We start from the raw sequence: 72,089 nt of genomic DNA on the forward strand, positions 1-72,089 counted from the left end.
ACTTTTCTGCCAAATTTGGGGTAATTCCGTTCAGTAGTTTCGGCTGTAGCCTTGCACAAAGTTTCCTATGGGAAATTGATTTTTTGACTCTTATTCTTTGAACTTCTCAAAAACTACTGAACGGATTTACACCATCTAATAAACAAAATCGCTTTCTGAACTAAGCTCTACTTTTCTGCCAAATTTGGGGTAATTCCGTTCAGCAGTTTGAGCTGTAGATCATCGCAAAATTTCCTATGGAAAATAACATCGAGAAAATGACTTTTGGGACCCCCTTTTTTCTCAGCCCCCACTTGACGAATCACCCCCAAACTTTCAGGATAGGAGCAGACCTGGATAGACTTTTTTGGGGGAGAATTTCAGGAAGATTTGTCAAACGACGCCAAAGTTATTAGCAAATCAAAAAATTCTTCTCCTATGGAAACTAGGTTCTAACTATAACTACCTACTGGCAACTGCCAGTAGGTAATATATTTATTGCTAAGACTTATTGATATATGCCCCAAGATAAGGAACATAAGCAAAGATCAATGGGAGGCAGTCTTGAGCCTACAAAAAGCCTACAAAAAGACGACAAAATTGTCATTAAATCATTAGATTAGGGAGGAAATATCGTGGTAATGAACAGGGAAAATTATGTACAGGAGGCCCTTAAACAACTTAGCAACACAACTTGCTATGAAAGGGTAGATAAAACATATGTAACACCTTACAAAACAGATATCACGAGAGTTTGAAAGAATGGTTTGACAACAAACTCCTGAGCTGGGACGAGAAATCGTTTCTATTGAATGAAACACTCACTACACCAACCTTTTACCTTTTTCCAAAGGTGCATAAAAATCCTATCAACCCCCCAGGACACCCCATTGTGTCCTCTAAGAACAGCTTGTTAGAAAATACATCTGAATTCGTTGACCACTTCCTTTTTCCAAAACCTACACTGGGAAAGTGAGTACTGGATGGTGTGCCTAGACGTTGAAAGTCTTTATAGAGGCATTAGACACGCAGACGGCCTCAAAGCATGCCAACACTTCCTTAAAGCCAGGAACATTGAATTTCTAGAACACAAATGCATGATCTTACAGATGATCGAAATATGCCTAACAGAAATGTTTTTATGTTCGATGGGAAGTGGTACAAACAACTACAGGGCACTTCTATGGGTACCTGCTTCGCCCCCAGCTATGCCAATCTTCTTGGTGGGCTGGTGGGAAAAGCAGGTACTCTGGAGTGAGGAGATGCAACACAGTCAGAAAAGTATTGACTTCCTAGACATCAGATTAACTGTAAGTGATGGCAAACTAACTACAGATTTATACAGGAAAATGACTGCAGGGAACTCCATTCTTCACTCAGCCAGCTGCCACCCCCCTAATTTCAGATGGAGCATTCCATATAGTGAGTTCCTTAGAGCCAAACGAAATTGCAGTACAGAAACCTCCTATGAGAAAAACAAACAGGACATGGTAAAGCGATTCAAGAACAGAGGATACCAAGATGCTTAGAAGAGGTATCATCAAAGCTGCAATGAAGCCTTATTCGCACAACCTAAGACTCACAACAAACCAGAAAATGCAGATACACCAGCCAGGTTCATAACTACATACAGCACACAGGCAAATGATCTGAGAAATATCCTCAAGAAAAGATGGCATATCCTCACACAGGATCCATTACTTGAAAAGAAGCTAGATCATTCACCTGCCGTCACCTTCAGGAAAAACTCATCTCTTAAGGTCATCCTGGTTAACAGTCACCTACAAACAAACAAGAAAACTTGGCTAGACCAAAGGGGAAGCTTTTACAAGTGCAGTAAATGCAAAGCCTGCAGCCATAGCGAGAATGTGACGGAAGCGACATTAATGAGATCAAGAAGGAAATGGAGAATAACAAAACCAATAATTTGCAGGACAGATTTTGCGGTTTACGCCATCATCTGTCCCTGTGGTAAATGGTATGTCGGCTCAACAACATTTCCATCAAGAAGAGAATCTTGGAACACTAGAGAACGGTCACGAACCGTGACTTCAGTTACAGCACATCTAGACATTTTAATGAGGTACATGAGGGCGACTGGACCAAGGACAAAATCTTCGGTCTAGCAAAAATCCCCAAACACCCTAGAGGAGGGAACCGAGTTTTGGCCTTACGCAGACTTGAGTCTAGATTGATTTTGTTGGCCGGTAGCATGTTCCCAAAAGGTATGAACAATGACGAGGAATTATACGTGCATTTATGAAACATGGACGCTCCCTGTTAACCAATCCACTAGTTCCCATTCAGCATGACTACAAGAGTCTCTAATTGTTTTATCTCACTTGTTATCAAATTCATTTTATTTCTGTATTGTTGAGTTCTTATCTATCACTGTCACTTGATATGTTTGACAATCAATGTTATATTGTAATACAGCACATGTACATTATAGCATCGAGTTACTATGTCAGATCTTAAGTCCAATGCCTTTGTGACGTATTACTAAAAAGAATGTGATGATTACCATAGAAGTGCTACATTGTTACTAATAGTCCATGGCTTTTATATTTTTTACAGATTGGTAGCGCGACATGAGAGAAGAATAGTCACTGAGTTAATGCTAAGAGCACAAGAGATCCAGCATGTTCATAGGAACTGACGCCTCTACAAAACCACTGGTTACGCTAGCGATATCGTCTTTAAGTGCACTGCCAAAATAATTTGGGATACCACCTCACTTTAAAAAAAAAAAAAATGTATCAAGACAATGGACAAAATTAATATGTGCACACTCGAGGAATAGTCTAAAAACAGCATGTATAACATGCAAATCAACTCCATTGTTAAGACTAACCCCCCTAGATAAGACACTTCACACACCAGTCCCCACACACAAACAATAGCATAATGAGCAGATGACCGATGTACATAGGTCCACTGCATAACATAACCATTGGGTTGAATAACGGGGTACTACACCGAGAATCATTCGTAGATGTCAAAAGGCATGGGCACTAGACCCACGAGATAGTCTACAGAGACATAAAACTTTATAACAAGCCTGCTGTATATAATAAGTGCTTCACCACAACTTATATCAATGTCCACACTGACACATCAATGCCATCCTTAAACAATTGTGACACAAACATTGTATTATTTTATTTTATTTAACCAATACTAGAACTCACCGTAGTATTTTCTTTATGTTTCACTGCACGCTGCGTCGTGCATCTCACTGTGCCTTTAAATGTATGCGGAACTGCCAAAAGGTCATGTGACCAAGATCTCAGCTGAGATCGAAACCCATCATTTTTGCTGCTGCAAATAAACCCGTAATACTTCACAAACTGCAAAACCGGAGTGGCTCGTCTTTCCTGTTAAGATTGCAGGGATTCTCGTTGCATATATATATGATCAAGGACACAGTTGGTGTCCGAAACGCGTCTGAGGCTGCACCTTTTCATGTTGGAATAAAGCACGATTATTGGCAACAGCTATACCTTGAGTCCGTAGTCCCGTTTGTGTGCGCACGCATGGGGATACTGCTAGTGGATATATATATATCATATATATATATATATATATATATATATATATATATATAGATATAGATATAGATATATAGATATATATATATATATATATATATATATATATATAGTTTAGAAAACTGGAACTAAACTATATATATATATATATATATATATATATAAATATATATATATATATATATATATATATATATATATATATATATATATATTCACTGAAAAAACCATAGGTTTCAGACATGTTATAGTTAGCGGAAATTTTACTGATAAAAAACCAATGAAATTCCCCCGTTATAGTTAGTGCAGGCAACTATAACTCACGCGACCGCAATCCTCTGCTGATGCTAATACTGTATTTAGACACTTATTTGCCCATGTCTTCTTCCATAAATTTTTAGCTATACATATATTAGAAATATTTTTTTTTCATAAAGACACATATGTCATCAGCAGAAGATTGCGGTTGCGTGAGTTATAGTTGCCTGCACTAACTATAACGGGGGAATTTCATTGGTTTTTTATCAGTAAAATTTCCGCTAACTATAACATGTCTGAAACCTATGGTTTTTTCAGTGAATTTGTACGGTTTTTTAAATGCTAAGTTACTTTACGCCATTCGTGGCGTGCACGGTGGCGCGCACGGTGAGCACGCGGTGCGCTTTGCGCACCGCGCGCCCACTTTACGCAGTTAGTGCCGTACACGCATGCCCACGTTACGCACCGTGCGCACATGGAGGACATATTATGCGCTTCCTTGTGATAGGTAATCTGTTAAATTTAATTTGTAAGTGATGACAATAATATGCCATGCACAGAGAGTGTTTTTTTTTTTTTATTAAAATTTTTAGCGTAAGCGCACCGTACGCGTACGGTAAGCGTAATCGGCGAAATTTTCAAAAAATAAAAATTTACCGTTTTTGGCCTTTGAGGACTCAACTAACATGGCTATGTGCATGGGCGCTGTCTAAACAGCCCCTTTATATGTTTTTTGCCTTTGTTTACAGCCCCCCCCTCAGAGTGCGAGAGAGAAAATGGCGGCCGCCGCTTCCTGGTTTCGACCGATTCGAATGTTTACTTAGATGTAACAGCCAATCAGAATCGCGCTCGCGCACGCCACCGTACGCGTACGGTAAGCTTACGGTAAGCGTACCGTAAGCTGGCTCAGATATATATATTGATTTAAAGGCTATTTTATCAGAATCTACTGAACAGATTTACACCAAACCTACAAAAGGCACTTCCTTGACCTGAGGACTACCTCTCTGCCAAATTTCTAGTAATTCTGTTCAGCCGTTCGGGCTGTAGCCCTGTCTAAAGGTCCTATGGAAAAATACATGGGAAAAACGCGTTTTGGGACCCCCCTTTTATCTCAGCCCCCGCTTGACGAATCCCCCCGAGACTTTCAGGGTAGGAGCGGAGCGTAGCGCCCCACCTATTTTGAGAAATTCGCGAGGATTCGTCGACCGGCGCCAAAGTTATTCAAAATAGAATGTTGCGGATTTCCTATGGAAACAGGGTCCTAACTATAACTACCTACTGGCGACCGCCAGTAGGTAATATATATATATATATATATATATATAGTTTATTTCCAGTTTTCCTTGCTACGGCCCAGATTGCACGCAAGCAGTTGTCACAGCACTAGATTGCACCCACAGCACCGGATTGCATCAAAACACTTGCCACAGCATTAGCTATAAACCCAGAGCACATGCCTTGGTACTGGATGGCATCCATATCACCAGATAGAATCCCACATCACAAGGTATAACCCCACAACTCCAGGTATAACCCCACAGGGCACAAGATATAAACTCACTGCTGTCTCATGCTTTTGCCTCGGTTTTTTGTGTTGCTCTCTCCTTCTGCTCTTCACATTTTTCTGATTGCTTTCTCCTGCTTTTGTCTTGTTTTTCTTGTTTTTTACTGCTTTTTCCTTCCTCTCCTCCAGTTTTCTGAGTGTTTTCTCCTGCTTTTCCTTTCCCCCCCCCTGCTTTCTCCTTCATCTCCCCTGTTTTTCTGAGTGTTTTCCCCTGCTTTTGCCCAATTTTCACTGCTTTTTTTTCCTTTCCTAATTTTTCTGAAAGCTTTTCCTTATTTTTCATTGCTTCTCCTTCAGCACAGGGTATCATTTCTAAACTGCCCAACCTGAGGCAATCTCCTACAAAAAATGCTGATAATAAAAAAAAAGAAGCCCCATGACGAAGCAAATGCTGGCCGCGTCATACTCATATCACTTGTCAGTTTCTCTTTCTATTAGTTTCTCTCTTCTACTCTTTGTGCCTGATTCTTTATTTAGTCATCAAGTCTCAGTGTGTATCTCCCTCCTTTGTTCTTTCTCACTGTCTCACTATATTTTGTCTCGTATTTTTTCTATCACGTGCTCCTTCTCTCTCCATTTTTTTCTTTCCATCCATTCTCCTCCGTCTCTCTTTTGCTCTATCTATTTTAATTTTCCTTTTCCTCACTTGCTCTCTCTCACCCTTTCCCTGTCTTGCTTTTTCATGTTTATCGCTTTCTCTGCATATTTCTCCCTTTACAGTCTTCCTCACTCAATCTCACTATCATGCAGCTTTAGGAGGAGGAGCCACATCTATGTGGCATCGACCCACTGCAGTGAAACATGTTGCTGGTGATTTGCTAGAGAACAGCCTAATTTTTAATTTGACAGGGCCAGTTGTTGATGGAAGTTTGCTAAGATGCAGCAGATCGAGGGCCAAAAAGCGCTATGAGCCACAGTGAAAGGGGCATGTGCAGAGTGCTGCTGCAGTGCACAACACACGCTGCTTCTTCTTCTCTATCCTGTCTGTCTTTGAGATACGAGCCTGTGCACTATGGGGCCGATTACGATCTTGTTAGGAAACTCTTCTGACCGAATTGGTTTCAGAATCGTTTCCGAACTAATCAGGTACTGTGAGTACAACCGACTGATTACAATGCATCCAGATACTTCCGGATATGATTCGGTCGGACTCGCATTGACTTCAATGGGAACCTGTGTTCCGCCTGAATACACAGTCTCCCATTGAAGAAAGGGGTGGCTGGGGGAAATCGTGCACCCTGTGGCGGTCACCCCTTGGTGCCTGCCACAGGGTGCATGGTTGGAAAAGGGAGTCCCTTGTGTACCCCCACAGGACCGATTCGGAAGGCCCAGGGTGAAAAGGGGCCTGCTACGGGTCCCCAAAGACAGAATCCAACAGCCTTTTCATTTCGGGCAGACCGAATCGGCTTTCCGAAACGGTCATCGTAATTGCTGGCTCGGAAACCGTGTTCATAGAGCTGTATGATTTGGCTCCGAAAGCATTAGCATTAGACAAGTGATTAGGTCCACAAAGAAGGAATAGTTCTCCAAAAATCATATCCATGGAGAATGTTCCTTGAGAGTTTTTCTAGACCTGGTAAAGCCCGGCGGCAGCATCAGCATTTATACATTTTGTTCCTATGTTCAATAGCTATGGTCAAGCTCTTTCTCAGTTTTGCGTTTCTACAGTGAGAGCATTTTTCAGCTGTTGAAAACCTCATATGTGAGGAGCAGCACTGCGGGCTAGTTTAACACGCATAGCTGCTTCCACATGTGGACAGACACCAGGCAAGCGCCTCTCACACAAAGCATCAGTCTGAGCAACTAGAGCAGAGCAGGTGTGCTCTGTGCTTGCAAGTGGATCGAGGACTCTGCATCGAAATGAATGTTTGTTTATTTTTGTAGGAATATAATAGTCAAACATTGAAATTGTAGAGGAACGTGCCCTCAACAAGGATTCTTGTTCAGAGAGCTCTTGTGGTGGGAGAGGCAATATGACCTATACTAATGTAACAATGTGCTAACACATAACGTGGGTGAGGATTAGTATACAAAATAACATATAAATATACATGACACACTGCACCACGTTCTAAATGTGTTTTACATAAAGTATCAGAATATATGTACCAGAAGGATGTATAGTGGTGAGTCTTTTCAATATTGTCATAACTGGTGTTCGCACAACTAGTCTCTGTGCCTGACTCACATTCCTCATGAGCTGGGTATTGTTTTCATCTAAAGCAGGTTTTATAGATGTTGTGATGGGTTAATAAACATAAGTATACCATGTGTGCAGGTAGCCTTGATTTCAGCCTCAGGACACTTTTTGGAGTAGCCGTGCGCTATGTAAATCTCGTATCGTCATCAGCATCATTTGTTTGTAACATTGTTGTAACTACTCGCACATCACCACAGTCTCTTCAATACCAAACATAACATAAAAATGGTATTAAAGCACTCTATCTTTAAAGGGTACTGAGGTTATACGGACAGGACTCTCAGGAAAATCAAACCAGCTCATGCACACAGTGGTGAAAGAGATCCAGCCTTTGAGCCCCCCTGCCCCCCCCCCCCAAAATACCCGGGGCTATAGGACGGAGCCCACTTCTAATGTCATAACATGACTCTGAGTATGGGGAATAGTTTTGCTGTCCGGAGCCTGTAAGATCTGGCTAACCTGCAAAACATAGTTTTCCTGTCAGATGCTTGAACATAAAAGGTCAATGTCATTTGAAAGCAGCCATGCTGTTACATGCTGAGGCTGTAGGAAATGTGCAATTTAAGGTAAGCAGAGTCTGTAAAATCTATGTAGCATGTGCAACAGATCCGCTGTCAGAGGCATTAGTTTGAACAATCTGTGTAACGCGAGGAAGAACTCAGGGGCCCGAGTTTGGAGGAGTCGATACACGAGCCCTTCACCTCTGCATGTGTAACTTTGGGGATAGCTTTCCTGTGTGAAGTCTAAGTTAAGATATGTGGAAACTGAGGCATTGCTTTGCTGTCAAAAGCTTGAATGTTAATGATTTGAGTTGTATGAATAAAGCCCAGTTTTCGGAATCATGTGGCTTTAGTTCTGACTCTATCCAGCTCATCTTCAACTCAGTGTAGAACACTTGGCTGTGTATAGTTATACAGTGTTCCTGAAAAAGCTTTAAATAGTTAAATACTTAAAAATGTTCCTTATTACCATTCTTCTTTTTAGGTTCATTAATGTTCAAATCTGTCTCTTATGCTTTACAATCTCCATATGTAATTGCTCGTGGGTTCTTGAAACTGTAGTCCTTCTCCTTTACCCAAGACTCAATGAGAGGAATTGAATCTTAGGGTGTGTAATTTGTACCACGTATTAAGTCTAAGATGTCCAAATAGGGGTCCTCAGAATTGCTTGTGTCCAGGGCCTCAATAATGCTTAGGATGGGATTGCCTGTCAACTGGCCATAAAGGGGTTGACTGGGTTGGAAATGCTCAATAAATAAAAGTAGTGCAAAACAAGGACCCCCAAAATATGTTTTACCCAGGGCCCCCAAAATCCTTAAAATGTCCCTGCCCACCCCCTGCCTTCCTATAAAATAGAATATATGTCGGAGGCAGGGCATTCGCCACTCAGGCAACCAGACTCTGGAGTAGTTTACATGGAGATTTACACTTCACAGGCAAGCACCCTTAAGTTACAAAGTCACCGAAGACCAGTGCTTAATTTGAGCCGGTGCTTGGGGGCACTCATTTTTGGGGACAGGCACTTATTTTTCCTCTTCACATACTGTTCGAAAGCAAGAGAGGGACAAACACACAAAGAGGAAAGAAGGAAGACGTAAGATAAAGGGGCAGGTAGTGTCTAATGGTGAATCAAAGTGCCTGGGGTCGATTCAAGAATGCGCAGCCATGGTATTCACTGAGCTGACAGCACGGGCTTCTGAGCACAGCTTTTGGTACGGCACCCATTACTTCACAAATTAAGCACTGCTGAACATCCGATTTTTGTTGTTGTGTTGGCAGGATTGATAGAATCATAAAAGCGTTCTCCTCATAACAGTAAAATATTGATCATAGTGAAGTGTCGTACTGAGATGCACTCAGTACGTGGGTGACAGGAGAGCATGTGTCAGACTTGGTTTGACAGTTCACTTTGCAATAATAGGGCTAAACCGGGGAGGGGTGAGTCTCACTGACGTGTAATGGGCCCCTGGAGAACAGGTTCATGCTTTGGAATCGAAAGGGCGTGTTTGAATGATGCCAAAGATGTGCATTGTGTCTCTCTAGTGAGTTGTGCGGTCGCTTCTGACAGTGGTGTGTATGTGTGAGTGGCCCAATGTTGTACGGATGTGTGTTCGTTCAGTGAGAAGCTGTGGGGCACTTGTTGCATTCTGTGAGGGAGGCGAGAGTGCAGCTGTCTGAAGAGCGAATATTTGTCCATGCAAAACTGGGGAGCGTGTTTTGAGTTTGCAGACTAACTTGCATGCCCAAGTGTAATGATGGGCACCAGACCCTCATGCTGGGTGAAAGGACTGACACCAGACACATAGATAGGGGTAGTGGGAATGGCCACGAGCACGTGCACTCGGGCCCCTTTATTAGCCGTGTCACGTCACTCGTGACGCCGGTGATGGATGGGTGTGGGGTGTGTGTGTGTCCACTCCCATAGGGGAGTGGCTACTAAAACAGTGCCTGTCGAGACACTAGAACGTGTCTCGCAGAACACAACACCCAAGTGTCCAAATGCCACGGTGATGTCTAGTCGCAATGTGCCAAACAGAGGGTTTGTTGTGGTTTTGGTGGCTGCGGTATATTTGCAAGTGTCTGAATGCTTCAGAATATTATTCATTCTGATTGGGTCATATGTTTCATTCAGCCAATGGTGCACGTGCTCAATTGTCCAGATGTTGTCTTTTTGGAGATGTTGAGGCATCTGATGGTTTTGTGCCTCGTGCTGATGGCTGACTGTATCATAAATGTGTGTAAAAGTTGCCACTGCATTGAATGCAGTAACACATAGGCATGCTGCTTAGTTGTGAATTCTGTTGTGCAGATCAACGGTTCCGATGTTGCAATCAAGATCACGTTCAGGTGGTGTTTTTTGCTTTGTGGGCGCATTTGCAGTTGTCAAATCATGAATATTTGCTTGTTTTAACCACTAAACCGTGCGAGAAGACTGGATCGGCTTTGTCTTGTAAGAGCCTTAACATCAGCATCCAGGAGCATCAAGTATAAGTTATCAAACTTTTTGAGATCCTTGGAAACCTGATAAGTCTTCTGGTTGCGTTGTGGCTGCCAAGTGAAAAGGACATTCCTAAATTATGACTAGCTAGAAAAGGACAACCCTAAACTAGGACTAGCTAGAAAAGTACAATCCTAAACTATGACTAGCCCGACACATGATTGAACCAAGTTCTACGTCGTCACCGATCCCAATGACCACCCAAATTCAAGATTCCTTCTCTCAAAAACATTCATTTTTCATTGGTTGAATTACCAGCCAAAAGATTGTGTTTACTGGAAGCCTGGATCCATACCACATTTTCACAGTAATCCATAACTAAACAAGATAGGTTTATATTTAATATATGCAAATCTTTTTATGTGGCTATTGTGAAAATAGTGCATGGATCTGACCACCCGCAACCTGTTTTAAAGCTTGCAGCTCTCGCCGCAGTCCAAAAGCGCAGAATCACCAAATCATCTGTGTGCAATAGGCCAGTTACAGCCTTCTTACCCAGACACAGAGAATGAGAGAGTGATCTTTAATGAGAATCAAAGGAGCTAATAAATAGAGATTGAAGAGGAACTGCACAAGGACTTATCCTTGCTTCAGTCCATTCTCATAGAACATTTAGCTGAAAGATCACTAGGATTCCCAATCTTTGCATTCACCAACTTCCCTGGGCACCGTTCCCGAAAGAGCACCAGTTGCAACATTTCAACACCAAAATTGGTCATTTGGTACCATAATTACCAAAGTTACTGTTATCAAAATTATTAGGACCATAAATAAAACTGCTATAATCTTTTAAGTATCCATTTTGTAATAATCTGGACACCACTGATGGAGCAAAGAAGGGGCCTATGTTTTGGCCCAGGAGATGTGGTCCCCTGGGCTCGAAGGCCAACCCTATGCTGTGCAGGCCAATGGTTCTGCACGGTGTGGGGTTGACAGCTTTCTGGGGGTTTAGCCATGACCACAGGGCCTAACAAGGCTCGAGGATGGGGGCACATAGCTCTCCTCCACCTTGAATTTAAAAAAATAGCCACGCGGAATAGGGTCCCCAGGGACTAACAAGGCTCAGGGAGGGGGGCCACACAGCCCCGTCCCCTTTAATTAAAAAAAAGTCATGGGGGATAGGGTCCCTAGGGCCTAACAAGGCTTGGGAAGAGAGGCCACGCAGGGCCCCTCCCTTTTAATAAAGAAATGCCCTTGGGGATAGGGTCCCCTGGGCCTAAAGAGACTCGAAGAGGAATCTGGTTAGCCCCCTCTCCTTCTTTGTAAATTTTGGCCTGTGGTGGGCTTCCGGGGCCTATAATGACTTGGGTAGGGGGTTACTGTGGCTACATGCGGCGGGTTAGATGCAGAGCCTAAAGACCACCCTCCTCTTTCTAATGAGTTTTGGCTTCAGGGGTGGGCTCTCCGGGGCCTATAATAGTTTGGTAAGGGAGCCCCACGGCCCTCCTGCCCTTTAAACAAAAAAAGGCCCTGGGGATGGAGTCCCTAGGGCCAAGTCCTGTCGCCAAAGGCCATGTGCAGCATGGGTTTGACTGCCTTTGGGGGGTTGGCCAAAGGACCTGGCTGTGGGCCAGGCCTTGTGGCCAGCCCCCCACTGCACAAAGGCCAAAGGCCATGCACAGTGTGGGGTTGGCTGCATACAGGGGGTTGGATATACGTATGGTAATTAATTAGTATTCTATGGTAAAAAAAATAGAAATTCACTGAAAAAACTACGGTTAAAGTAACATTATAGTTAGTTGAAATGTTTAGTAGGAGCGTAACCATTAAAACGCCGTCGCCATACACTTCTAACTACCCAACATATTACATTATTCATGACATCTTCTATGCCATCATTGTTATTATCATTGCAACATTTGCACTGAAATTATTGCTGAGAAAACTGTGCATGGCGGGACGCAAATTATAGTTACCTCTAGGCACGAATTATAGTAGCTTTAATTATAACTGATGAATTTCAGTGTTTTTTAGAGTTTAAACGTTACTTTAACCTTTGGCTTATATATAAAGCTAGGTCTACCTTTCCATAGAAAATGGCAATTGTATTTTGCTAATAACATTGGTGCTGTTTGACAAATCTTCATGAAAGTTTCAAAAATGGTGGGAGGTCCCAAAGCGCAATTTCCCAATGCAAATTCCTAAAGGATGTTTGGAAAGAATGACACCAGATTTGGCAGAAAGTGCGATCTTGGTCCAGAAAGTGTGTTTATTGTGATGTGGTGTAAATCTATTTTGTAGTTTTTGAGAATGTAAGGGTTAGAATAGTTGTATATCTGGACAGTTGTGTTTGTGGGGCTTTTTTTCCCTTCGACCACCTTGCTCCCACAAGAGTGAGGTTACTGTGTGAGACAGCACTTGGATAGGTTGGATGCAACATGAGAAGAAATGTTGTGGCAGCCATTACAGGACTTGGGGAATTAGTCCAATGTTCTGGAAAAGTTGTGAAAAAGTATATAAAGGGGCAGGGTAGAGATACCCTGCCTCCATAGCCCTTGTGGAGGGGATCCCAGACCCTCGGCCATCTTCAAGCCTCACATAGCCAAAAGGCATGCATGGTGGAGGGTTGGCCGGCCTCTGGGGCTGGATGCAGGGCCTGGCAGCAGACCAGACCATGTGACCAACCACACACCATGCCACTGGCTGTGTGCGATTGGCGTTACATATCAATCAGTCAATTTCTATAGCACAGCTAATCACCTGGGAGGGTATCCAGGTGACTATTACTTTATATTTAAATAAAACTTAGAAATTCAGTGAAAAAAACAACTGTTAAACTGACCTTATAGTTAGGTATGATAAGAATATCTAATTTGGCATTAAAATAACCTAAGAAGTTCGCTGAAAAAAATCAAAGGTTAAATAGACATTATAGTTAGGTGACAATGTCAGGTAAAATATATAATTTCAAACAAACAATACCACTGAAATTCACCAGTTACGGTTATATAAGTAACTATAACTTATGTCCTAAAAAGCAATAGCTCACACCCTCACCATGCTCTGCTTATGATCTCACATATTACATCAATCATAACATGTTCTATGACTGAAACATCTGTAATGATGTCATTGATTACAACACTGTGCCTTACGGGGAGGTTAATTATTGTTAATTTAGGACACAGGGTAAAACTACTTGTGATAATTATAACTGGTCAGTTTCAGTGGTTTTGCTAATTTAAAACTGTATGTTTAAACTGACATTTTCAAATCTCTTTAATGTTTGTATTTTTCAGTGAAAGCTAGCCGTCAAGATGGGACATAGAAAAAGAGGGGGTCCTAAAATATATTTTCCCTATACCTTTTTTCAAAGAAAACTTAGACACTGCTAGAGCCCAAATGGCTGAATGGATTTAACCTAAATTTAGCAGAAAGCTAAATTGGTTCAGAAAATGTGTTTTTGTTATTTGGTGTAAATAGATTCAATAGTTTTTTAGTAATTAAGCATCAAAAAGTTAATCCCAAATTTCTAAGATTTGGTGCAACGCAACGTAGCAAGAAAACTGGAGAAAGCATATTCACTAATATATTTTTCATTCCTGCTCTCTCTCTGCTCTGGCACACTGAGCGCTCACATAGGCACCCTTGCGCCATGGTGCAAGGGTGCCTGCATTATAGGCAGGATTGTTTTTGGGGCACCTTCCTGCACAAAAACAATCGGCACATGCATTTTCCTTTTTGCATGTGCTACAGAATTCAGAACAGGTAGGAAAGGATAATACTGAGGAGACATAAAGATATAGCTCCTTGCTATGCCTCTGTTTGGATGGCAAACAATTTTGACACATTCTCAGGTTTACCAGTATTAGTAAAACTGAGAATGCACCAAAAATTATGGGTGGGTGTGTGGGAGCACCCATACTCCACCCATGGAATGCCTTCTCAAAACAGACTAACACAAGGGCTCAAGGGCTTGCATTGCCTTGCATCACCTTGCATGATGCAAGGGCTACACAGGCTCTCAGTAAATCTAGAGCTTAGTATTTTGCATGCTGCAGAGGATTTTTAGAGCCGACAGAGAAGATCCGATTGGCTACCACTACATCAAAAAGGATGTGGCAGCAGCTCTCTTAGGCCAAAGTATAGACTCCTTTAAAAAATGTCAAGAATAGATATTAGGGATGGGAGTAGAGTAGGGAAACCCCACCCCCCAGGCCTGGTGGTGGCTCTCAGAGGGGGCCATAGAGTTCTTCTTTTTTTTTTTTTTATTTTGCCAAGATTTTGTAGGAGATCCGCAAATCTATGGAAAAACTAAAAAAACACAGGTGCTCCCGTGCTACCAAAACAAATACCCCATGTGGTGGGCCAGGGTCCGGAATATGAGGCAGCATCAGATATTTAGAAGACACCGCCCCCATCCCATAGCCTGTAAAGGCTATGGGATGGGACCTGAAAAGGCCCTGGGAACTGATCCACTGGAGCTGAATACAAAAAGAAGAGACAACAGGGAGCATGACCACCCTCTCTCAGCAGAGACCCCCATCCACCAGGGCCATCATTAGGCAGAAGGGGAGGGGGGCGCATGGCCTCCCTTTCTGAGCCTGAAAAGCTTAGGGTCCCGATACCCCAGGGCTGAAAACTATTTGTAAGGGGAGGAGCCCATCCAGCCCTCATCGCAGACCCTGAAAAGGCCCCAGGGGCTCCATTCCCCAGGGCTGGCTCACTATCTGCTTCCTAGGAAGCCTGCCACCAGGGCAAAGTATTTTCCCTGCCTGCAGGAGCGGGGGCAGGGATGGTATGTCTGCTCCCACCCGACTCGAGCTTTAAAAATTGCAAGGAGTTCAACAGTGAGAGTTAAGTGGCACTGAATAAGTGGTGGTGGAGGGAGAGGGAGAAGATGTGGCATTACGGCCAGAGCTGCCTACATTGGAATTCAGGAACCAGGTTTAAGTCCCATCAGCTCAACATTCTTTAATCCTAGGTAAACCACTTTGTGTTTTGGTTCAGACCAAACTGAAGACTCAACATGGCACATATCCCTATGTGCTATGCCCATCAACACTGCAGGTGGTATGGGTAAGTCACCCTTCTAGCAGGTCTTACAGGACTAAGGCAGTGGGCACCATACAACAGGTGAGGGCATAGCTACATGAGCACTATGCCCCTACAGTGTCTGTGCCATTCACAGACATTGTAAGTACAGTTAAGCCATTTTGAGTACATGGGCTGGGAGTTGGTCAACACAAACTCCACAGCTCTATGATAGCTTTACTAAAAACTGAGACGTTTTGTACCAAACTTCTCAGCATAACAAACCCACACTGATGCCAGTGTTGGATTTATTATACAATGTACTCAGAGGGCATCTTAGACATGCCCCTGAAAAATGACCAACTTCAAGCATATTGGCTGACTGGTCCCCGCCAGCCAGCCACCACCAGACAGGTTTCTGACCTCATGGGGTGAGAGCCTTTGTGCTCTCGGAGGTCAGAAACAAAGCCTGCTCTGGGTGTAAGGGCTTCACACCTCCCCCTGGCAGGAACAGATACACTTGGCGGTGAGACTCAATGGCTCTCACCTTGAGATGTGCTGATCGGGCAGCTCCAACTATTGGGGATGCTCGCCATCCTGTCCAGACCCCACATTTCGCAGCAGGACAGGCGGTAAAATTAGTAAGCAGAGTAGGAGTGTCCACCTATGCCTGGCATACCCTGAGGGTCACCAGGAGCTGAGGTGAACCCCTCTCTTACAAATTCTCTGTCTTGAATTGGAGAATTAGGCCCAAAACGAACATGGATGTGCCCCTCTCCTCAAAGGGAGGGGGCACCCAAAAGGTGTAGTCACCCTAGGGGACAGTAGCCATTAGTTACTGCCACCCAACCTTGGTAACACCCTTAAATTTAGTATTAAGGGCTCCCCTGAACCTTGTTCCTCAGATTTGCCGCCCTATGACGAAGAAGGATAGAAGAGCTGTGCCGCAGTGGAAATGAAGACTCCTCCAGAGCCCCTGCTCCAAGAAACCGGCTTGGCCTACAGCCAGCTACTTCAAGAACCCCAGAGAACCTGTGCTGTCTTCAACAAAGACTTTTGGCTCCCATGAACACCGGATTTGCCCAGCAAAAAAACCAACTCTAAGCCTCCGGATCCAGGCAGACCAACAAAACTTGCACCACTCTGCACCCAACGCCCAGGGCCCCAGTCCAGCTGGCCCACCCACCCAGTTAAGTCTCCCCAGAGATCCTGACCTGAGATCCATCATTGGACGGCCTCTCCTGACCTCCCCTTTGGCGCCTGAAGCCTCGACCTGAAGGGTCCCCCCGACCTCGACCAGAGCTGGTGAGAAAACCTGATGCCAAAAGACACCACTGCACCCGCAGCCCCTCAGCCTTGGTGAGCCCAACCGATGGTGTCCGATTATCCCCCCACTATCCAACTTACCTCTCCAGTCATGGCATTCCTTCAGCCAACTTTCAGAAACAAGCCTGCAGCCTTGTGCCCAACTGAGGATCTTCATTATTTCAACAGGGCTCCCAACGCATCCTTTTCACTCTGTACCAGGCCATCCAATGCCACTGGTGGTGCAGTCTCAGTGCTCTTTGGTGGCTCCTCCAGTGCTGATCTTAATCCCCAGGCCCTGTGTCCCTGAGCCCCAGGTACTTACCTGTAAGTTTTGCCTCTTCCAGGTGCCCCCAACCTGGATGGGATAACATTGGGCCCAGGGAGCTCTGAACCCGGCCTCCCCTGTGCCGCTGGTGGTGCAGTACCTACCTTGGTCAGACCCTTCCCAGTGTTGACCCACACCCCCAGAGACTGAACTTGAAAACCGCTTACTTACCTGTAAGTCACTCACCTGTCTTTTTGTATGATCCTGCATACAAAGTATCTCTTTCTGTATTGAAAAGCATTTCATACACATGCAAAGTATTGTTTGGTACTATACAAAACCTATTGCCAGTGATTGAAAGTATCGCATAAAAGTCTACATACCTGTAAATGAGTTCCACTTGTTTCCTATAAATAAAAGTAACAAAAGTAATATTTTTCTACAAACATTAACCTGGAGTCAGTCATTGAGTGTGTGTTCCTGCCTTGTATGAGTATGTATACCAAATGCATTAACACTACTCTCTGATAAGTGTTTTAAGTTCTGAGTATTGACTCCTCTTTACGTATTGCCAATGCTTCTTTCATTCAATATTTCCTGAGAGAGACAATTGTCCAATAGTAATTTCAAATGAAGTCTTTATTATTTTCATAAAATATGGTTCTTGTAATAGTACAGTAACCAAACAGCCGACACGTGTTTCGCCCTGTGGTCAGAACAACCTGGGCTTTCTCAAGGCTGTGAAAAAATATAAATGTAAAATTATCAATACAAAATGATAATGGAGTCCCCATTAAAAAATAATAGGTGGTAAAAAATTGTGCCATTAGTAAAGGTGCAAGAGAGAAGAAAAGGAGGCACCATAAAAACGGTCAAACGTCAAATAATTATAGAAGAATCATCAGAAAAGAAGTGCCAAATAAATGATAAAAAAGTGCTAGTGAAAAAGTGAGATAGTCCAAGACAAAAAGCTGTTAGGAAAGCCTGAAAGAGTTGTATTATATAGATGATACTAGCCTGTATAGTCAATATGTAGGCCAAGCTATATATGAAGATTTGAAGGTGCTGGCTCGAGAACATGCAAGTAGGTAAGTAAATATAAATTTGTGAAAAATAAATATTTTTTTCTTTCAAGTGAATATCTATTTATACACTATGAATTAGTTAAAATATAAATTCCAAGATCAGAGGGAATAGTCAGTAATTATTAGCACGGTATGCATGCACTAAACTTTGGGCAGAGTAAGGTTTAGGCAAAACAACCCTTATCAAGTATATCGTACATATAATACCTTTCGTAATCTCAATTGGAAATCTTGGGTATGACATCATTAAGTTCTTCATGGCATTTAAAAAGCAAATATATATCATTTTCTGTAAGGGAGAGGGGTGGGAAAGATTATTGCAATCAGAAAGAGTCATGTAAGGAAGATAAAAAAATAACTTAATAGTTATGCAGCAAGCAAGTTGATGTAAACAGTTTGAATGCAACTATATTATCTGCCCCTAAAGGAAACAAAATTGTGGGGTCTCAGGCAAATATCAATTTATCATTCAGTACGGCATAGACATGATTAATATAATGTAGCCAAAACCTCATAATGGACATTTCTTTATAGCCACCTAATATGCGATGCAGTGTGTACGACGAAAAAAATGAACAAATGATTTTAGACAAAGTATCATTGAGACATATGGAGTTTACGTACACTGGCAACTCTTATGGCACTGTTAATGTGCATAAAATGGTATTTATCGGGCATTTTAAATGTTCAAACGAAGAGTCGAGATGTACATTCGGCAAAGCTTTCGTAATATAGACATTAAGCTCAATTACGCATAGCATTGGAAAGTTTTAGGCACGGAAGTAACAGCTTTTCCTGCACTGTTGGTGTACGCGAAGAGACTTTACCGGGCATTTTTCATGCTCAAATGGAAAAGCGGCGAGCAAGTGCATGGATCTGACGTGCTTGATTTAAAAAAGAACATCCAATTCTAATGCGCGTAAAGTAAATGAGATTAAACCAAAAAATATTAATACATCAAACTTACTATATCAGGAGAAAGAATCCCGGGTTAAATCCCTCGTGAAAACAATTTCAAGTGTGCTCTTTGGCGTTCTCGATAGCGGCCCTTTATAAACAGAAGCAACCCAGTATTAAGCTCTGATAAGCCTAACTGTTCGGCCCAGCTACCACTAAATTCAGAGTAAGATATTATCTACTTTAACCTCAGTCATACCTCTGGGGACTCACTGGACTCTGTGCACACTCTAGCTCTTTTCGGTGTAGTATATACAGAGCCAGCTTCCTAAATCACTTAATCCCTGTTTCCAAGAAGAAAAAAATCTGACCTTGTGTAGTGTCATTGGTGTTCAGGTAAAGAGCTTTGATGCCCTTGGGTCGAGTTTGCTCTGTATAAAACTGCAAAAATAAATGCAAATAAAATAAAGCCCAGGAATAAGCCAGATAGCATTTTAAAAGGTGCAGGAAGGATGTGAAAAAACAATCATGAAGGCAACGGTGCTTAACGTCAATGCACACAGAACCTAACAACACTGATAGGAGGATTGGTGGAGCAGGTAGTGGAAATTTTGTATACCTACTCTATTTTGAATGAAAGTATTAACTGAATAATCTACTTATTATAATACTAATGGTGTACTGTGATATATTAAAAATAACCAACCTGCATACAAAACTGGAGAAGAAGCGGACGCTCTAATAGAGAGGATTAAAAGTAGCAAAGGGAAATAGGTCCGGAGTCTTATGTAGAGTAAATTCAGAAGGAGTAGGGTATGAAAGTCAATAATTATCTTCAAGGGATTCTAAGCTAGAACCAATTAGCTGATATATGCTTTTTTTTATTTATCAGTCCAGGGGAGGTTGGGGTGAGGGTGGTAGGGTGGGCACGGGTGGGGAGCAGCGAGTAAAAAAACAAAAAAATGAACCTCATCTCACATTAAGTACAAGTTCTGGGAGCTTTCGGTCTGGGGGTTGGATACAACGTAAATGGCCTTAAACCGTAACACGGGGGTAGAAGGATCGTCTTCACCTCCTGGAACGTCAATGGGTTAAGGTGCCCCCGCAGACAAAGGCTGATTTTAAAGTACCTTGAACTCTCTTCGGCCCAGGTCTGTATCTTACAGGAGACCCACCTGAGTCAAACAGAAAGTTCTCTCCTTTTCTCTAGGGTCCCCTGGATAGACTGTTTTTGTATTTCCCTGCAACATTCACAAGGAACTCATTCAAAAATATTTTTCTAATACATGCAACATTAATGGTTGCTTTTGAATTAATCTAACACATGTAAGCCACAGATAATAAAGAATGAAAGAATGAAATAGGACCAAATCAAAAAGTCAAAACAATAAGTCCATACAGGGCCTAATTTCTTATTGAAAATCTGCCAAACCTCAGCCGAGGTCTTTATTTAATATATAATTTTCAAATCACATATAAAAAACATTTCATATATACATAATACCTCTCTTTCTTACATTTATAGTGCAATGTGAACCCCAGTGAAAAAAACCATAACCTATTATAAAGTAATCAAACAAGAAGGGGAAAATATAAAAGGTTATTGGAAAAATTATAAGGACAGTTTATATACAATAAACAATAATTCAGTCAGGGCTGTCTCTTATTATGTTGTCGACGGCGTTTCGACCCACTTTTAAATACCGGGTCTCATCAGGACTGTATTTCTGGGGGCAATATAGAGCATACAATCGTCCACATAGGATCCAGTATGTATGGTGATGTTGCGAATGAAAAATAACATCCGAACTTGGGCTGTTTATTCCTCCAGGAATAGGGATCAAATTATTAGACCTAATGTTTTTGGAGAGTTGAAGAAGATTCAAACTCTTCCGGATACTCGTAGTCCCTATATTTTGATATCCGAAGGGATGGATATATCTCCTTCTTTCAGTTTCGGCACTACTGAATACGAGTGCAACAACGCTCATACATTATTGGCTGCTAGTCCAATGCGTGTCTATTCCGTGTTGAATCTCTCGCGGAATCAATCTCGCTAGTGAACTAAGCGAAATGATTAAACAGCATACAGTTGATTGGCAGAACAAAAAGATAGACGAGGTACTAAGACATGCAAAATATTTTAGTGATGAAATTGAAGCAAAGCAGCGTAAACTAAAAGAAAAAGCCATGTGGGCCCAGGTAAAGGTAGCAGGAAGACAGGAAGCTCAATTAATTGAACAAGCAACTGGTACGGGTATGAAACGAAAATATAATAATGGAAAAGGGAAAGGACAATTTAATATAATTGCGGAAGAATGGGACATTGAAAATCCGAGTGTAAATTTCCCCCGAATGCTAATGGTGATAATGCATCATTGAATCCGCAGGTGCAGAAAGAGGTGAGAAAGAGGTGAGTTGTCAACCGCAGCAGCAGCAGCAGGTTTTTCCCCAACAGAATCAGGCGCCAAAACCACCTTTTCCACAGAGCGTAAATCATCAGAAATACAGTAATGAGACAGGATTCCACAACGAAGAACAGGTAACAAAGCTGCCGCGCGCTAGTTCTGTTTTGCAGTAAAGGCTACAACGCGAAGAGAGTGAGTCAGAAGAAGGTTATTGACGGTGCCGAGGGGAGGAAGAGGAGTGCGTACTTGGCACAACTCTAGAAGTAGACCACATAGGCCCATTTGTGGATGAAAAGGTAAATGACGAAAACATTACTTTCCTAGTAGATACTGGTGCTACTCGTTCAACTGTTAGGTCAGCTGATGTTAAAAATCTTCCTTTCTCGGACGAAACGATCCAAGTAGTTGGAGTATCCAACAGACAGATAAAAACGTATCTCACTGATCCAGTCAAAGTTAGCATAGGGAAATTTTCTGAAATGCACCGCTTTTTCGTGTGCGATTCAAGCCCTGTAAATTTGTTAGGGAGAGATTTACTGTGCAAGATAAATTGCACCATATTTTGTACTCCAGATGGTATAGCATTTGAGACGCCAGATGAAGATGTACTGTATAAAATGACTATGGCTAATATGGAACCTGAGATTACAGAGGCATTTGCTGTATTTAACCCTGAAGAACTGCCTCAAGAGCTGAAAAAGGCAGTAAAAGCGGAGGTCTGGGATTTCACAGAAGATGTGAGATTAATGAAAAATGTAGATCCTGTAAAAGTTTCTATAAAAGAAGGAATAAGTTATCCAAATATTCCCCAGTACAAATTGACACCCGAGATAATTGCAGGTGTTACTCCCATAATAGACAGAATGATCAAACAAGGTATTCTGAGAGAAATAATGAGCAGTCCATGTAATTCACCAATTATGGGCCTGAAAAAGCCTAATATGACATTTAGAATAGTACAAGATCTGAGGAAAATAAACAAAATTGTGCTATCATGTTGTCCCATTGTACCAAATCCATCCGTGATTTTTTATCAGATTCCTCATGATGCAGAATGGTACACAGTGATTGACTTGTGTCATGCTTTGTTTTCTATCCCATTGCATCATGACAGTCAACAAATTTTTGCGTTCCGATTTGGCGAACGTATCTTGGCATGGTTCCGAATCCCACAGGGGTACACAGAGAGTCCCTCAATATTTAATCAGATATTGAAAAAGTCTCTAGAAGATTTAAAAATGCCTGAAATCTCAGTCCTGGTACAATATATAGATGATTTGCTTGTGGCATCAAGGATTAGAGAAGCATGTGTTGTGGATACCATTTCACTGCTGCATCATTTGGCAGATGGAGGACTTAAAGTATCCCCATCGAAATTGCAATTCTGTCAGAAAGAAGTACAATATTTAGCTCACAAAATTGAAAAAGGACTGAGAAAAGTAACAGCAGACGGAATCAAGATAATAAAAGGAATGAGAGCCCCAATGACACAAAGAGAAGTGAGAATGTTTCTTGGAATGGTTCGATACTGTCGTCAGTGGATAAGTAACTTTTCCCTGATTGCAAAACCTTTGGTACGCTTGACAAGAAGTGATGAAAAAGACCCCATTGAGTTAAATAAAGAGGAATTAGCAGCCTTTAAACAATTGAGAGACAGTTTGTGTGAAGCATCAGCACTTGGTATGCCCGATTATGAAAAGGAATTTGAACTCTATTGCAGTGAAAGAAATGGATGTGCACTTTCTGTATTAATACAGAAACATGGAAAACTAAGGAGACCAATTGCATATTTCTCAGCTATATTAGATCCTGTAGCTGTAGCATTGCCAGGATGTCTGAAAGCCGTTGCAGCCACTTGCAAGAGTTTGGAACAAAGTGAAGGAATTGTGATGGGATATCCTGTGAGAGTGTTTGTACCTCATGATGTGGCAATCCTTTTAACAAAGAGTCACACCCAGTTCATGACGCACAATCGTCTGACTAAATATGAGAAAGTTATACTAGGTGCAACAAATGTGAGCCTGGTGAGATGTCTGAATGTGAATCCTTCAACGCTACTGCCTGATGCTGAGAATGTGGAAGTCAGAGATGATGTAGATCATGACTGTTTGGAAGTGCTTGACTTCTGTACCAAACCGCGACCTGACATAAAAGATGTACCTTTGACCAAAAGTGACTATGTGATGTTTGTGGACGGATCATGCTTGAGAACAGATGAGGGAATTCTGAGTGCAGCATATGCAGTATGCACAGTAGCAGCTGTTTTGGACACATAGGTGCCGATTCGGATCCTGGAGAAACCGGGTACGAACCGTCGGTCGGAGTGTTTTCTCCGTCCGACTCGTACCCGGGAAAAAAACATTACAAACATGCAAGTACGATTCGCACGGAAACACCATTTCCGTACGAACCGTAAAAAACACCGACCGACGAAAATATCCATACAAATGTGATCCGGGAAAGCGCCGACGTGACGTCGGGACGCATTCAGGCTGCGTTTCACGAACCAGGAAGTACGATTCGAACCGACAGCAATCCGGACGGCAATATTTTTACAGCACCCAAAAAGTGCCGAAAAAGCTAAGTACGCTGCGATGCCAGCGGAATAGGGGGCCCGGTACGCGCCATACCCCCCCCCAGCCCCCATATGTACGCCCCGAACCCCCCGCAGCCCCCGTATGTACGCGCCGAACACCCCCTCAGCCCCCGTATATACGCGCCGAACCCCCAGCCCCCCGTGGAAGTACGGACTGTACCCCCAGCCCCCCGTGTAAGTACGGACTGTACCCCCAGTCCCCCCGTGTAAGTACGGACCGTACCCCCAGCCCCCCCGTGTAAGTACGGACCGTACCCCCACCCGTGTATGTACGGACCGTACCCCCAGCCCCCCCGTGTAAGTACGGACCGTACCCCCAGGCCCCCCATGTAAGTACGGACCGTACCCCCACCCGTGTATGTACGGAGCGGACCCCCAGCGCGTAGCCCGTACTTACACGGGGGCTGGGGGTACGGTCCGTACTTACACGGGGGGCTGGGGGTCCGCTCCGTACATACACGGGTGGGGGTATGGTCCGTACTTACACGGGGGCTGGGGGTACGGTCCGTACATACACGGGTGGGGGTATGGTCCGTACTTACATGGGGGCTGGGGGTACGGTCCGTACATACACGGGTGGGGGTACGGTCCGTACTTACACGGGGGGCTGGGGGTACGGTCCGTACATACACGGGTGGGGGTACGGTCCGTACTTACACGGGGGCTGGGGGTATGGTCTGTACTTACACGGGGGGCTGGGGGTACGGTCCGTACTTCTGCGGGGGGGGGTACGGTCCGTACTTACACGGGGGCTGGGGGTACGGTCCGTACTTACACGGGGGGCTGGGGGTATGGTCCGTACATACACGGGTGGGGGTACGGTCCGTACTTACACGGGGGGGCTGGGGGTATCGGTCCGTACTTACACGGGGGGCTGGGGGTACGGTCCGTACTTCCGCAGGGGGGTACGGTCCGTACTTACACGGGGGCTGGGGGTACGGTCCGTACTTACACGGGGGGCTGGGGGTACGGTCCGTACATACACGGGTGGGGGTACGGTCCGTACTTACACGAGGGGCTGGGGGAACGGTCCGTACTTACACGGGGGGCTGGGGGTACAGTCCATACATACACGGGTGGGGGTACGGTCCGTACTTACATGGGGGGTTGGGGGTACGGTCCATACATACACGGGTGGGGGTACGGTCCGTACTTACATGGGGAGGATGGGGGTACGGTCCGTACTTACACGGGGGGCTGGGGGTACGGTCCGTACTTACACAGGGGGGCTGGGGGTTCGGCGCATACATACGGGGCTGGGGGGGTCAGCGCGTACATACGGGGGCTGGGGGGGTGTTTGGGGCGTACATAGGGGGCTGGGGGGGGTCGGCGCGTACATACGGGGGCTGGGGGGGTGTTCGGGGCATACATACGGGGGCTGGGGGGGTTCGGGGCGTACATATGGGGGCAGGGGGGGGTTCGGCTCGTATGCGGGCACATGTCTCCATGGTTGCTATGGGAGTTCAGTCCGTACGGTGTTTTTTCCATGCAGTTGTAACATCGGACGCCCGGTACGGATCGTACTTGCGCGCTCGGACTTGAGTTTTCACATTTGTACGTAAAATCGTCCGAGGACGTGTCGGAAACGTTTTCCGACCCGAGGATGTGTGGGGGAATTTTCCCAATACGATTCGTATGGACTTTTTCCCATACGAATCGTACTTGCCAGTTAGTACGGTACTTGTACGATTCGTACGGAAAAAAATCCGGATACGATTCGTACGGGGAAATTTTTTCTAGGATCGGAATCGGCCCAATAGTGTCTGAAAGGAGTAAAATCAGCCCAAGTTGCTGAACTATTTGCCCTTACAAGAGCATGTAAGTTGGGAAAGAATGTGAGAGTGACTGTGATAACCGATAGTCAATATGGCTTTGGTTTGGTGCATGATTTTGGTCAGATTTGGTCACTAAGAGGATTTTGACATCGAGTGGAACGCCTATAAGAAATGCTGAAGTGGTTGGGAAATTGCTTGAGGCGATACAGCTGCCCAGGCAATTGGCTGTTGTGAAGTGTGCAGCACACACAAAGTCTAATGACTATGTGTTGGCTGGTAACCAATTCGCCAACGATATGGCTCAATATTGCGCACAAAATCAGAATTCAATAAACAGGGGAAGAGAAAGGGAAATGAATTCATGCCCCTTGTTGTTTACTAACACTGTGAATACATGGGAGGAAGTAAGGCAGTTGCAGGAAGAAGCAGGAGATGAGGAAATGAGAAAGTGGGTAAAAGCAGGATGTGCACAACGGGAAACAGATCATGTGTGGGTTTATCGGGATGGAAGACCAGTTATGCCTGATAGCATGGTGTCTGCCACGGCACAGATGTATCATGGACAAGCACATGTAGGAAGAGATGCAATGATCAGACTCTTTAAACACACATGGTACAACGCAAAATTTAGACTTGTAGCTGAAAGTCTTTGTCAGAGATGTCTTATATGTCAGCAGTTCAATCCTGGAAGAAAAACAGTGGTAAGTCTGGGAACAATAGGTCGAGAAGGAGGGCCTTTCACCAGAATGCAGATTGACATCATTGAAATGCCCCCCAGTAACGGGTTGAGGTATGTTTTAGTAATGGTTTGTCTGTTCTCACGGTGGGTGGAAGCATACCCAACGAGAAGAAGTGATGGAATTACAGTAGCCAAGCTATTACTAAGAGAGTTCATTCCTAGGTTTGGTTTTCTAGTCACAATTGAGTCAGATAGAGGAAACATTTTCATAATGAAATCATGAAGTTGATTTGTGAAGCACTGAATGTACAACAAAAACTACATTGTGCCTATCGCCCAGAGGCTTCTGGTGTGGTGGAACAAGTAAATGGCACCATCAAAAACAGGCTGGGAAAAATGTGTTTAGCCACAGGTTTGAAATGGCCTGATGTCTTGCCTCTGGTACTCATGACTATTAGATCAATTCCAGATAGGAATACAGGTCTGAGTGCCCATGAAATTGTCATGGGAAGAGCAATGCGTTATGTTTTCATAACAGTCAACAAGCTATTGGCTCTATCTGATGACTTGGTGTTAGATTATTGCAAGGGGTTGGCTGAATCTGTTCATTCTGTGTTCCATCAGGTTGGATCGGATGCCACCACTCTTGAAAGGAAGCCAGCTCATGATTTGAGCCCAGGGAACTGGGTGAGGATAAAATTGTACAGAAGACGAAACTGTTTGGTCCCACATTGGGGAAAACCACGTCAGGTGATCTTGACTACGACAACAGCAGTAAAATGTGCAGGAGTGAAGAACTGGATTCATGCTTGTCACACCTTGCGAATTCCAAACCCTGTGGATAACAAGGAGGGAGAATATTTTGAAGAGTCAGATACGAGCTCTGAATCTGATACTGAAAAAATAAGAACAAGACAAATTCCTGAAAGGGGGGGACCAGAACAAAGCCCTGCTATTGCACCAGAGAATCTTCCTTTAAGAAGAAAGTTACAGATATCTGACACCAGCTCAGAATCAGACATCGAACCTGACCAAGCACAAAAGAGAGAGAGAGTGAAAACAGTGAAGGGACTGTAAAAGAAATTTTTGACAAGACAGTCCCGAATGAAAGTTCAAGAGAAATTGTACCGGAAGTAACAAAATTAGATGGTGAGGTACCAGATACGAGAGTGAGGGAAAGATTGCTGCGGAAGACCCCGAGGAGTTGTAGGGAGTTTACCCATCCAGTTAGAGGAAGGGATGGCTAGTCAGCAGGAAGATTGTGTGGAAGACAGAAGTAGGGAATAAAACAGAAGTGGTGGAAAGAAGAACAGTTGAAAGTGATAGTCAAGTTGGAACTGAATCAGAGGACAGTGATGAAGAAGTACCAGAAGATCGAGTCTTGAGAAAGAGAGCATGGAGAACTGAGAAAAATGAAAAAGGAAGTAAGTTGAAAAGGCCAGCAAGAGATGACAATTGGCCTAACAAGATAAAGAGATTGAGATACAGATTGACAAGAGTGAATTCATCTAGGGCTGAACAAGTAAATGAAGTGTCTAGCCAAGAAAAATTGAAAGATGTGGAACAAACGACAGTAGAAGAAAATAAAAGAACAAGAAAACCTAACCAGAAGTATAAGTCGCCGGAATGGTCTTATGTGGCATTGCCTGAAATAAAAGAAGAGGCAGACAGCCAAGGGGATCCAGAGGTGACTGTACCAGGAGTGGTTGAGGAAGACAAAGAATCAGAAATCCTGAGAGTTATCTTGTCTGACATCGGAGAAGAGACGGGTGTTCAGGAAATTCTGCAACAAGACTACGAAAGAAAGGTGAAAGACGATCAAATGCCAAATTGAAAATTTAAGAGTGTTCAAAATGGAGAAACAATAAATTACCAGAAAAGATATAAAACGAAAAGAACCAAGTAGGTGCTTAGAGCCTTGGGTTAGACAAAACTAGTTGTGAAGTAGAAGAGGCTAAGTCAAAAGACACTGATCATTTTTTTTTTCGAAATGGCAAACACAGAAAATAGAAAATCAAAATGTGCGTTTCTTAGGAGATGGTTTAAGATTTGTTGTTGTTGTACAGGATTACTAATGCTTCTGTGGAGTGTGTTAGCTCTAATGGTTTCATTTAAGGTTACACTAGAAACAATAGAAGGACATAGCGAGAATAAAACTAATGTAGAAAAGACTCAGAAGGAATTTCCAACTAAAATAGATAGAAATTATTTACATAAAGATAGGTCCATAACTGATTTTTCTAACAATGTATTTTCAAAATTACTATACGAATATGTGAAGACGATGGACGTGAGGGATTGCTACGTCTGTATGCAGTTGCCAGCGTCTGTATCTGTAGGAGTCACTTACCATCACCTTCCAGTAACATATGGAATAACATGTAGTGTAATAGCAAGTTTGTTTTACAAAATAGGGAAATTAGAATATTATTTTTCAGACAAAGATAATGTACCTGTAATTAATAAGTTAAATAAAGTAAAACCTGGAAAAGTGCTAGGTAAATTTTTCTTAGAAACTAAAGAATTAACATTAGAATCAATATTTAGAAATAATCTATCTTGCAAATTAAAGAAGGAGGAAAAGGTTTTCTTGGATATGGTTGTAGAAAGGAGATTAAAAATGCAAAGGAAGGGGGGCGGAGCTTGGCTCGCGACGAACATGGCCGCCTGAGCCCGGAGCTCCTCCGCGCCGGCCTACTATCCTGTATTTATCCGACACCCCCTCAGGCAAAAATCATCTTTGGACGACTGCTTTTGGGTCCGGGGGCCTCGACGTCCCAGATCTGGCCTTTCGACTCTTGGTGGCCCCCCCGTTTCGGAGCTGTGAGGCGAGGCCTCTGGCGCGTTGCTGGGCCTCGCATCCCCGGGGCCTTGTAGACAGGGGGCGTGGCTGCGTCGCCTTGCGTGCGGCCGGGCTCTGTTGGGACGGGCCGGTCCCCGGAGCGACCTGTGGCAGGACTCGAGGGCCCTCGGCGGACTCGCGCCTGGGCGAAGACGGGGTGCTGATCTGGCCCCGCGGAACGATCTGGCCCCGCGGATCGATCGTGTGAGCTGAGCCACCTGCGGCGCCTCCTTGAGTGATAACCCTGGTACAGCCGCCGTCCATCTCCGTGCCTAGAGGGACCTGGGCAGCGGCCCGCGCCTCGAGGCAACCAGCATTGAGGAGGAGCAGGGGTGGACTCGCCGGCTACAGGGAGGTTAGTGGAGATCGGACTTTGGGATTGACCTACGCGGGGCTGGCGGCGCCCTGTCGCTCTGGACTGCGGCCTTCTGAGGGGACTGTGAGCGCCTGACCCGGGTGGTGCCCTCACGCAGACTGCCGGCCAGCACGTGTAGTCCTGGGATACAGTGCATCGCCCCAGTGCCTGCGGCCATACTCTGACCTTTTGCTGTGGTGACCGTCGCTTTGCCTGTGGCTTGCCGGCGCTGGGGCGCCTCGGATATCGGCGGCCGCGCCGTGGGGGCGACCTGGAGATATCTCGGCCCGCTGCGGCACTCGTGGTCGGGCGGCGCCGCCCTTGGGCCTGCCCTGCACGTGGGTCGGTCGCTCCTGCGGTAGCCCTGTGCCTGCACCGGCCGGGAGTGATCGCGGAGACGGCCTGGCACCATGGGGGGGAAGGGCCACCGCAGTGGGGCACAGGCGAAGCTTGAAAAGTACGCGTTTTGTCAGGATCAGAAACGGTCCCCCCCGGACGGGCCTGCGGAGTACACGCTGGCGGACGTCATGGCCACGCTGACACAGATGCAGGCCTCAATTGGCACTATCTCCACAGATGTTGCGCTCCTCCGGGCGGATGTCGCCAAAATCAACTCCAGACTGACTGAGGTCGAGGCCACCACGGAGACCCTCACGCGTGGCACGGCAGACCACCACAAGCGCATACAAGCCCTTGAACTGGTGCAAAAGCAGCTGCTGGCCAAGCTGGACGACCAGGAGGGCCGGTCTCGGCGGAACAACGTGCGGGTCGTGGGTGTGCCTGAGAGTGAACGCGGCCCTGCCTTAGACCTCTTTGTTGAAAAACTGATCACCGAACAGCTGCAGCCCCGCGGGCTCTCCAAGTTCTTCTCGGTCGAGAGGGCGCACCGGGTGCCGGGTGGGAGGCCTAAGCCTGGGGCCCCCCCGCGCCCGATCCTGGCCCGCATTTTCAACTTCCGAGACCGGGATGCGATCCTCCAGGCGGCGAGTGCCGCCCCACCATTGCGGGTGGACAACGCTAAGGTCACCCTCTATCCGGACTACACCGCTACAGTAGTGCGGCAACGTAAGGACTTCATGGCAGTTAAGGCAGACCTCCGCTCTCTAGAGCTAAAATATTCAATGCTGTACCCTGCAAAGCTGCGAGTGGAGGCGGAGGGGCGCACATGGTTCTTCACATCGCCGGCGGAGGCCTCGGAATGGCTCGAGGGGTGGCGTCCAGCAAGAGCGAGGGGCAGGGGAGAGCGCGCCCTGGGCGGCCTTCCCGACTCTCGCCAAACCCTGAACGTTGAGGACTCAGGCGCGGGTGACGAAGTGCCCTGAGGCATGGTGCTGTGATGTGACCGAACTATTGGACGCTTGGCGACCTGGGACCTTGCAGTGGCCGCCGGCCCCTGGGGCCTTGAACCTACAAGGAACGGATGACCCCGGATCCCCCTTTTTCCTTTTCTCTCATCTGACAGTCTGCTGCTTGAGGGGACAAACTTACGGTATGGGGAGTGGCGGCTGTGTGCTGAGCGGCTTTCCCCCGTACGCACGTACCAAGTTTATGGGAACTAAGCACTCTGCTGTGTTGGGGTGGCGGGTAGTTGTAAATCCGCTGGGCAGGGAGGCAGGGAGGGGGGTGGGGGGATGGGGAGTTCGTTTAAATGTTGATTTTTGTTTTGTTTTAGGTTCACCAACCACTCAGGGGTACATACGGCAGATTGGGCAGGTACAGGTGCACAGGGGTGGCACAGGGCAGGACGCGACTAACACACCCTCCCCTGGAGACGACGTCACATAGCTTGCCTCGAGCGGCCTCTGACTCACTGCCAGACGCCCCTGCTCAGCAGCGTTCTCCTTCCTTTGCGGTCCTCTCCTGGAACGTTAACGGCCTGGGAGACAAGATTAAGAGGGGGCTAGTGCTTCAATATCTCAAGCGCAAGGGGCCCGGGGTGGCGCTCTTGCAAGAAACACACCTAGTGGGTACGTCCACCAAAGCCCTGGATAGGTGGGGGTTTAAGATGGCAACACATTCAGAGTTTACGACAGGGTCCCGGGGGGTGGGCATACTGGTGAACAAGCGTGTCCCCCTGATTCTTCTTGATTCCCGTAGGGACGAATATGGCCGCTTCGCGGCACTCACTTGTCAATGGGAGGGGAGGGTTTATAATCTGGTTTCTGTCTACATCCCCCCGACACTACACCAAGCCTCCCTCAGGGCACTGGGCGAATTCCTTTTGGCGCTCCCTCCTGGGGAGCTCATCATGGGCGGAGACTTCAATGCAGCCATGGACCCGGCACTGGACAGGTCTGCACACAGGACTCTTGGGGCCGACGCCTCCACGCTCGCAGACTTTGCTACCGCGCTTGGCTTAGTAGACACATGGAGGGCATACTGGCCTGATGAGAGACAATACACCTTCCTCTCCGGGGTACACCACACCCTCTCCCGTATCGACTACATCTTCACCTCACCGGCCGGGTACAAAGGGGTGACGGAGGTGTCGCACCTACCCAGGGGCATCTCGGATCACTCGCCGGTGGTCATCACGTTTGCGTCCGGTGACCCAGGAAGGCGCACATTGTTCCCGATCCGCCCCGGATATCTTAAAATCCCTAAAATTGCTAAGACCCTCAAAAAGGCGACCAAGAACTATTTTACCGAGAATGCTGAGTCGGTCGAGAGCGCAGCAACCCTCTGGGAGGCCTTTAAAAACGTCCTCCGTGGCCAGGCCATCTCCATCATTACGGACCATACTAAGACCCAGCGGCTCGCTGTACTGGAGCTGGAGCGGGCGATAGTGGAGGCGGAAGCATCCCATACACTGCGGGGGGACGGAGATTCGGCGCACACCCTTCATATGGCGCAGCAAGAATATAGGTCCCATCTTTGGGAGGGGGCCCGAGCTCGACAAGTAGCCACCCAGCACACCATCTATGAACTCGGTGATAAGGCTGGCAAACTCCTGGCCTGGCTGGAGAAGGGGGACCGTGCGTCGCGGTGGGTGGCGCGGATTCGCCTGGGCGAAGGAGACTTTACCTCGGAGCCCCGGCGCATAGCCGGGGCCTTCGCGGCCCATTATCAACACATCTATACCCCGGAGGCCTCGGCCACCGTGGCGGACAATGAGCTCTTCCTCAGGGACATCGCAATGCCTCGGCTGGCCGCTTCGGGGGCTGAGGCCCTGGAGGCTGATCTGACGGCGGAGGAGATCACGCTGGCGATTTTGGCCCTCCGCAGTGGTAAGGCAATGGGGCCCAACGGAATCCCAATCGAATACTACAAGCAAAATTCCGCTCTTGTGGTCCCTCACCTATTAGCCATGTATGAGGACGGTCTATCGACGGGGATGCTCCCCCGTGATCAGAGGATGGCTACAATAGTGGTGATCCCTAAACCCAACAAGCCGTCCCACGAGTGCTCCTCTTATCGCCCGATCTCGCTGCTCAATGCCGAGGCGAAGATCCTGGCCAAGGTGATAGCAACGCGGCTGCAGCCCTACCTTTCGACCCTAATACACCCGGACCAGTCCGGATTTATGCCCCACCGGAACACCGCTTTGAATCTGCGGCGTCTCCATGGCATCATTGCCGGCCGCTCCTCGATCGAGGAAGATGCGGCCATACTGTCGTTGGATGCGCGGATGGCGTTTGACAGAGTGGAGTGGCCTTTCCTCTTTGCCGTCCTCCGCCATATGGGGCTCGGCCCCAGGATTTGCGCGTGGATCCAGCTGCTTTACACTAAGCCACTTGCACAGGTGGTGGTCAATGGCCGCGTCTCTGACGCCTTTCCGCTGGGTCGAGGGACTAGGCAGGGTTGCCCCCTCTCCCCGCTCCTATTTGCTATGGCTCTCGAGCCATTGGCGGCGTGGGTGCGACAGGATCCGATGATCCGTGGCCTTAGGTGGACGTTGGAATGGGAGGATCGCATATCCCTCTATGCGGACGATGTGCTCCTCTATCTCGCCTCGCCGGCGCGCTCTATCGCCTGTCTCCTCAACATATGTGAATCATATGGTAGTAGGTCTGGATACGATATAAACTGGGAGAAATCCATCTTATATATGCTCCGAGGCTCCCCACCGCGGCTTCCGTCAGGCTGTAACATTCTACTAGCTAACGACGGGTTCAAATATCTTGGCATATACGTCACGGCCGACCGGGACAAATTTGTCGCGGAAAATCTAATGAGGCCCCTCCAACGGCTTCGCACCGACGTTAAACACTGGCGCACATTGCCGCTGACATTGCTTGGGCGGGCTTCGCTCTTTAAGATGCTCGCCCTCCCGAGATTCCTCTATGCGCTGCAAAATACCCCCTTCCCCATTGCACCCTCCTACTTCACGGCGATCAACGCTGAGATCACTCGTCTCCTCTGGGAGGACAAGTCGCCTCGCATTGCCCTCCATAAGCTTACCAGTGGCTGGTATGATGGAGGTATAGCCCTCCCCGACATGAAGACCTATTACTGGGCGTCGCACCTCATGGTTATTAACCAGTGGCTCCATGTGCCGGGGGATGACCCCGCATACCGTATGGACCGTCAACTACTTGGCCCCGGAGGGGTTATGGGAGCCCTTTACAACCCAAAAAGGGGTCGCGTTCCGGCGGGGCCCGCAGCCCATACCCTCCGGATATGGCACGCGGCGCAACGGGCGATGGGATGGGCTGGAAAGATTACCCAGGCAACGCCGCTTTGGGACACCAGGCAGCTCGGGGTACTTCGCACTACCAAGGGGTTCCACCAGTGGGATCTTATTGGTATCTCCAGGGTGGGAGACCTCTGGCGCAAGGGAGAGGTGATCACTTTTGCCCAACTGCAAGCGGACTACGACCTGGCGGACACCGAGCACTTCCGATATTTACAAGTTCAACACGCTCTTCAGGCGGCGATACCACGTGGGACTCGGCTCCCTGAGTCATCGCCCTTAGAGGACCGGCTCCTCATGGAGCATCTGCTCCAGAGGGCGACGTCCCTAACGTACCGGAAGATACTAAATAACCGCCCCGACCCTTTTTCCGCCCTCAGGGGGAAGTGGGAGGCAGAACTTGGAGAATTTGATGAGACGGACTGGAATTCCGCGCTCTCATCCCCCAGGGAGGTGGGCATATCTTCCAAGCTCAGACTGGTCCAACTCAAAATTTTGCACCGCACATACTACACCCGCACCCTCCTATTCAGACTCCACCAGGTGGAGTCCCCGCTGTGTCTCAGGAACTGTGGCCACGAGGGGACCTTCTTGCATACCCTCTGGGAGTGCCCTGTCGTGGCGACGTATTGGAAAGGGGTGTTGCGTATTCTCTCCCAGGTAACAAAAATTCCCACGCTGCCGGAACCTCGGCTGTGCCTCCTTAATGTCTGGGAACAGACGGACCACAAGAAGGTGACCCAGCTTTGGGTGACTTTGGGACTCATGCTCGCAAAGCGTAACATAGCCCAGAAATGGGGATCGGGGCTGGGGCCTACCCTGACGCAGTGGATCCGAGATATGGACCTTGTAATGGTGACCGAAAAAACTGTGTATGTCCATAGAGGGTGCCCCAAGAAGTGGTCCCAGGTCTGGGGTGGATGGAATGTATACCGGGGAAATATCTGTGAGCCCCCACCGGATGCAGCGGACTCGGATCTCAGTGACCAGGATTAATGGCTCCACTGCTGGAGATGGGCGGGGAAGGGAGCGATGGTGTGTTGTCATTGGGCTGTTTATTTCTCTCTGTGACACCGGTACTGTCATTGCTCCGGTACCTTGTAACCCCTGTATGCCATGCCTTGCACTATACGAGTGGTGTTTGTTTTTCTGTTTTGTTGATAAACCCAATAAAAATATTTCAAAAAAAAAAAAATGCAAAGGAAAGTACCTAAGGGAAAGGAAGAAAAGACAGTCTGGGATGTTGAAAGAGAAAAACATTTGAAAGGAGAAGCTAGTCCAGCAATGGCTTTAGATAGGCCACAGAAAGGAAAGATGTGTATTAGAAGAAATCAAACTCCATATGCTAATTATTTTGTAGGTACCAGTGATTGCCATGATACTTATAGAATCATGGGAGCATGGGGATTTAAAGGAGGAAATGATCCAGTTTTTCCTGGATTATATTTTATCTGTGGGAACAAAGCATATTATCAATTACCAGATCATTGGTATGGCACATGTTATCTAGGCCTGGTTTTCCCAAAGAAGGAAGAGGAAAAGATGGTGCTCATGAGTTAGGTAGTCAACTAACACGTAGGAAAAGAGAATCTTGGTCAGAAATTGTAGGAGACGTTTTTGGAGCGTTGATACCAGCAGTGGGAATATCTCTGAATGCACACAAAATTAGAAAACTATCAACAGTAGTGGATCGTTTGTCAACAAGCACCGCTTGAGGATTTTTATTGGTAAATACTGTAATTGTTGTCATGCGTGCCATGGTAATGCAAAATCGACTTGCCCTTGATATAATTTTGGCAAAAGAGGGTGGAGTCTGTGGAATGCTAAAAGTTCAACATTGTTGTACTTACATTCCTGACGAAAGTCAAGATTTAAAGACGTACATTAAGAATATAACTGATTTGCATGAGGAAATTGTTCCACTGGAGGTTGAGGGTATTTGGGAAAATATTGGGAAAACGTTTTCTACTATTAAGAACTTCTTACTCAAGCTAGGTAGTACCTTTATTGGTAAAGTATTATTTCCAGTAACATGTGTAGTTATATTAGTCTTAATTCTAAGACTAGGATGTTTATGTAGCAAGAAAAAGATATAACAAAAACATATAAAAAGAGAATCTGTAAGAAATAAAGAAAAAGAAAGAAAAAGACAGTTCGAAGAAGTAGAATTAGAAGAGTGGAAAGACAATATGTATAGAAAAACAAGAGAAGAAGAGACAGGGGAAACAGTAATGTAATCTTACAAAAGATTAAGAGTAACGAATTAATTTGTTTTACAAAAAAAAATCAAAATTTTAAAGGTAGTGTGGTGATGTTAAAAATCATCAAAGGGGGGATTGGTGGAGCAGGTAGTGCAAAATTTTGTATACCTCCTCTATTTTGCATGAAAGTATTAACTGAATAATCTACTTATTATAATACTAATTGTGTACTGTGATATATTAAAACTAACCAACCTGCATACACGAATTACACGTGGGAACTTGCTATTGCATGGCAAATTACCTCAAATAATTAAAATACGTACGCATATTAACAGTAGTACATATGATAGTTAGATATCGCATGCTTTATGTTGCTTTGTCATGTTTGCACCTTCCTGGAGGACCGTAAAGGTGAATATACTGCTTTAAATGTCGCTATATTCTTGGAAAATACTAATACGTAAAGGAATTAGTGAGGGTATAACATTATCAGCATCATTTCTTGGTATTAATTATTCTTTTGTGTTTGTTTCGCTTAAGTTGACATCTTGGCCTAACAAAAGATGGCGGCAGAGTACGGATTCAGAAGTGGCCTCCATCTCGTGATGCGTGAAGCCTAGTGCGCAGAATCGGATGGTACCGTGAATTCCCTAATGACCTCTGTACACACCGTTCCTGTCAAGGATAGGTTATTGGTGACCTGCCAAAGACCCCAGAAGACCAGAACTGTTATAAATGAACAATTAATGTTTTAGAAACATTGCAACATTCGGAATTTGGTCATAGCCGGAGAACTCATCAGCAAAATCCCTGTGAACCCGGACTATACAGAATCGGACGATTTCTCCTGACCAATCACCTCCTTTCTCCGCCCAAAAATGTTTCATGTTATCCCGAAATGTATTATAAAAAGAGTAGTAGAATAGTGAGGAGTTACCGCTATTCTTTCCAGATGGCGGATGCTGGCACGACTTTTTGTCCATTGATGATCCTAGGGACTATAACGTGCTGAGCAAAGGACTTTGGACTTTGAGATCTGGCCTGTTCTTTGGACAATTTAACGACAAAATTTGGTTATGTAGAAGCCAATGAAATAGAGAAAACCCAGATAGCCAGAATAGGTAAATATGATGTTCTGCAATTTGATTAATTGACCTAGAAATTCAAAATTTGAAGAGACAAATGCTAATTTAATGAAATTTTAGATAAACAAATATTGATCAACAGAAATTATGAGTTTGTGGTTCTTCGTTAAAGAGAATAGAGGATTCTGAGTCTTAAATGTGTTTTAGCTGGTTCTAAATCACCATCAACCAATCCAACTATTTGGTCCGATCGACCAAGTGGGCGGAGTGCCTTGATGTTTAGGATTAGGAATCTATAGGTGACGAATGTTAATGTATATGATGTAAGATAACTTTTCTTTCCCTATAGGTTATAAGGTACTCCCATCCACATGTCCGGCGCATCATTCCCCCTCCTGTGTGCAGACCTGTGAAAGAGAAACGTATGAGTGTTGGTGTTATGGGCCCCACCAATGAATGCGTGTGTGAATGAGTTAGTGTGACGGTGGGTCTGCGACGCAGGGAGGATAGTTGTGCTCTCACTTTTTCACTGAGTTTTTGTTTGCGCTGGATCAGGATCATAGTGGTTGAACCTTAGGGACTTATTTACAAGCCCCTTGCGCCTCCAGTGACTTCAGCGGCGCAAGGCGTTTGAAAATATGCCCCCTAGTGCTTAAAAAAACTCACATAAAAGAGCTTCATGAGCTGGGTATTCAGTACGAGGAATTAACTGGTGGGAAATGTGCAGCCATATATTTGTACCATGAATTCACTAATAACCGAAAGCAACATAATTGCAAGAGATTGGTTTACATATGGCTAAGCCTGCTGTGTTGGACACAAAGAGAGCATATGATAAAGTTGATCCTTTGCTCATGTCTGCCTTAGTGCTGGGAAGGGTGTGGTGGCATAGATGGTCATGCCCAAATACCAGGTCTTCTATTCTGTCTCATGAGGATTGGCCACTGTCTGTTGGTTGGAACTCTGCCATTTTGCACCGCAGACACTAGGGGGAGATTTATTAAAAAGTCCCGCAACGCAGCGCAGCCCCCTGCGAGGCTGCGCTGCATTGCGCGACAGTGAGGGAGCAGGAGAGTGCCATATCTTTAAAGATATGGCTATCTCCTCCCCTTTCCCTTGCACCGGCGCTGATTACAGGTGCGGTGTGCCATGCACACATCTTAGTGCCGCGGCGCTAGGGTGTGTGCATGAGTCCAGCATAGGTATTGTACAGAAAGGGTACCCTTCCTGTACAAAAATACTATGCTCGATACAAGGGAAAGCTTTTCCCTCTTTGTATGCGTGCTGCACAGGGCAGCACGCATGGAAAGTCAGAAAAGGAAAGAGAAATGAAAGTATTTCTCCTTTCTTGCGCCTAGTTGAAAGGATACAGTTTTTTCACACTAAACCCAATCTACTGTTTTTAGTAAATTGGTTTTAGCGTGAGAAGCCTTGGGTGGGGGCATGGAAACGTCCATGCACCACCCTTGGTACGCGCCCATGGAGCAAAGTAAAGCGAAACTGCGCAATGCGCTGCTTCGCATTACTTTTACGTTATTTCCAGCGCTAAACAAGTATAGCGCTGGAAAGTAAATTACAAAAAAAAGAATTCGCGTAGTTTTGCATCACTTTTGTGACGCAAACCCGGCGCTAAAGCTTAGTAAATCTCCCCCTTGGGGTCTCATTTACAAGCCCTTTGTATCACTTTTAATATGGGAAAATGTGACGTACCGGCGGCTCAAGGGGATTGTAAATAAGACCCTTAGTGTGAGACATGCTAAGAAACGCTGCTAAACTATGCAGCTTTGCCCACCATGCGGATAACAGGGACTCTTAAATGGGCAGGGCCCACAACTTTGCCACTTCCACGTTCCCTCTTGAAGAACGGGATGGCGTAGGTATCAAATGCAAGCAGAGAATAAAGTGGTCAGTGGACCGACCATTGCTGCCCAGCTTCGTGTACACAGTGACGGACAGTAAAAGCCCACACCACAGAGGTCCGGTAAAACCTGTGGGACACTGGGGTGATTCCAGGGGAAGAAATCTTCCTTTTAGCCTTCCGAGCTTTATAAAATAAGTCCCACTGAGTTAAGAAGTGGTAACAGCTGCAATCAAAACACTTGAATATCCGAATATTTATTTTTAAATGACTGCTATTTTAGTGGAAATATACTTTAAGGACAATGTCAAAAATAAGTCTAATTTTGATATTAAAACTGAAATAATCGCGATATCCAAAGCTAGCAATGACAGCTCCGATGCTGGACAGATGTCCTCCTATTTAATGGCAATGGTATTCCACGTGAGCGAAGGGGAAAGACTAGCTATGCTAAATATTGGTTTATTTACCTGGATTCCCAATATTTTTTTGAAAAACGGCCCTCATGTACAAAGTGTTTTAAAAGGATTTCTGACCGCTAAAACCCTTTTTGTAATGTATTAAAAACAAATTAACGTTTAGGAAAGGATTTTCCGTTTCAAGAAATGGGTTTAGGATACGATAAGGAACTGGCGTTCGGAAAGGGTGTGATGAGGGAGTACATTGCAAATACTGATTCCATATGGTATATATTAATGTTTGGCGACAAACCATTAATATTTTACTCCTTTAACCTAAAGGAGGTCTTAATATATTCATGAACTGAATCTTAACAAAAACATTTTTTTGTAGTAGGCAGCAGTCCATGCGATTTACAGCCCACTCCTAAAAAAGACTTATGTAACGTTTCAATATTTTTTAAACGCATCCTTTTTTCCTATAAGTCTGCATTTTTAAAAACAAATGTTTGACATACATGGTGATTGACGGACTACCTTCCCTTCGATTGTGGCCACTGCTAGTGAGTGGGTCGCAATTTTGAGACCCCTTTTACTGAATGTATTTTTTATACATGAGGCCCAATAAAACTGATATTTATCCTGTGGTAAACTGAAGCATGAATAAAGATGTGTAAAATATGAGCATGAGTGGGTTCCAGGGTCAGGTTGAGGGACTCGCACGCCTGCCTCCACAGTGCTGGCAGCTGCGGCAGTCAGTGGGCGCTCACCGCTTCCCGCCTTCCCACAGATCTGCCAGGCTGCTGATCCAGCATCACATCGCATACTCATCACCAGAAGTACTTGGGCGTGGCTAGCACCCCTCCCCCACCCCCTCAGCCAGAGTCGCAAAACATGTAAATAGATTATCACAATCTGTGCTAATCCGCCGTTTCACTGGGGGCATTTTGAGGGAAAGAGTCGCCGTCATTTCCTTGGTGGATGCAGAGAAGCCCAGCCCGAGTCCCACGTGACCTCCAGTTATGTCACCGGCGCAGTCCCCTGGCACGTTGCCAGCGTGAGCACGCTGCCCTTGTCCTTAAAGCAGAGTCAAGTGAGTTTATTTGGGAGCATAAGGAGATGTGATCTGACATGAATGATGCATTAGTACGCTGGTTACAAAGGCTGATCTTTTCGTTTCAGAGAGGCTGAGAAGGCACTTGGAAAGCAGGTGGCGCGCAAATGTAAGCCGGGCTGCGCTGTTGACTGCATCATTGTCGCCTGGCTTGCAGTGCCACACATGCCAACATCATAGAACTGAAAATTGTGAAAATTTAAAAAAACTAAACCGAAGGAAAAGATTTTCACCATTGACTTCTATTGAATTAACTGCAACTTCAGGCGGGAGACAGATAAAATGAAGCCATTTTTGCCTTAAAAAATCAGAAGTCTCCCATCTGATTCGGGTCTATTGGCATGAGTGCAGTGCTTGTCCTGCTAGCCTAGACAACAACAATACAGCCATTATAGTAACCTACCTGCCTTTGTGCTACTGTAACTAACCAACCTCTAATCTAAACTTATCCTACCTGGTTACCCTTTCCCTGCCCCTGCTCATAAACTACCAACATATAACAAAATACTACAGCCAATCCCTGCCAACTGTCAACCACCCCGCCACCCAGAAAAAGGCGGGAGTGTAGGCAAAGACGCCGCCTCCCCCCTTTTCTGCCCCCCCCCCCAATCGGCCAAACAAGGCCCCCACTCCCCTTTCAACGCCTATGAAAGCCCAGCAATCTGGCCAACACTTCTCTCAATTCCAACAAGTACAAGTCCATACCCAACCGGGATAGATGGAACCCGTCACCTCTGAAAAAATCCGGCGTGTCATACCTAATATCTTTATGCGCAATCCTGCAAATCCCCGACTGCCGACAAAATCTCACCATTTCCGTATTCTGCTTACGCTGGGCCTTGTCCACCGCACCCGGGTTAACCGCCCCTCTCCAAACCCTGTGAGGAACAAACTTTGTCCAGACAATGGAACAACCAGCCCACTGAGCCTTAATCAAAGCCAAGTCCCGCTTCATACAACACATAAGTGCCAGGCCCATCTCCCTTACCATATAGTTCTCCCCTAAATGAAGTACCAGAACATCCAGGCACCTACCAGCCACCAAAATCCCGCTGAGAACGTGTAACAGCTCCTTCCACTGCATACCACCCCTGCCACGCCAGCACACAGAAAATAGTTCTTTATTAAACCCAAACTTTCTTCAAAATAGCTGGAGCGGGCCTGGAATTGTGCCCGCTTCACAAAAGAATGGCCGACAATCCAAATGGACATCTCCCTGGCGAGGGGACCCATTACCGAACCTGAAACGAGAAACATGAATGAACAACAGGAAAAAAGAACAACCGCGCAATAACCCCCCAGGTACGCAGCGCACATAAAGCTGATAGCAGTCCGAAGACCACCTGCCCAACCTCATAATGTCCCCTCGCTCCCAGCCTCTAGAGTGAGCTTTTGAAGCTGCACCAATCCGAAACGAATGAGTCCTAAAATCTTTCCCTTCGATCCCCAGCCTACCCAGCGCTTTTCTCAGTACCGCTAAAAGCTGTGAAGCTTTGACACACCGTCCGTCCCCATGCCCAAAGACCAAACCCCCCAAGGCCCCTGCAAAAGACCTCCACCTCAGACCCCCACTGATAAGGACAAACCTGCGAAGCAACCCCCTTTTGCAAAGAAACGCATTTTCCCCTTCCCTCTGATCCATCATTGCCTTCCTCAGCCATATGTGGACCCTATCGGCACTAAAAGAAACCTCCCTCCAAGACAGCCCCTGCTCCACTTTGGTTCCCAACAGCTCCGAGACCCGAAAGGCCCCGAAAAACATCCAGGACATCAGTGTGGAGAAAAGTACAACTTCCCCAACGTCAAAACAAGATCCCAGGCAACACCCCTATCACCCCTCCAACAGCTCCCATGACAAAGGATTCCGCACCTGGGTTGCGCGTCCGCATTCACGCGCCCAACCTTCCAAAATGCGTGACCCAAGCTCCTCAGTGGAGGGGGCATAGCCCCACAATAATTTCCCAACTAAAGCAATCCCCGCCAGTTTGCCCGCTATCGTGACCCTCGTAAGACCCTTCTCAACCAAGTCCAAGATAAACTGAATAACATCTGCCTGTCTAGCCACCAAAGAGGCCCACCGCCGTGCACCAGAGCGCAAAAATTCCTCCCATGCCGCCCGATACGCTGCTTTCGTGGAGTGAGCCAGGGAACCTGGAACCAGTTGCAACATCCTGTGTTGTCTACGGACCACATATGCTGCTGCATTCTGGTTGGGATCCTGTCCGCGTCCTTGGCGAGCCCACGGAATCTCCCCCACTGCGAACGAGACAAAGCATCCGCAATGTCATTGTCCACACCTGGCACATGCACCGCACGAAAAGCAATATCATGCTTCAAGCACCCCAACACAAAAACCCTCAACAACTTCAGGACGTGTTCATCTCGGGCAGACTGGTGATTTACAATGTGCTAATAATAATCAAAACAACAAAAGAGTGTATCCTTAAAAAGGAGAAATATATCAACAAGTGGGAAAGAGTCACTTTCAAGTAGTAAAAGAACCCTCACTCACCAACCTGGTTGGTGACATGCTTCATCATAGGGTCCCCACCAGAGATGCCGAATGCATCTCTGGTGTGCTACAACGCTTTTCTATAGCGGAGCGAAAATTTAGAAAAGTCTTGAATCAAGTGTGATAAGTGCAGGGATGGTGAAGTTAAAAGGAAGGGAGCCTTTATCCGCCAACAAGTTTTTATTAACGGGAATAAAGGCTCCTATTAAAAAGGACGAAATGGATGTTTTTACTGGAAATAAATTGACCAGATACATCCTATAGAAAAAAACAAGTGGTCAACATGTTTCAGCTTCTATTACATAATTTGGTGAAGCTTTCATCAGGACCAAAGGAACACCACGGCGGTATAAGCACGCTAAGGCTTACCCTAACCTGTGGTGTATCAGTGTACCATAACTCACGGTTGTGTAGAGAGACCTTCAAGGATTTCTCGAAAGTCCAAGGAGTAATACGGTTATGAAGGCTCCGCTCCTTAGGTGCTGCCGGGTAGCGGGAGCTTCGTTCAAATTTGGCAGAGGATCAACCGCCGGCAATTCAACCTAGTAAATCCCAGCAGGCCTGGAGATGTGCACCACCGTTATATTATCAATTCTGAAGGTGATTTTCTTGTCCGCCAAGAGTTCCCCCCAAAGTGTGATTGCCACCACCAGAGGGAAAAACTCCAAGAAGGCTATGCTCCTGCCCCCTTCCAACCACTCCTTGGGCCAGTGCTCGGCACACCACCTCCCTTGCCAGTACAGACCAAAACCAGTATTCCCCTCCGCGTCCGAAAAAATCTGGACATCCCACAACATGTCCGCCTCCCTCATCAAAGGTATGCCGTTGAAACTACCACATCCTCAAGTCCTCCCACACCCCCGCTGACAGACGTACATGATGATGAGGAGGCCTCTGCCCCACAAGTGCCCTGCACAGTCGCCTACAAAAAGTCCTCCCTACTCTGACCACCAGAAAGGCAAAATTGAGGTGACCCAGCAGCACTTGAATGTCCTTAACCATGACGTTCTGCTTCGCCAACATGATTGCCAGCAGCCCCAACATGTGCTGCTTTTTGTCTGCCGGAAGGCGTGCCTCCATCAACCGGGAGTCCAGTTCAATCCCTAAAAAGGACAGGGCCGTGCTGGGTCCCATAGTCTTCTCTGGTGCCAATGGCACGCCCAGTTCCCTCATGATCTCATTGAAACTGTCCAGAGCCCTCTGGCAGTCCGTGAAGCCTGAGGTGCCTACAAAAAAGAAGTCATCCAGGTAGTGCGTAACTCCTTGGTGACCCGTCCGTTCCGTAAACAACCATTGTAGGAACGTGCTGAAACACTCAAAAAGTGCGCATGACATAGAGCAGCCCATCGGCAACGCTTTGTCCATGTACCAGTGACCGCCAAATTGGATGCCCAGAAGATCCCAGTCATCAGGGTGAACTGGAAGCTGCTGGAAAGCCGACTTTATGTCGCACTTTGCCATCATTGCTGTTGCGCCCACGGTCACTACCACTGACATGGCTACATCAACAGATGAATAGGATACTCCGCACCCGGAGCAATCGTGCCGGCAACGGCAGTACTCCCAGGTGCAAAACCCTTTGTTATAATCCCAGCAAGCCCCTTTCACCCCCGGCTGTCCCCTGCCTGCTCCCCCCACCCCCTCACAGGTGGGGCCTCCTCGAAAGTGCCGATACACAAGCGGGAGCCCGCTGGCCATAAAAATGGTTTTCCCAGACCCAGCTAGCCCCATCGTATGTTGCCACAAATCCGTATCAAGCTCTCCCCATTTCGCCTCCGGGTCCCACGCCATGCGTGCCCGGAACTCCTCATCGTACTGCACCCAGGCGTAGCCACCCCCTGTAATCTGAGCCTTCCTGATCACATCCATGTATTTAAACATGGCCACCGACCTTTCAGGGAATTTTTCACAATACACGCTAGCGTAAATGAGAAACGCTGCAGTCCAATTCTCAATTGCCAACGGCACCTTTGGCCTTTTAGCCAACTCGAATTCCTCCTCTTCCGAACCCTCTTTTGCCCTCACCTCCCTATGGAGGAGTTTAAGCATCTCGACATATTTCCCTTTCCAAATCCGTTCCTTGGTGGACAACATTAGATGAGTGCCCAAAGGCTTAGTAACACCCATGTATGGCAACCGTTTTATTTTCACCTCCTTACTCTCCAATTTGGTCTCACCCTCCCCCGTCTGAATCTCCACCGTCACCTTCTTGTCCGTCATGCCTCCAATATCTATGGTCGTCTTACCTGACCCTTCGACCGAACCCTTACCTGATTCCTCAGTTCCTACCCGAACATCCACCACATAAGCGCCCTTGTTCAACCTACTTCCCGCCCCCTCCTCCCTGTCAGCCCAACCCACGCCCTCCGACACCATCACAGGACGCAAGCGCGATGACCGTTTACCTGATGCCAAGGACTCCGTCCACCATTCCACCCTGCGTCCTGGCAAAGAGGCCGAGCTCTCCTCCCATCGCGATGTCCGACCCGTAGGCAGCGCCTGGCGTTGTGACACCTGTAAAATACTAGACACAACATTACTCGGCCCCCCTCTCCCTCCTCCTCAACGTCTCGCACCTCTCCCTCTTCCATACTATCCTCCTCATAATCCAGCTCCTCCTGCCTAACGCCCCCAGTGCTCCCCGCTGGTGGCGCAGAATGCACCCTTTGGGAAAAACAAAACTCGTCCTCTGTGTCGCTCCGTCATCCGCGTTGCCCCCCAGGATGTTGCGTACCCGTGGGTGTTGGGGCCGGCGAGCCCGTCCTGGGCCTACTTATGCCAGCCACGCCGGGGTCCCCCGCCGGTACCGGGTACGCCGCCCGAGGCACCACCCTCCCTTCTCCTTGGTGCCAATGGGCCGCTCCCAGCCCTACCAAGTCTGGCACCCCGCGATGCTCTGGTCGTCGCTCCACTGCCTGCAACAAAAAAGGATGGTCTGGTGTGCTGGGCCTACCTCTCTTCTCTCTCCCATCCCAACCCCTCTTACTTGCGGCACCCAAAGTGCTCGTTACCCATGTCCACCCTATCGCGCTCAAGTCTACCACCTCCTCTGCGTCCACCACATCCCCCTCCCCATCACTCCACTCCAAACCCACTGCCCCAGACCCCCCCTGAAAACTCGGCCCAGCACCCTTCTCCTCTAGTTCATCTCCCGCCAACCGAAAAGTCTTCAACCCCCCTCCTGAAACCTCAGGCCCTACCCCCAAGCGAAATCCGTCCTGCTCCCCCTTCCCCGGTGCCCCGGAAACACCGTCCGCCCAAGATGAAAAAATGTCCAAACCCACCCAATCACGCTCTCTCCTGTCCGAATCTATGAGCAGAGGAGAATCCCCCCTGTCCGCCTCACCCCTACCCCACCAGAGACCCCCAGATCCCCCCAGGCCTGTCTGCTCCCCTGCCCCCACAACTCCTACAAATTGGACCTGTGCCCCCAGCCCAGACACCCTACCCCCTCTCCCAGCCGCCAAAGAAGCCTTCTGTCCCCCACCACCTGCCGCCAACTGTGTCTCTTCCACTACCTGGCTCCCTGCACCCTCCCTGGCCTCCATGACAAATGTCTGGCCTGTTGCCCTGGCCGGGGCCGCTCTCCTAACATACGAGCGGCCCCTCTCAGTTTGTGATCTTGGAGGGGAGCCACGTGACGCGCTCCCCCTCCGATCTTTATCCTGGGCTACATTCCCTGCTGCCGCGCCATTATTCCCACCGACCCGCCTCCCCACCGCACCCCGGGCAGCGTGCTCATTCCGCACGCTGCCCCGCTGCCTCCTTGCTGTACTTTTGATTGGGGCCGCTCCACTGTGCGAGCGGCCCTCCAAAGACTGCGCATCACATTTTGCACCCTCTGGGGCCGCTCCTCTGGCATACGAGCGGCCCCCAGCAACATGCAGGCCCGGCGGGGAGATGCGAGACGCGCTACCCCACCGATCCATATTGCCCCCAGCCCTGCCGCCAGATCGCGCCTCCCCCCCGCGCCTCCCGCGACCCCTCCCGACACCGCCCCAAACTCTGGGGCCACGCTCCTGACATCCGCACGGCCCCCATAGCTTACCTTAGATTTTACGGCCTTCCGGGGGGGCGAGCAGGTCACGACGGCGGCTGCCACCCCGGCAGACGCGTGCCTCACCAGGCGCGGGGGCGTGGCAACCGCGGGGATCAAAAGATCCATCCGCCCGCCTCGCGGAGAAGCCTCATCGCCTCCAAGACTCTGTAATCGCCACCAGCCATCACAACTGCCCGCAAGTCAAATTCCTTAAAACCACCAAAAGATCCTCACTAGGCCTGACAAAAACCTGACTAGCACAGCGCTCCCAGCCACCAGGTCACCAAACCTAAAATGGTGCCTGGGAAAGCGCGAAAACTGCCTAAATACCCCTTGGGCTACTCTAACGACATTGGGCTACAATTGAACTAGTCCCAATGTAGCCCAAACCTTACAAAATGGCCGCTCGCCGGCCAGTCCCCCCCTTCCCAATCTGCCCGGGGGGCAGACCTCGCCGTGCTCGGCTGCCCCCCAAGCCCCCAGTGTGAAGTAGGCGTTTGATTGTATTTGTCGTTCTAATGGTGCGTGGGAAAGAATGTGATGCAAACAGATATGAAAGTTTGAATTACTAGTTGATACCTTGTCCTAAGCAACTGGTCAACTCCATCAATATGGGGTGTCGGGGTGAGGGCTGTCTTACATTGAACCCCGGACGAACGCTGTGGTATTCAATCAATCTTTTGAGAGGTGAGATGTAGAGAAAAAAGAGGGGCATATTTACAAGGAGCTTACACGCCACTGCATCACTTTTTTCGATGTATCAGTGGCGCACCTCTTGCTCCATATATACAAAGTGACGCATTAGGCATAGTACGTCACTTTTCTCTGTCTTACATCCTTTTTTTCCTGTGCTACAACCACTTGAGTCAGGTTAAATTAATCATATGCAAGATTTGCTTTCACCCGTGAGATCTAGTACAGAGCAGACATCTCCATATTGTTTTTTTAAACATCTTGTTATTTACAGAAATAAAAGCTTTCCATTCAATGAGAAAATATACATAGCAGTGGGTCAGCCAGACAGTTATATTGCAGTATTCATGCTGTACAGTTCCCTTAGTTCTCTAATAGTCCGTGGCACTCCTGGTTAAGCCCTGAACGCCCCGCACCATTGTGGGCAATACCCCTCAATCGATAATTACTATTGGACAGTGGTATGCTATTTAGGGGAGATGGCGCTCTAAGGGGAATTCACTTCCTATCTGGATTTAAAATAATAAGTGTTTTAATGGTGCTGAAAGGTGAGGAGAACCACTAGCCTTCCCAAGTCAATATAACAATTGCCACCTTCTCAATACAAAAAATCAGTAACCCCAGCACACATTTCATATAATCGGATGACAGCTGTAGCAATAGTATGTCATAAAAGTACAGGAAATCTTGAAATGTATTTTCTATTGTCCTTTTATTCTTCTTTTTGGCTCCTTGGATTTTAGTATTTTAATACAGGTTACAAGCCATACAGGTAATAAGCCAGCATGTGTTTCATCGCGCACTCGAGGACCCGTCAGGATACACAACGTGAGCTCACCGGCACTAGTCACGACACCAGACCAGATTTGGGGTCTGGCTTTTCACTCTGAGGCCTAACTATTTACTTACAGAACGTATGGGTTGGAATTATCACCACACTAAAAGTATGCATTATACAGCTGTGTACAATTACTAATTTACCTGATTAGTATACAATTGCACTTTGGATTTCTCTAGCGAATTTCTTTTACATGGTGCTACTCGTTGTTATTCTTTTAGAAAAAACTGAACACAGAACGCAGGAGCCTTGAAAAAGTCGCGGGTTAATCCCCTTGCTGGCGACGAAACACGTGTTGGCTTATTACCTATATGGCTTGTAATCTGTATTAAAATACTAAAATCCATTATATGAAATGTGTGCTGGGGTTACTGTTTTTTTTAATACCCCTCAATCGGTCAATAAGTCCCCCCGGTATGTCATCCATGCCTCCCAAATCTTTTCCCATTTACGCGGGCACCCTCTACTCTGATACACAGCGTCTTCTGCCCACTGACACCAGTCAAGATCTCTTTTCCAGCCCTCCATCCACAGAACCTCAACAGTCTGGCTATATTTCGTTTTGCCACCACCCCCGCCAAAGCGAGTCAGGTTGTAGCCCATTTGGGCCACACTACCTCCCCTGTCACTCCCAGGATAAACCATCTGGCCTCCACTGGGACCTCAGAGCCCACTACCTCAGACATGACCTGAGCAATGGCTTCCCAATACATCAGAGGACACGCCCACAGGATGTGAAAGAACGTCCCAGTCTCGTTGCATCCCCGCATGCATTTGTCAGACCCACAATACTCAATGCGATGCTGCACTGTCCTAGGGACATAGGAACGATAAAGAATCCAAAGCTGAACCAGGTGGAATCGTGCCCTAACTGCTATTTCTCTGGGGATCTGTATGGCCTCCGCCCAGTTATCATCCTCAAGGAGTCCAACGTCGGATTCCCAGGCCTTTCATAATGGTCCAAACGGATCTGGCGTGTTATTTATTAGCTTTTTGTATGTGAGTGAGATGGCCTTGTCCACCATGGGATCGAGTAGAAGCCTGTCTTCTAACGGAGAATACTTCGGCAACTGATCCCCCTCCTTCAGATGGCAGTGTAATGCATGCCTGACCTGCAAGTATCTTAAAAATTCCCCCTCCCCCATCTGATATTCCGATTGCATGGCAGGAAAGTTGAGCATCCTCCCCTTTTTCCAAACATCCCCCAGGAGATCTATACCAATGTTACTCCAGCCACGGAGACCTTTCAGACGCACAGTCTCCGACAGAAAATCTCCTTCCCACAGTGGGGTTTGTTCCATGAACCTAGCTACCCACCCCGTCATTTTCATTGCCTTCCGCCATGCCGCCACCACTGTCTCTGTATGGGTTGGGAGACTTGAGTTGCCCCTCCGCTTCTTGTACAGGGCAGCAAGATAGCCGCCTCTCCCCAGGGCCATACGATCCACCTGATAGGCTGGTTCCTCGGTGGGGGAGAAAACCCACCCATTAATGTTGACCAGCTGCATTGCCCAATAGTATTTCCTGAGGTCCGGTACTGGCAATTCTCCCTCATAAACCCCCAATTGTAATTTCCGTAGGGCGATTCTGGGGCTCCCTCCCCCCCACAACAGTGTGCGCTGCTCCGCTTCCACTGCACGGAAAAACTCTCCAGAACCACAAAGGGAGTATTCTGGAGCGCATACAACAAGCGTGGTAGGGTCATCATTTTAAACAGGACTGCACATCCCATAAGTGACACCGGTAGGCCTTGCCAGTGGGCGACATCCCCTTTCAGTCTGTCCAATTGTGCATAGACGTTTAAGCACATAAAGTCAGAGTCAGATTTCGTAATCCATATACCCAGGTACTTGAACGTCTCCTTGCATGTCAGATCTGCACAAGCCGATGTCAACACTGGCGCCGCCCCCGCAAGCATGAACACCAGGGACTTGTCCCAGTTGACGCGGTAGCCGGAGTACTCCCCAAAGGATCTGAGAATGTGGATGAGCCTATGGAATGTTTGTCTGGGGTGATGTGCATAGAGTAATACATCATCAGCATACAGGGAGATGTGCTCCTCCCCCTGTATCAATACCCTGCACCAGTGGGTCACCCCGCACCCATGACGTCAGCTTTACACGTTTTGGGGAAAGTGACGCCTCATTGACGAATGATGAGCAGAGCCCCTAATGCATCTATATCTCTGTGCATCTGCGACCCAGGCGTAAAAATTCCGCATTGGCCTTGGTACATAAGCAGAACATACCCAGAGCACTTTGGCAAGCTCAACTATGCCATGAAGCTACTCATACTGCAGTTCAGAGCAGGAAGAAGACGATGACAACCCCCTCCACCATCCCAACATAGGCAGCACAGGAGAAGGGAGCAGATATACTGGCAGGGAAATTCCCTCATTGACCTCAGGGAGGTGGAGGTCATCACCTATTACAGTCTCAGGAGGGAGTCCATTGTCCAGTTCCTGCTTAAGATTGCACCAAGGCTCCAGGCAACATCCCAGAGGTGCACCAACATCCCTCTGCAAGCCAAGCTGATGTCAGTACTCCACATGCTGACATCTGGTTCATTCCAAACCACCAAAACACCACGGCCAGAGTGGCAGGAATATCTCAGCCATCTTTTTCTACTTTCCGCCCCTCCATCCTTGATGACATTATAATCCTCACACACCAGTACCTCCTATTCCCCAACACACAGCAGGAACAATGTGAAAACAAACAGGGCTTCTATCCCATTGCTGGATTTTCACATGTTGGAGACAATGGACTTCACTCATGCGCAACTGGTGCCTCTTGCTGCTACATCCTACCTGTATCGCAATCAGAAACACATATATTTAATCAACATGCAGTGAATAGTGGACCATATGGGATATTCATCAATGTGCTGGGTAAGTCCTATGAGAGTGATCATGTTGCATAGATCTTCAGACTATCCACCATAAACGAGTGCTTCCAGAATAGGATATACAGACTGGCCTACTGGTTGATAAGTACATCTGAAGCACATGACCGACCTCATGACAGTAAAATATCCATATTTGTCATGGGTGAATATAGCAGGTGTATGACTAATACTTGCACCATACAACATGGCACATGTGCTATACAAACCTGCAAGTCACACATGTAGAAACCTGATAAGCCACTGTGAGCCTCAGGTACAAGAGGCCTGCACTGCTGGAGCTTTGATTTCCATGACGCTCTGGTGGAGCAGGTATTCCAATCGTATCTATGAGGCAACGCAATGTCACCTTGCGTGCCTTTGCATGGCTTTAGAGATATGGAGTAAGGCAAGGCAGTGCAAAGTGCCATGTTGCCTTAATATCTGTCAAGGATTTCTTCCATGGGCCTTGCAGTAGCTTTGCCTATGCAACACCAATAAGTTTTGACACATTTCCTGATTTTCAAGGACATGTAATCCTGGGAATGTGCAAAAAACGTGTGACTCCCAAGGGGATGCACACAAGGAGAAATAACTTTATGCCTCCTTGTTATTACCTATTTCTATGTGTGCTGCATTCTGAAGCACACATAGATAGTGGAAAAAGTCTCCATTGTTTGTTTTTGTGCATAAAAGCCATTGAGGCAATAACAGCGACACATCAGCACTATGGTGCAAGGGTGCCTGTGTTGGCGTTAGGCAACAATTTGTGATTTGCGCATCCAGAAGGGACACTAATGCGTTCTCTGTCATTACTACCGTACATTCCTGCTCTTTTCTATTGATGCAGGGCATCGCAGCGAAGTGACTTCCTATGCTGCCCTGAGACAACAACTCATTAATGAGGCCCTGTGTGTGTCCCAAAATAGTAGAAAGATCCTCAGCAATGCGACACTATGTAAAATGCTGTGTTGCAACACCGTGTTGAAGGAAGTGCCTCCATTTCTGTTGTCTGTGTGTCCACAGGTAATTTGCATCATAATGAGACTTGTCATGTATCCAATACCTGTGAAACTTATATATTTTACAAATAATTGGTCCTCTCCAGGTCATTTGTAAATGGAAATTTACATTAGTCATCATATACACACTTGCTATCCTATGTGTGGTCTATTTTGTGCCACACAGACTTACTCTATCAGTACTCCAAGGATTCAGACTGTGCAGCAAGGTAGACCCTCATGCACAAAGGACATCTCATAGGACAGGCAACTACACATTCACCATATTGCTAATGTGCCTGTCTTGGTGCAATGCTGCCCATTGTCTGGCAGTGCATGCTCGAAAAACAGGACACTACATCATGTTAAAAAACTATTTCCTACGCTGCCTTAAATCAGTGCAGTGTTGATAGTTTACCAATTGCACAGTACATCTCAAGACTCCCACATACCACTCCCCTTGTGTTCTGTCAACATAGTGGACACAATGCACTGCCATGCGTAGACCTTCATGACCCACATCGACATGCACTCACTAATCTCTCCATGGCAGTAGCTAATGAACAACAGTGACTACTACTGTCACATTCAAATATGTGTGAATGAAGGGGACAACATCATCTGCACTGGCTAAATTGTGAAAAAGCAGACATTTAGCTCTGAAATGCCAATAGTAGTCTCAAACCAACACAAGATAAGTGTGAGAGAAGTGTCACCTCAATGGCTAACAGACTCCCCACACCAGTAAAGATTCACTACATTCATGGCATTGGCACTCACAAGTATTACAAATAGTAAGTGTATCACACAGGCCAGTATCCTTGTATGTGCAGTACAGTGTCATTCAGACCAAATTGAATATGCGTGGATGCCAAACACGTACGTCCCATACTGGTTGAAATGTGTAGGAGTCATTTAGGACATGTAAAAGAATGCACTGTGATGGGGGCTTATAAACAATCATGCCCATTGACTGGTGGTCTTTCTTTTCAGATGATTGAGGATATGGTCTGCAGCAATGGGTCATGACTCCATATGCACAGCCCTAGACGGACACCCAGTGGAGCTACAATCATGCACTTTGCAGGACTCGGTCCATAGTGGAGCAGACTTTTGGAGTCCTTAAGTCACGCTTTCGCTGTCTCAACATGTCTGGGGGAGATTCCTCTACTCCCCCAATGGTATGTAAAATCAAACTTGTGCACTACGTTTTGCACAACTTATGTGTGCAGATCAATATCCAATGGGATGAGGAAATAAGAACCATGCAGGCCTGTAGAATGATGATGAGGAAGATGAACACCAACTCCACAATGTACATGCAATTGCTGGGGCACGGCAGAGAGACCAAATAGTACAGAACTTTCATAAAATGCTTGTTTCTGGTCCTGGGAAAGACTTGGCTTGCCAGTTCGGGCTGGACTATTTCCATGAGGTTTAGGGTTAAGACTGATTTGCATATGGTTGGGTCAGAACTGGGGTAGCGACGTGAGATAAAGAACGATGATTGATTCAACCCAGATCTGTGACTGGGGTGAATGTCTGAAAAGATTCAGTGCTCTGTCCATCATCTCCTTGTGTTTTATTTGTAAATGAAGGGACCTCAATAGGCTGCCTTGGTTTACTTTGTGCCATCAGTGCATTGCAGGGCACTTGGAGGGGGTTTTGCAAGGCAACACCCATGGATATTCAGGATGATTCATGTTAATTCATGGTTGTAAACCTGGTGCTGTGGAAAAGGCTTATGCCTTCACTCAATCTGAGGTCAAGTTGCGTCACAGTTCTCCCCGCACCTTCCTGCACAAACACCATCCATAGAGTGTTTCTGCTTGCTGTGTGCTGCAGAATGTAGCACACATGGGAATGGAAGACCCAAGGAAAATGTATATTTTTTCCTTGTTACGGCCTCACTAGGGATGTGTAATTTGTTTGGGCTGCAGAGACCGAACGTGAGTCTGATAATCTGATTCCGTGTCAAAGTGCATGGGTATAGCACGTGAATACCCACTGCAAGGCCCATTCAACACTTTCTTGATGCTGAGTAAAGCAAAGTAGTGCTTTAAGCTACCTTTCCCTACTCAATAAATATGAGGTCATGCCAAGCATGCCTGGTGGCTTTGCATTGCACTATTAGAAGGACTGAGAATCCTGGGCCCACTGAATTTTGCAAAAAGTGACTTGCCCACAGAGCAGGACACTTGTATACAATCCACTAATGTACACTACTCCATATCATTCATTGCCATACATTAAACCATTTTGCATTATGTTTGCACCACTGTTGTTGGGTATCCATGACCAAGAATGATAGTAGAGAAGGAATGGGAGGGGGAATTTGAACCTTCCTTGTGTGGTGAGAAATGGATTTGGATGCATGTCGGCGGCTCGTGCTGCATTGCGCAACATTTAATTCTAGAAAGTGTTCCATGGGGATAACATGGGGAGAACATGGGCATTCCTGTGCATCCGCCCATGGATTTCATGCAATCCTACATTTACAAAGCTTTGTACACCTGGGATTGCATGATTGATCACTGGCTCACGGAGGGTGACCTAACCAGGAGCGAAATATCATTAGGACTTTTGTAATTTCCCCCAGCTATGTGTGCTGCATTCTGCAGCATGCAAAGAATGAGGAAAATGCATTCAAGAGATTGCATTTTTGCAGGACAGTATCCGTCCCGCACAGAAACATTTCTTTTCGCAATTTCTCCACCCTGTGTTGGCGTTAGGCAGCCTGAAGTGCATCAGTGCAAGGACAGAGCAGAAATGCTACATATCTTTATAAATATGGGGCACTTCAGCCCTCTCCCTTTTACACAACGCAGTGCATCAACTTGGCTTGCATCAAAGATTAGATTCTATGCCTTGTAACATGGCAGGGAATACAAAATTGCAACTTTGCGTGCCACAGTATTCAAACCAAGGGCCGTATTATAGAAGTGCTGCAGGGTGCAAATAGCGTTTACACCCACTTTGTGTGCCTCCCCTATAAAAGTTTGCTGCCTAAACAGTGAAAGTTAGAGTGGCCGTACAAAAGCCGCTCCATTCGACAGTTGAATCTGCTGCACCCATGGCAGCACAAGTTTGCTGCAGCCTTGGGGAAAGCGCATTATACGAAATAGAGTGCACTCTCTCAGTTTGTGTACAGTGTACCTCTTTTACGATGTGCCATTGCACAAACAATGTAAGTGTGCCCTATGCGTTATAGGGCTCCAGTTATGCAAGATGTCACACATATGTGCACTGTCAGCATACACATGAAACACACTCGAAGACATCAAGCATGTCACCACAAATATTCACAGGCAATACACTGATCCTTGGAAATATTTTACGTGCATTGCACAATACACTACAGTGTAAAACACACATTTGACCCAGTGCATCAATTTAAACTAATGCAGTGGCCTAATACATGATGGATTGCACCTGTTGGATCATCCATGCTAATGCTTTAAAAATGCAGCATTCTGTATTGACCTGTATGGGGCGTAAATCATGCAGGTGTGATTTCTGCCAGGATGCACCAGAAAAAACATGTATTGTGAAAACGTGACACATCCACCCAGGAAAAGGTGCAATGGCTCTTCTAGGCTGCAAAACAGGAAGTGTGAAGTTACTTTCACTTTCCCTTGCAGTCTTTTTGTCTGTGCTGAGTGCTGAAGGTGTTTTTGATGGCTTGTGATCTTGGGAGTGTTTCTTGCCTTGGTGTCTGTGATGCCCCTGATGTGTCCCCAAAGTATCATTATTGTCCTGTGACTCAATTTTGCATTGTTTTGTTTCGTGTATTGTTGGGTGTTTGTCTAAATAGGTGTTCATACTTGTAGAGGTGGGGGTGCTGGTAGTGTTAGATAGTTTAGTGTTTAGGCTGTTCATTTTGTCGAAGGACATGTCAGAAGGGACAGATCACATTACCTGTCGTAGGATGAGTTTGAGGGCCTCCTGTGGCTCATAGAATACTCCCTGTCAAACAAGTTAGTTTCAGGAGGTAGTGTTATTCAGGGGCACCCTACACACAATTGTAAGATGTGTTGGTCCAAAGTGAAGTTCCATCTTGGCCATGTTTTTGGGGTGGACCGCAGCATCCATCAACTGAAGCACAAGTGGACAAATGTCAACAGGTAACAGGACCTGATCAATCATCTCAGCATGAAAGTTGGTGGGCCTGTCGGCAAGTACAGATATACCAAGAGCTAGTAGATGTGTCCCCTTGACAGATACCTGGCATCGATGTCATGACGCGAGTGGCAGCTATGTTTTGGTCTTAGTAAGCCAGGCGAACATGTGACAGAGCATTGTTCACAGTGGCCCGGCAGTAACCCAAACTGACCATGCAGAGCAATGTGAATGGACTGTTGTCACCTGGCCTGGTAGGTCATTACTGAGTTCAAACTGGGTGACCCATCCTCCATGTACGTTGCAGGAGAGCACACTCACATGTCATAATGTCCCAGGCTGGAGAGGTTCTGATTTGCACCACGGACGATTTTACATGCAAGTAAAACTGTTGATGTGTAATAATCCTCAGTGCGCCTGTATAGGGCCATAATGTACAATGCTCATTCACTGTGCAGTAGTGATATGTAATGAGCAAAGTGGATCCAAGGGACACAAATGGCTGCTGACTGATGTGTATAGAATAGCAAAGGACACGTTATGTTTTGAGAAAGTGTCAGCTACATCGTTTGCCTGGTGAGTGTGGCCTGCACCATGTCACAATGAGTGATGTTTTGTTTTTGTACTTGGTATGCGGGTAGGTGCAGCTGAGACTTCATATCCCTGGTTTTGCCGATTGACATGGTTACATGCCAAAACTTTGTTCATTTTTAGGCCATTTGAACTTTGCCTTATGCTTCATGTCTAATGTGCATTTGTTACTTAAATGTACTGAGCTTCTTTTGTACACGGTGTACCATGGCCCATTTCACAGATCATTGTTCCATGTTTTTGTGTTGTAGGTAGACCTGAGGTGGCAACAGTCTGGGATCCCAATGCTACCAGCGAATGTGATCTGAATGTGTTCTGTGCAATGTGAGAATTGTGTGTGATTTCCCCTGGAAGACATATTTTTGGAAACACTTTTTAGACCTCATGTATCTGGATATGTGTGACCTGTCATCCTGCATCATGAGTACCGGAGCAGCCCTCAGATATCTGCATCTCAGTAAAATATGAGACGGGGAGGCAGAGAATGAATGTTCAAGATTACTTGGTGGTTTTGGTTGTGTATGATACAACGACTATGCAAACCTGCATTTGGACAGCTCAAATGCAATATGCTTGTGTGTTGCATGTTGCTACCCTGATCGTACACATGGACAGGCATGGTCATAATATGAGGCAGGGCCACACATTAAGTGGGGATTCATACCTCAGTGCAGAATGGTTAGCTATGACTAGATATGGCACATGTCCCTAGTCCATAAAGGGTAATGCTGTGAAAGGCATGAATCATGTCCTTCTCTGCACAGTGAACGCTGAGCAACACATGATCAAACTATTTGAAGGATCTTGTAAGTGAGAGGACAATGTGTACCAAAATATACATGTGTATGCTGCGTCCTGTAAGTCAGCCCTGCGTCACTTTTGCAGCAGAAGCGTCAAATTTTGTTACGACATGACGCACACAGATACCTCCATTTTTTGACGCACACAAATCCTTATGCCATGGTGCACCATGTTGTAAATATGATGCATCCATAGTGTAGGATTCTGTCGTACCAAAGCACAAGTTGTATTGACGCATCGCAGACGCAACACAGCGATGTGTCATTTCTTGTAAATATGACCCAGAGTTTGTTCTGGAAATCATTGCAGGAATATTATTGATCTGTGTCTGCAATTTTGAACCCCTGATAGTTCTCAAAGATGTATGTCTTGAGTTTATTTAGCCTACAAAAGTTAATACTGTTGACTACAGGTCAGGGGGTCACCCTAATTTGATGTAACAGGCAAAGGGTTGAAGAAGTGGAAAAAATGGAGGGCTGGGCAAAGTTTTAAACTTTGCAGAGATGGGTGTAGTTGTCTAACTTTACCCATCTTCACTAAGGCCACGTTTAATCTTTGCAGGGATGAACATTCCCATCCCACAGGCTCACTTGGTGGTTGACTACAGTGCTGCACCTCATAATTTCCTTCAGTCACATGTTCCACTCAGGAAGCGCTAAACTTCTGGCAGTAGGGAATCACCAGTGCATGCGTATAGCTTTGTCTCAACATTTGGGCTGCCACTACTGCTCATTGTGTGCACAGGGCAGTGTAGCAGCAGCCAATGCTCAGCAGCTGCCCATTGGTGATTACTTGCATATGGAAGCCCTACCTCTGAGAGGATTAGGATTTCCACCTGTGTAGCATTGCAGTGCATAGCTTCAGAGATGCAGCTGCACACCTCTGGCAGCGGCTCACCTTCCTCAGCCACAGCAGGGGCACTTCCCCTGGAATGGTGCTGGAACTAGGGACCTGGTGGGTGCTGCAGAAGCCTCATAAAACTTCATGGAGCTTCGATGGAGAATGAACAATAAAGAGGCCAGTGAAATGTTTTTCTTCTGGAAACATTAGTTGCGTTCTCACAAACAGGCTGCACGTAACTCCAACACCTTTGGTGAGGTGAAGTTAAAGGCCAGCGCCCAGACTTAAAATATTGTTCCTTCACCACTGTTTCCCCCACAAGTGTTTGATTGCTTAAGCTGCCTATTTTTCTCTGCCTTTTTAATATTCTTAGCCAGTGCATAAAAGTGGATTATTGATTGAAAGGGGTAAAACCCTACGCAAGCTGCAACCACAATTCTTGTCAGGGTGAAGTCTCCAGTGACCCCAAATTAACTTGTGCATAACCCCCTGGTAGCTTGGGCCAAAAGCAGGCAACCTTAACTTAGAAGTCTGTAAGCAGCACTCAAACAATAACAACGTGAAACAGAACACAAGAAAAATCCTAGAACAATTGAGTAAAATGTAATAAATTAGTTGAAACCCAAACGACAAAAATCCAGTCAGTAGAACCTGAGATATCCAGTTTTAAAGATTTGAGTGAAAGTGAACACTGTGCTTAGAAGCACAAAGCACCAACTGTGCTTATCTGGTCACACCGGGAAGGGGCAAAGTCAGAAGTTCAGTCCATCTGCAATGGAGCATGGGCCAGATGCAGAGACAGACCTGCCGAACACAGTATATTTTATATGCGGGTTGCGGGGCTTTGTGAGATCCTGTGTTGAAGATGTGTCGTTCAGTGGCAGTTCAGAGGAGCTGCCGATGGCAATGCAAGGTCCTTTATCCAGACGCATCGTGCATGACAGTCCAATGAAGACATTGATGAGACTTGTGATGCGAAGTCCTGCATTATGGAGCATCTCACCGTGGCAGTTCTGAGGAGCAGCAGACTGCGATGTGAGGTCCTGCATCTTGGATGCGTCGCACAATGACTGTTCCAACATGGTGCTGCAAGGAGATGTGCCGCGCTGCCTTGGCTCTGCCCAAAAGACCACAGCTGGGCTGGCAAAGCACCTTCAAGGCCACTACCAAGGGTCCAGGACTGGGGTGGCACCACTTGGAATGCAAGACTCACAACCGGCTGAGTCCAGGTGCTGGGTTCAAGGTGGTTGGAGCCTTTTTTGTCCCAGAGGCTCTGAGCAGGAGGACAGCCAACTAGCCCTTGGAATAACTCTGACGTCGTGGGTTTAAGATACAGGTCTAGACCTTTTCACTCAGGCAGCAGGGCAGAAGAGTAGCGGGCAGCAAAATATCAGTCCTTCTTGCAGCAGAGCAACACATTAGTCTTTCTGAGTCTTCCACAGGTACAGAGGTGTACTGAAGAGTTGTGCCTGAAGGTCCAATATTTATACTTGGTGCCAGCTTTGTAGTAGAAGAAGGTTCTGAAGGTTGTTTGAAATGTCCTACCTCCCTGCCCTGGCCCCATTTTGTCTGAGGTTGCAAATGACTAGTATGAAACCCTTTGTGAGTTTGCTGTGGCAGAGCCTGTGTGATGTGCAAGTGTGGTAGGTGACAGCTCCACTCCCCTATCAAGTCAGAGATGGACCATCCTGCCAACACCTATACCCCCCTTTGTCTCATTGTCTGGAAGCAATACACAAAGATCGACTGCCAGCTACACTTAGTCATATGACCCAGGATACAGACAACAGGCACCAAATGATTTTGAAAAGAAAATGCCAACGTTCTACAAGTGCCATTTTTAGAATTGTGACTTAAAATCCAACTTTACAATTAAAGAGGGTTTTAAATTGCAATTGTTTAGACACCAAACTCAATATTTCCTCCTGCTCCCAATTGGAAGCTGTCACTTATTAAATGTAATAAGGTAGCTCAATGTTATCCTATAGGAGTTGCAAACCTTGTAGTAGTGAAAACGGAATTATAGAGTTTTTTACTGCCAAGACATAGATAAAGTTAAAAGTGCATGTCCCCCTTTTTTAATACAATGCATCCTGCCCTATCGGATGTTTATGGCCTACCCTCAGGTGACTTGTATGTATCAAAAAGGAATGTTTAGGCTTGACAACAGGTTTATTTCACCAGGTTGAAACTGCACACATAGGCTGCAGTGGCAGTCCTGAGAAATGTTTGAAGGGCTACTTACGTGCGTGTCAGAATGAGTGCTGCAGGCCCACTTGTAGCATTTAATTTACAGGCAGTGGGTATAGGTAGTACCACTTTCCTAGGGACTTACAAGTAAATTAAATGTTCCAATTGGGTGCAAGTCAATGTTGCCATGATTTAGAGAGTGAGCATCCACACCTTAGCACTGCCTAGCAGTGATAAAGTGCACAGAGTCCTAAGGCCAACAAAAATGAGATCAGAAAAAATGGAGGAGTAAGGCAAAAGGTTTGGGTAAAGACCTCCCTGAGGATGGCAGGTCTAACTGCCAGTATTCTACTTCATGAAGCTGCTAAAGTTCTATGTAAAACATTCAAAATAGTGAGACACAAGTCTGAATACCTTTACATATCCCTAAAAAAATAAAAGTGATTGAATATGATTTTCCTCCACATATAGCCACCATAAATAAAAGAGTATCGGATGTGACCTGTGTATGTTGTGTACTCATTGGACGTATGAAAATTTAGAGGACACGGGACACCTCTGTAGGAAAGTGCCCCGTTTTGCACAGTTACCCCCCACTTTTTGCCTGACATTTGATGCACTTTGACTTGATGTGCCCGGGGTCCCTGCCATTCAGTTTCCCAGGGCCTGTGTTCTTTCCTAAAACTGTACCTTTGTACCCACAGTTGGCACATATCAGGCCACAGGTAAGCCCTTTGTAAAAGGTATCAGGGGTGCAGAGAAACATGAAGAGTCGTCATGGCACACATCTCTGTGTGCCTTGCCTGCAATCCACTACCTGTGCCCTAGATAAGTCACCCCTGTAGCAGGGTGCACTAGAACCCAGGTGAGTGTTCAGTTGCATGAGCACTGTACCCCTACAATGTCTAAGTGCCTTCTTAGACATTGTAAGTGCAGTAAAGCCATACATTGTATATGGTTTGGGAGTTAGTCACTACGAACTCCACATCTCCATAATGGATTTACTAAAACCTTGGAAGTTTGGTAGCAAACTTCTCCGCACATTAAACCCACACTGAAGCCAGTGTGTGTTTTAATGTAAAGATGCTCCCTAAAAACCGACCAGCCTTGGTGTGGTTCCTGAATTGCTACCCACCAATTTGCCACCACCAGACAGGTTTCTGGACCCCTAGGTAGAGGGCCTCTGCTCTCTGGGTCCAGACACAAAGCCCATCCTGGGAAGAGGTGTCATGCCTCCTCCCCCAGGATGGGCAGGGTCTACAAAGGGGAAGCTTCAAAGGCCTGCCGCCTTTGTGAGCTGACCCTGCTTTTTGCTGCCCCCAGCAACCGGCTCCCACTGGTTCTGAGCCCCACTTCAGGCAGGAGAATCTGTGGGAAAACCAAGTGAGGAAGAGAGGTGTGCACACCTTTGCCAATGCCACCCCTCAGGTTGGGGAGGTGAGGTGTAGCACACATCTCAGTCCTCTCCATCCTGAAGATGAGGGGACACAGCCAATTAGAGAGAGGCTCAGGCCCCCCTTCCACTGGAGGGTGGCATAATAGGGGGTACACTCACCCAAAGTAAGGGACCTATTGGTCCCAACCTGCACACCCCTGTAAAGCCCCTAAATGTCGTTTTAGGGGCGACCCTTAACCTTGCCTCCTCAGATTCGAGGAAGAAAAAAGCAGGGCCGAAGAGCTGTGCTGAACCAGGAAGAAGAGGAAACCACCTGCTTTGGCCCCAGCCTTTCTAGCCTGTCCCAACTCCCTCCTGCTCACAGCAAAACCCCAGCATGTCCAGCAGGCATCCAGAACTGGGAGGAACTGCCCTGCCTTCATTTAAAAGACTCTGTCTCCAATGAGCAGTTGATTTGCTCACCCAAAGACTCCAACACAGAACCCGAATCCAGGCAGCTCATCGGTTCCGCCCCACTCTGCCCCAACACCCAAGGCCCGAGTTTGAGTGGCCCAACACCACAAGGAGGTCTCCCCAGCAGCCCTGACCTGGGATCTGGTGAACCTACCTCATACTTTAGATCGACATCAGCAGCCTCAATCGAGGAGACCCCCCAACCACGAATAGAGCTGGTAAAAAGATCTAATGCCAAAAGACACCCCTGCACCCACATCTGTTTTTGTATGAAAGAAATGTAACTGTGCTTTGAACCAAAAACTGCCCTACGTACCTGTTTTGTAAGGTTCACGAGTGGATGTCTAGGCATATCACCCCGAGTAGTCGAAGTAGCGAGAAAGTAATCTATAAGTAATCAAAAATAATCTTACTTTATTATGAACTGTTTTGAAAACAAATACAAACCTATAATGATTCAAATTCCAATCACAATTGCGTTTTCTTGTAACATTTTGCATTTCAAAGTATATTCTACTTGCCTGTGCCAAGTCCTGCTTGGTTCTAGAAATAAAATCTAAGTAAACCTTTTTTATACTTACCTAATTGGTCTGGATTCTGTCTCTGAATGTGTGCCATCAGCCTTGATTGAGTGAATACAATAAATGCTTGACACACCCTCCAGATAAGCCTAACTGCTTGACCACACTACCACAACTAGAGCTGTTAGCTATTATCTAATTTAGCCTCTGCTATACCTATGGGGATCCACTGGACTCTATGCACACTATACCTTTCTTTGGCATAGTATACACAGAGCCATCTCCCTACAACCTCCCCATAAAATGGTGAGGTGGACAGTTTCCCATCTCCTATGACACAGCATCATTATAGCAAACACTGGATTCCAGTCTATATTGTCTGATAATGAGGCATGTCAGCCTTTTGCAAGGCCTGGGTCATCAAACTGAAGTGGTACAATTCACATTATAAAATGTGTTTTCAATGTTTAAAAAAAATGTTATGCAGCAAACGAAAAAGATGCAGATCAAGCAGCTGGCCCCATCTAGTTGCATCAGTCATGTTCGCTGCCTCGACATTTATAAGCAGGGCTGCTTTGCTAAAACAAATATAGCTATAAATGAATGTTGCACCATGATTGTGGAGCCCTCAAAAACCACAGGTCTTGGGGAATTATTACACCTCTGCCCCCTTTCCTGCTTATAATAGTTGTGATTGGAATATATGAAAGGGACTGCACTTAATATTTGTCCTTGCCCTTTCTGTGGTGGCAAAACCTGAGTGATGTGTATGTATCGATGGGACATATTGAGCGCTTACATAGTAACTCAGTAATAGAGCACTGTACATGATCATGGATTTACAGTGGATAATGGGAGATAGCAGCAAAGGTGGGATAGTAAAGTTAAGAGAGCAAATGTGCTAACTTGAGCTTTAAAGGAAAAAACCTGGATGGAGAGAGGCAGAACTGCAGGTGGGAGGAGTAAAAATGGAGTGGAAACTCTTTGGCGATGAACTGGCAGCAGGGTACTTACCCTGTAATAAGATGGTGCTGGAAAAGATGAGTTTCAACTTATTGTGGTAGTGCAGAAATGATAGAGCCTAAGAGATTTTGACTGAAATTCCATTTCAGATTATAATAGGAGCACAACAGGAGAACGCCTGGTTAACTCATCTACTTACTGCCTCATTTGATTTAAAGCCAGGCAATGCTGATGCTGAATTTATACATGACTTACTGGTTATCTAAACCCTGGTCACCAGGTTTGATGTGGTGATAAATTTGAATTCCTTGTTGACATTGCAGGGGAGTTTGAACATGATGTAACCAAAGTCCAAATTGACCTTCTCTCTGAGGGTGAGGGTCTGTCCTGTGTTGAAGGCAGACAGCAAGGAACATTGGGAGATGGCCACATTGATATTTTAGGTAGAAATGCCAGGTTTACACAAGAGCTTTGCTTTCTTGTGGATGATGCAGTAACATTGTTTTCATATAACGGGGTCTTCGGAGATAGGAGTCTTGTCAATCATCAGAAGAGAGGTGGGGCTGAACGTCATCCATGCGGTTATGTTGGAGGGTCATGGAAATCTCCTATTTGGGTATATTGTCGATATGCTTTAAGATTTTATCAATCATTTCTCAGACCTTTTTCTTGAAGTGACAGAGTTGGATACCTGGCACTGCATTATGACACTGCTTGATCACATTGAAAAGAATCCTACGTCTGTTGAAGGCCTTGCAGATGGTCGACTTGAACTAGGCAGCCTTGCCTTCTGTGATGAGCTGCTTGCGGATAGTGCAGAGGATGTTTAGCATCATGAGTTCTTCTGGCATGTATTAGTTGTTGCTTCTTCTCCTGATGTCAGATGTCTCATTTGCTATTGACTAGTTTTTGTCAGGATTGTGGTATAGTGGGACTGACCTAAATGGAGTAAGGCCTGACTATGGCATTGACATTTTCTGTTATCTGCAGGGTGTGGTTGAATTTTTGTAGAGGGATATTAACATCAATGTTTGAGTCTGTGTTGCTGCCTGTCAATATCAATGTTTGATTTTGTGTTGCTGCCAGGTTTGTCAGGTTGCCCTGTAGACCCTAGCAGCTATCAGAAAGTGCTTGAAGCAACTGTTTATCTTCTTTGATGGCTTTGGCTGATCTCAGGGGGTTAAAAATATCTGTTGCATATCAAATATAACAGCAGCTTGGTTGTTCCGCTCTGCCTTGTTCTGTGAATGGCAAAGACGAATGCTTATGCAAGTACATAGAAGTTCCATGACTCTTCCTTTGATGTAGGGAAGCAGCCTGATGGTCTACCTACTGTGGCAGTAGCCAACAGGTTGAGGAGGGTATCACTCATAATCCTTAGAATGTATCCCACGAGAAAAGAAATTTACAAAGGTAGATGTTTATGAATGAGGCTGCAGTGACGAGGGTGAATGTTTCTGCATTGAATTTTGCAGGTGGCAGGCAGGTGAAGCGCAGTATTTCCGACCCTTTTGCTGTAGCAACCCCAGCAGAGCTTGTTTATTTTACAGATTACAAAGGGCAATTACTTTTAAATAATCTGTTAGAAGGGAACCTCTGTAATTAGGATGAGATTGGAGGAAGCCAAGATCCACATATTTCAAACCTTCATAGTCTGGGGTCAATGTACTATCATAGCTTATGTTTTTCTATCTAGGGATTTGGCCATCTGTGGATTTGCCAGGGGGACCATCACTAGTGGGTATAGTGATCATAATCCCATAGAAGTGATTCGAAATGGGTTTCACATAAGCTCACTTTTCAAGATGGCCGTATCCTGAGAATTCTCCCGCAACACCCGCATTATTGATGATTTTTTAGCCGCTTGTACGATTTCTTTACCAGTTTGAAGTGTCACATTTTCCGCTTTGTGACCAGCGCTTCTGGAAAGGTTGTTTTTTGGGGCTTTGCCTCCATTTTTTCAGGCATTCTTTTGTGCTGTGCCCTTCCATCGACCTGTCCTGTGAAGTGCTGCTGGAGTTTCCTGTCAGGAGGGTGGAGTCGTATTTAGGAATTGACGAGGCTGAGGCCTAAACCACACACACAGCTGGTTCTAGCTGCTGCACAGTCGCCTGCTCTGGTGATATTTTGTGTAATTTCATTTTCTCTTTCCTTGAAGTGTTTTTGACGCTATTTATATATATTCTGAATGGAAAATACTAATATGGAAAGAAAGAATTTGCCTATTACAACTAACAAACGTAAACAAACAATTTCTCCTCCACAAGTAAAGTAAAAAATTGTGGATTCTAATGAATCTCCTTCAATAGCTTTATTGGAAGAGTTATAAGCAGTACGCTCTAATACAGACAACATTGTTTTGGAAATTAAAAACATTTGCATGAACATGGCTGGCCTTTCAATGAAAGTCTCTGGCAATGCAACATAAATCCAGGATAATAAGGTAAAAAATGTCAGTATGTTGTCACTCACTGCAAAAAATGAGTCAATTAATACTTTAATATTTGAATTAGCAAACCGTAATAGGCAGTATAATTTGCGCATCTTTAATGTGCCGTAAGGTGTTGAAGGCAACGACTGTAGGCAATACTTGGAATCCTTGATACTTGATCTTTTACAATTAAAAATCCTCAGAAAATTTTGAAATTGATAAGGTACATAGAATTCCTTCTCATCGTACCCCAAGCAGTGTTGAACCACGTCAAGTGATTTTTAAAGTCTTGCATCACCATCATCTGGTAATGATCTGAAAGTGGCAAGAGAGAGCCCAACTTTAATAGTTAATGGAAATTATACATCAATAGTTCGCCAAGGAAACTGTTAAAATTTGCAGGGAATTCACTGAACTTAGGCCTTGACTAAGAAGCTGTGGTTTTAAATATGGCCTTTTGTTCCATCTGTTGAATTTGGAAGGATGGTGTCTCAAAATCTTTTCAACGTCCTGATGATCTTCGTGCATTTTTAGATCAACATTTGCTGCACTCCGTGGAAACAAGTAACACTTCAACATAATTCATACATTTGAATATTTTTATTCAAGCCTATTTGTCGATATTCTTTATGGGGGCGTTGTCTAGGCAAGTCAATCTTGCTTATGTGTGTGTGCGATTCTGAAACATTATTTATGTTTCTATGGAGTCTTTTTTATGTTTGTCCTTGTCTTTTCTTTTATTCCTATCTTCTTCATCTGCAGCTACTCTCTAGTCCATTAAGCTAAATTTTTTCTTTCTTTTTTCTATCTCTCTTTTCTACTGATTATGGATAGAAATACAATTAAAGTTGTTTTGTTTAAATTCAAATGTTTAAGACACCCTGTTAAAAGAACTAAAGTTTTAGACTATTTAGCCAGACATAAATCAGACATTTGTAAAGAAACTCATATAGATGATACAGTTTTATCATATATGAATAAACGATAAGTTGGTAACATTATTTCCACTCCTGCAGTTACTAAAAAGAACTGTGTTGCTATCCTTTTTGCAAAAAAGTTAAATATTCAAATACTATCCAAATATTCAGATACAGAAGGTTGTTATATTATAGGGAAAGTTACAATTTATACAGATATTTTTCATATAATTAATGTCTATGGTCCAACAAATGATGATCCTAAATTTTGGTCTCTCTTTACCTCTGAAGTGAATAAATTAGGTACTGTTCCACTTATTGTTGGTGGCGACTTTAATTTAATCTGTGACCCACTGTTGGATAGATATTCTCAAACTAAATATCGTCTTCCTAAAGCTTAGTTAATGTAAAAGTATTTTTTTTTTTAAATCAACCAAATTGGTAGATATTTGGTGTCTACATTACCCTTTTAATTCTTATTCTTGTATTGATTATTTGTCAATTCCCATTAATTTATTAATTCATTTTCTGATCGTACAATTCCCAATACCATGCCATTCCAGTTTGAACCTAGCCATATGCAAATCATTCTTGACCCTGTGCCTCATGGGAACAGTCCAGCCCAAACTGCCAAGCCAGGTCCTCCCTGGACCGGAAACAAGCATCCTAGGACCGGTTACAGGGTTTCACCCCTCTTCAGCCAGGATAGCTTGATTTCATTGGTACAGTGAGCCCAGGACTCACGTCTGACCTTGCTTGGCAATTCGGGCTGAACTGTTCCCATGAGGCACAGGGTCAAGACTGATTTGCATATGGCTGGGTTCAAACTAGAATGGCATGGTGAGCAAAAAAACAATGGATTTAGGCCCAGATCTCTGTACTGGGGTGAATGTATGCCATTGTTCTGCATTCTGTCCATCAACTGTTGTTTTTGCATTTATCACCCCGAGTGGGATGGGTATGCTCAGACGTGAGTCCCGTGCTCTCCGTGCCCCTGGAATCAAGCTATCCTGGCTGAAAAGGGGTGAAACCCCGAAACTGGTCCTAGGATTCTTGGTTCCAGTCCAGGGGGGTCCTGGCTTGGTAGTTCAGGCTGAACTGTTCCCATGAGGCACAAGGTCAAGAATGATTTGCATATGGCTAGGTTCAAACTGGAATGGCATGGTGAGCAAAAAAACGATGGATTTAGGCCCAGATCTCTGGACTGGGGTGAATGTATGACATTGTTCTGCATTCTATCCAACAACTTTTGTTTTTGTATTTGCCACCCCGAGTGGGACGGGTATGCTCAGACGTGAGTCTCGTTCTCTCCGTGCCCCTGGAATCAAGCTATCCTGGCTGCAGAGGGGTGAAACCCCAAAACCGGTCCTAGGATTCTTGGTTCCAGTCCAGGGAGGACCTGGCTTGGCAGTTCGTGCTGAACTGTTCCCATGAGGCACAGGGTCAAGACTGATTTGCATATGGCTGGGTTCAAACTGGAATGGCATGGTGAGCAAAAAAACGATGGATTTAGGCCCAGATCTCTGTACTGGGGTAAATGTATGACATTGTTCTGCATTCTGTCCATCAACTGTTGTTTTTGCATTTAAGGCATAGATCAGAGGAGTAACAATATCAATTATGGCACATGATAACGATGCTTTTAACGCTAAAGTTAAATTATTTGATTAACAAATAGCAAAATATGAACTGATCTTTATTTCGTCTAATGATAATAAATACAAAACGCAATTACACAAACTCAGATATGAGTTAAACTCTTTGTTAAGTAGAAGAGCTGGTATACAAATTTTGAATAATAAAGCTAAATTTCATTTCAAAGCCAATAGATCTGGATGACTTTTGGCAAATTATTTACGCATTAAAAAAGATAAAATTCAAATTAATATGATTCATGGCATAAATGGTAAACAGTGACTTCCGCATTTCATCGGACGTCAAGGGACGGTGCCGGGAAGAAATGAGCAATCGTTCGGGAGCGGAGACTCACTAAATACTAAGACGCCTCCTTCACCTCCCCTAAACGGCAAGAGAAATCACGCAAACGATAGAGCAAATCCCCAGCGCGCCCGCTGACCTGACCGTTCCCCGACACACGGCGTACATCGCTGGAACTTGGGCATTACCGAATAGGCACCATCTGTGAAAGATCAAAGATATATACTGAACACTCTGACTTACCCGGAATCAGAACGCCAACAGCCTTTGTACTTACCTTGTACACACGAAAGAACCTGACCGAGTCCTGGTCCTGATGGGAACCCTCCAATGGCAATAGGGTTCCCGAAACGCGTCGACCTTACACAGCTTGATGAAACAACTAGTATTGCACTGATTGATACAGTGGAAAAATAAGGCATTATGCCTGTTACATTTTTTTCTATTGACTATCTGGTTGTAGCAGGTGGCAGTAGTGTAAATTGTAAACAAGTCTGCACCTTTACAGTTTCTTTTCCAACTTGTGGACTGGTCATTTTTAGGTCTCGCCTGGTGTAGACTGCACAGATATGCGCAGTCTCGCTGGCGAGATTTAATGAGCTAGGGTAGATTTCTCCAGTGGGCTTTAAGCCCCACCCCTCTTTTCTATTGGCTGGCGTCACCGTTTATGCTAAATGGTGGCCAGCCATTGGAAAAGAGCGTCTAGTGACGTACACTTTTCTCTTTTAGAGTCGTCCCAGTTGGACTGGCTCGGTTGCTTTACGTCTGTGGTAAAAGCTTTTCTTATCTTTATGGGGCCATGTGTTTCAAACATATGGCCCCATAAAGACAAGAAAGCTTTGCAAAGGACGAAAGTGAAAGCCGACCGTGCCTTAGCAGCTCAGCCAGGCGTGGCGAGACTCCACCCCCTCTGCCATGCCATTCCCGCACACGCGTTCGCAGCTTCTGACGTGCTCTCAGAGGGAGCCTTGGTGTGCTGCACGTTTGTGTGAGTTTTGTGCTGTTTCACTGTACACTTGTCCTCTTATTCACATCTTGAGTGACGTCTTAATGGGTGTGTGCGTGGGCGGGTGGCAAACCAAAGTTCAGCTCAATATAAGGCCAAGAATGGAGGCTTTCATTCATTCCCGGGGCGCTGACACCTGCGTGCAAAGCGCCTCGCTCGGGGAGTTCTGCTTCGCAGCGCACCATGCAGCGCTCAGACCAGGGCGCCAGGCACTACTCCGAGGCCTGCCTGGCCCTCCTCGTTCTCCTCACGGCGGTGGAGCTGCGGCCGCTGGGGGAGCAGGAGAAGCGGATGCAGCTGGAGGCGGTGAAGAGAGGGATCTTGGAGCGCCTGGGGCTCCACCGACCTCCGCCCACCCCCCAGAGGCTGGACAAGGAGGCGCTACAGAGGATGTACACGATTTACGAGGAGAAGCTGCTGGAGCTGAAAGGCAATGCCAGTCGAGAAGAGAACATGCTGACAGCCACGGAGAAGAGAGTCCATCTCCTAGCTCCCAAATGTAAGTCTTTAGACCTCTTTAACTCTTGTTGAAGTCATGATGATGATATATGTATATAGCGCAATACTGCAAACTGCATTGCCTCTTGGCGCTCACAGACTTTAAAGAATAACCGAATCTACAGCGTGGCTTATTATCTGATTTCAGTCTCTTTCTTAGCACTTCCGATTTTGTCCTGTGATGGAGATAAAACTCGTTGCTGACTATTAAGAAAGGAAGCCGTGATTAAAATCCACTTTTCATTTATACTGGTGTCAGTTCATTCCCAACCTTTTCTTGTTATCTCCGAGAAGCTTGAACAAACCGAATACCTTTAACAATAGGATACTAGTGAGATATCTCAGCGGGATGCACACTAAAGGAAAAGGTCTGTACGAATCTGCAAGTTACAGTTCTGCTTGCTACCTCAGTGGGCTCAACCTTTCATCAT

Source organism: Triturus cristatus, chromosome 3_2 (assembly GCF_964204655.1).
Source record: "Triturus cristatus chromosome 3_2, aTriCri1.1, whole genome shotgun sequence".
NCBI classification, from domain to species: Eukaryota; Metazoa; Chordata; class Amphibia; order Caudata; family Salamandridae; genus Triturus; species Triturus cristatus.